At 37.2% G+C, this 72,089-nt stretch overlaps 2 protein-coding genes and 1 long non-coding RNA gene across 4 annotated transcripts; all 3 read right to left on the reverse strand.

Moving 5' to 3' along the window:
- Window positions 1-2,295: 2,295 nt before the first annotated feature.
- LOC121593870 lies at window positions 2,296-3,273 on the reverse strand. Its single transcript, XR_006004857.1, has 3 exons — window positions 3,115-3,273; window positions 2,399-2,588; window positions 2,296-2,309 (listed from the first exon to the last, which is right to left on the reverse strand). It is a non-coding gene; the product is annotated as an uncharacterized LOC121593870 (long non-coding RNA).
- A 16,644-nt stretch (window positions 3,274-19,917) lies between these two features.
- On the reverse strand, window positions 19,918-27,117 carry LOC121593570 (carbonic anhydrase 1-like). 2 transcript variants are annotated; one of them, XM_041916036.1, is made up of 3 exons: window positions 26,897-27,117; window positions 25,412-25,486; window positions 19,918-20,897 (listed from the first exon to the last, which is right to left on the reverse strand). In XM_041916036.1, the coding sequence occupies exons 1-3, from the start codon at window positions 26,925-26,927 to the stop codon at window positions 20,074-20,076; spliced, it is 930 nt and encodes a 309-aa protein (XP_041771970.1). In that variant the 5' UTR covers window positions 26,928-27,117; the 3' UTR covers window positions 19,918-20,073. The 2 variants fall into 2 exon arrangements, with proteins under 2 accessions (XP_041771970.1, XP_041771971.1); XM_041916037.1 differs by lacking the exon at window positions 26,897-27,117 and having other exon boundaries at window positions 25,342-25,429.
- A 2,860-nt stretch (window positions 27,118-29,977) lies between these two features.
- On the reverse strand, window positions 29,978-53,731 carry LOC121594180 (TWiK family of potassium channels protein 7). Its single transcript, XM_041917209.1, has 7 exons — window positions 53,248-53,731; window positions 34,741-34,902; window positions 34,543-34,666; window positions 31,384-31,548; window positions 30,893-31,090; window positions 30,700-30,815; window positions 29,978-30,634 (listed from the first exon to the last, which is right to left on the reverse strand). The coding sequence occupies exons 1-7, from the start codon at window positions 53,455-53,457 to the stop codon at window positions 30,362-30,364; spliced, it is 1,248 nt and encodes a 415-aa protein (XP_041773143.1). The 5' UTR covers window positions 53,458-53,731; the 3' UTR covers window positions 29,978-30,361.
- Window positions 53,732-72,089: the final 18,358 nt, after the last annotated feature.

Raw genomic sequence — 72,089 nt, forward strand, 5'->3', positions numbered from 1 at the left:
CGAAAACCTAATCCTAAGCTGCAAAGAAGTTTTATAGTTGAAACGATTCTTTTTAATAAACCTCTCCAATATCTTTCTTCTGTTTCTTTTTCAGCTAAAAGAAGATTGTCTATTGAATTAATTTTTGTCGATCTATTGTATAAAGTACACATGCTGATCTTAATACACTTCATGTTCTCCTAAAAGCACTGTCATTGATCGCCAATTCTGTAATCCCGTGATAAATTTTGTTTTAGATTTAGAGAATAACTTGCAAGGATAGCAGTAAACGCGCTTCGTAGTTTCAGAAAACACCAACCATGTTCTTTCCTCTAATAAACTGTTAAATAAAAGCTTGTATCAATTATTCCAAGAGGTACATGTGTCGTAAAATAAATCGGTATTATCACATTTTATCATATTAATCATAATCATTATAAAAATATGACCTGCCATCAACATTGCATTCTATCACAGTGATACTTTCGTGAGATGTTTTCTTCATTTCCACTCTGTGTTGATTGCAAATTTGATTGCAGTTACTAAACCTATAGTTATTGAATAACATAATATTATACTAACGATTAATCGATGAATTCACAGTGAATTAATCATAAAACTAGAGAATTTTATAATTTTTTTATGAATTTGACATTTATTGGCCAATTATTCGTGCAAATCGATTAACCGGCAACCGTCGGGTCCCGAGCTGCCCGGATATCGACGTTTTACTGTAATGTAAAACGAAGCAGAATATACGAAGAAAGGAATTATTTTTTTATAAAAATATTTAAAATAGTTATTTTTGTAGCACATGTAGGAACCATTGCTAGTTTTTTGAAAGAGATACTCGAATACATTATCCATAAAAAATGCAAAAAAAACTATTTTCTTCTTTAGAAGACAAGAAGAAAATTGTAAAACTGTACTTAGAATAATATGGCACGACAGAAACAGGAAAAAATATGGATTTCAACTTTCAAACTGTTTCCAGAATCGTACACCAGTATTTCAAGGATAGTGAAGTATGGACAAGATAATTGAAAAAGTAAAAGAGGCGCACATCTCAAAAGTCTCAGTGAAGAGCAGATGAATATATGAATAAAATGGGTGGATGAAGACTGTTCCATTATGGGGGGCCCTCACGATTCTAGTCAGTTTTTTGTATGGAGTTGGACAGTTGGAGGCTGAAATCATGTAAACACTCCATACAAAACCACACAAAAAACTAGCCTACAATTTTCAGTCTAGGTTATTCTAGCCACAAAGCTAGAATTAGATTCGAGTACCTGCTTGAAAACAGGGTGTTGTTTACATTTATCCCAAGGTGCATTAAAGAGATCACGTGGTGGAATCTAGAATCAAAGTGTATGTAGTCCAGGTGGTCTCTTAGCATTTTTTATAACCAATCACTTTTTGACAGAACGAGTGAAAACTTTTGCTCCAACGAGCTTTCTGGATGCTTGACGAATACTCAAAACACTCTTAAAATCTTCATTCAGAAGCAGAAGCGATAAAAATCAGCCTTCTAATTTCATACACCTTGGGATAAGCCCACCTGTATATTATACTCACTTAGATAGCTGCTCGAAAACTGCTATACAATGCAAACAGCTGACAGGCTGAAATTTCAGCCAACGAACTTCAAACGGAAAGGGCCCCATTGTTGGATTTGTAATATTCGCCTGCAGATATGCATCCTGCAGGACTACTAATCAATGCGAAGATTAACATCATGGTAGATTACCACTGTTCCTTCGATAAGGAGCCATGATGTAAATGTAACCGTGTAATCTAATGTAACAATCGCAAGAAGCGCATGCCTGTGTTTAGGCCATATGATGCGCAGAAATAAATCCAAATGAGATTCGAGAGAAAAAGCAAATTGTTCGGAGTCGAAATTTTTTTCACATCCTCAACTCGACACAGCCCTAGAATCCTTCGGTAGTCCTTGGCGGGTAGCTACAGCTGGACACTCTTGGGCGCTCTCTGGCGCAGTTAGTCAATTTGTTCACTCCCCCCTTGGCCCCTCCTCACCCTCTCACCTTGACTTGATTAGTTCGGCAGAGTCCAACGATCAGTTGCTTCCTCTCCTTTTCCCAACCTCGACCTGATCAGTTCGGCATAGTCCAACGATCAGTCGCTACCTCCCCCTCCCTCGACTTGGTTAGTTCGGCACGTCCAACAACCAGTCAGGTTCGATTCCTTCCCTTTCCTGTGGCAATTTAGGTCGAATTTATTCACCAGTTTGTTCCTCCTTCCTCTTCCTCCATCCTTGGCCAAGTCGCGTTGGCAGTTGCACCTTCGGCCGCCCCCCCCTAACAATTATTCTAAAAAAATGGAAGAGAAGTGTGAGCGTAAATTTGGAGTGAAAGTTTGCTTATCCACTATTCGGAATTATTTATCGAATTTTAATTACAATTTTAAAAGAATTCATCTGATTCCATTGCGTAGAAAAAATTCTCAAAAAATTGAGTCAAAGAAAGAGTACGCAATTTGTTTTTTGGAATGGCAGGAGCAGTTAAACGATGCGAATTTTAAGTTCCTTGGCGACGTTGGATTCAACGTATCTCTGAGAAGCAAAAGAGGATGGTCTGATTCTGTAGAACCTGCAAATAAAGTTATACCAAGTATTAGAAGTCGCAACATAACAATTTGTTGTATAACGACAAGAAACGAAATTTTAGCATACGATTCTGCGGACGGTACTTTCAAGCAAAATTAATTTTTAAACCTATTTTCAAGCTGCTCTAAATACTCATGGCATAACGGAACTGATAATTTTTATGGACAACGTGGCCTTCCATAAGACCAATTTAGTGAAAATATGTGCACAAAACAATAATATCCGGCTTGAGTACATTCCACCTTACTCGCCATTTTTGAATCCAATTAAAACATGTTTGCAAAATGGAACGAAATTGTACGACTAGGTAGTCCCCAGAATCATTTAATGAAGATAATTACAGGGTTTTACAAGTCCAAATCGAATGTCAGCGAAACATTTTCTCATGGAGAAACACGTGGGATGGAGTAGTTTTTATCATTAATTCATCACTTAAAACGACCGCAATAAAAAAAAAAACTAGCCTTATAGGTTTGGTCCTTTTGAGCTGCATATGATTTTGTACTTACTTTGGGCACTGATCTTGTTATAATCGATAATTGCACAATAATTCCATCTTTTCTTGATATTCATCAACTTTTTTTAGCACAACATTATGAACAAACGTTGTAAAAATGACCAAAAATGCATCCAAACTACTGCATGCACCACAACTAAAACCTCAATGTATGCTGCGATTAATCTATTGAAGCTTTTTCATCTAACTGCCAAAACTTTCCCACGCTTTTTGATCAAATGTTCTGGATGACTCGACCTCTGTATCATATAGACTTTGCTGGGATCCACCTCAGTTAACAAACAACCAGTTGAAAAAAAACATTTCAGGTAAAAAGCATCCAGTTAGCGAACACCTCCTGTATTTCCTTGCGTATTTTCCAAAATATCAAATAAATTGGGCACAGCTCAACTTTTTTCGGCATATTTGCTGTCAGTCAGTAGTTCGGCAGGTTTTGTAATTAAGAGGACACAACAGTAAGACAATGAAAGTGTGGATTTTCTATAATATTATATTAAAGATTTTATGTTTGTTTAATTTATTCAAACTTGTTGGGATTTTTTAAAATTAAAAGAGAGAGAGAGAGAGAGAGAGAGAGAGAGAGAGAGAGAGAGAGAGAGAGAGAGAGAGAGAGAATGATTATGGGCTCCTCTGTAAAGGAAGGTGCTGGCATTCCCCAGCTGAATGGAACGAATTACGGAAAATGGCGTTTTCGAGTTTCTTTTGTTTTTCGAAGCTTCAGAAGTTTGAGAGGCGCTCGACGAAGGCGTGCTCGAGGCGGTCGGAGAACCGCGGAACAAGTTTTTACGAATGGACCGGAAGGTAAACTCCTTGCTGGTTGGATTTGTTGGAGATAATTGCCTAGCCATAGTCGAAGAAAAGGAAACAGCCAAGGAAATGTGGAAAACTCTTTAAGACACTTTTGCGTAGAAGTCGGGGGCAAACCAGAGGATCTTGCGCAAACGGTTGACCACGTTTTACATGCAGGAAGGATGTTCTATCATTTGCCGTAAATCATTTTGCCGAATTCGACGACCTAGTGCGACAGTTGAAAACTGCAGGTGCGAAAATGGAAGAGAACGATTTGGTATCGCAACTTTTTTTAACGTTGCTAGATAGCTACGATCCTCTTGTGACAGCCCGTGAAAATATCGAAGATAAAGACCTCTCATTAGAAATGGTAAAACATCGGTTACTAGGAGAAGAGTCTAAGCGAGTCTACAAGGTAGACTACTATGTCGAAGAAAATTCAACTGCTTTTATCTGTAGAAGTAATCAGATGAAGAAATTCAAAGGAATATGTTACCGATGTGGAAAATTATTTCCTGTAATCGATATTTACAGGAACGTGAAATAGCTGTTTTTGGTGCATTTACCCTATCTAAGTTTATGGTTTCCAAGTTGAGTGTTGTCGAGCCTACGGTCTGATTGCTACTATTCCTTTTTTCGTCATTAACCCTAACAGCCCTGCTAACAGTAATACTTACGGAATCCTAGGACACCTTTTCATATACTCTTAAATTATATTCGCTTGCAACCAATTAGGCTCCAACAGTTCCCTTGTTGAGAATTAGGCAGTTTGTTATAAATGTTTGGAATTACGTGATCTTACAGGGTTATTCAATTGAAATTACGAAAATTAGAGAAGCAATCCACAATGTTTTAATCTTTGCATGAAACTTTATTTTCGAACGTCAGATGCGGCGACCCATCCAATGCTGGAAGTCTTCGGCAAAAATAATATCGATTATTTTTCTCTTTGAGCAACAATTCTTTTCTGATGATTACTAATCGAAACTGAATCATAGCCTAAAAAAATACTGAAAAAATTAACAGAAAACTATTTTTACGCGAATGCTACTTCACATTTCTTTCGAGGAAAAAATATCACAGCACAATATTAAAGTAATGTCCTTGAAAGGTGTAAAACAGGTTGTTATAACATTCTGAACTAAAAACATCTTTATTGGTATGGTATTTTCATAGTTATTGCAAAAAACATGGTAGGGCACGCGCAATGTATAAATGCATTGTAAGTAAATTTACTTATTGTAATATTGAATTAGGTAATTTGGATATTGATTGTAAATATATTGTGTAAAATATTTACAATTGATTTTGATCAAATAACTGGCAATTTACAAATTATAATTTGTAGTTTTACATTAAAAATAATGTTTTTTTTTGCTAAAAGCGGTAAACATCTTAATATTTAGTTGTGGCGTTAAGATAATACTTACTAGTGATGGACGAGTCGACCTGTACCTCCGCCATCCGTAGGCGACCCGGAATCTTTTGGGTCGACCCGAAATGTACAAGTAGGTTCAGTAGGTGTAACGATTGAATTGAATTGAATTGAAATTGAAAAATTGAATTGAAAAATTGTTGAATTGAATTGAAAAAAGTGCGATTAAAAGCTTATTTTCTATTTAAAGCTTCAAATAAAGCATGAATGGCTTTTTCAGATTCTCAGAGTGAGAAAAATTGACGACGGCCACGAACTCGCGTCTGAGAACAAGTTTTGAGTGGTTGAGAAACTTAAATGAGTGCTTGAGAATGTTTTCTCAGCTTGAGAAACCCCCTGGCCCCGCGGCCTAACTATTTGTTCCGAAAACCCTAACTTCTGCAATTTGGCGATCGTCTGTGATGAGGTCGAAAGCAGCTTTAAGATCTGTGTAAATGGTACCCACTTGACCGCCGGAGTCGAGATTACGTTTGAGGAAACTAATAAATTTGTTAATGCGGAACGTTTGGGTACGAACCCGCGTTGGTTATCCGTAATGAAATTCGATGTAGCGGAGAGCATAGGACCGTGAAGCAGAAGCTCAAAAGCTTTTGATACCGCGCAAAATGATGTGATACCGCGATAGTTTGAAACACATGAGCGATGCCCTTTTTAAAATATTGGTACCATCCACGAGGACTTCCATAAGCGTGAGAAAATACCGGAACTAAGCGATGTATTATAGGGTAAACGTACCTAAATATTATAGGGTAAACGAGGAGTGGTGGTATTGCTCTAAAATGCGTTGCCTACGATACATTAAAAGTAATTAAGTTATTTATGTCAGTGTGAAATGTTCTCTGGCCTTTAACAAAGGATTTAAAAGTTAAATGGGGCCATTCCGTTACTTAATGACCTAAAAATCCATTATTTTGGGAAATGTGTCAACATTTTTCCAAAATCCTTAAGATTTCCTAACGAAACTTATATTTTTGTTAATGTTCTAAAAGACCACATAACAATGCAATTATGAGTATTTTAAAATAATTATTATCATATGATATTTTTTTAATTAAAACTTACCATTTTTACATATTTTTGTAGTGTTTTTTACGATAGTGCAATTATAGGTTAGCAAAATAGGCATGTGTCTATAGTGGTCTTAGATATTCTATTTGGCGTCCCGTCTTACACGGACATGCCATACCGCCGTGTATACAGGTTTTCGAGACTTAATTCATTAGCACGTAGCCGGATAGTCAATCCTTGCTAGGGGGGACGGTCCATTCTGGGCTTGAACCCATGACGGGCATGTTACTGAGTCGTTCGAGATGACGACTGTACCACGGGACCACTCCTGGTGGTCATAGTTATACACATCCGTTGGGACATCCGTTCCGGGTGTGGGTTGAGGACAGGACAGTCAATATTTTCATTAACCAAATTCATACGTTTTTTACGATCAAATTACGAAACAAATCATTATTATCGCAGTAATCCTTGCTATTCACACGAAAACAGCTTCAATACTAAGTTATATTGATACTAGTTAAGGCCCGGTAAAATCTACCGGATGTCCTCAAATTTCGAATTATTTTCAAACTCTACACGTTGCAACAACCAAAACTCCTATTTATTATTATGCTTTAATGCATTTATGGTGACAAATGTGTTAACCTTGTAACTTCCTGGACAGTTCTTACTGTACTTTGCAGAACCGTTAAATATCGATGAGGCTACTTTTGAGCCAAGTAACGCAATTTTGTAATTTTCAAACTGATACGTTCCATGCCTCTGTTGACACAAATGTATAGTTTTTTGATTATTATTTTTCAGTAGTAACCTCAACAACGTGTTCATTGAATAACGTATTGATGTGCAGTGGTTTAAAAAATTAGGGTGCCGCTAATAAATATACAACATGTTTAGATCCAATCCCAATTACGTATCTAAAACATACGATTTTTGAAATGCTCACTTTTGCTTCAATCCACTTTGTGTTTTTTGTGCCCCTTAACTGTAAGATTGAACTATAAAAATATGATATCGCACATGGTTCGAATTCCATTTCTACTCTTTTTTTCGATTTATGTTTCATACGTTAAGGCCGGGCTACATTGATCGTACTCCGTAGTGTAATTTTTATGAACGCGTACGCCATCTAGCAGCGGCGGGTTGAAGCTAGATGCTGACATAATTTATCTGTCAAAAAACCTTTTGGGTCGAGGAGGCTATAATTTTACCCAATGATGGATAGAGATTAGAAGATGGGGAAAAATGTTGCCAAGCGCTTTGTATGAATGACGATTTGTCCAACAACAACAATTAACGGCCTACTTTGTTGCAATTTATGGACGTTTATCAACATTTCCGACATCTAGCTTGCGCTGGTCGCCGCCAGATGCGCTAGTGAATATAAAAATTACACTTGCGAGTACGATCAATGTAGCCCGGCCTTTAGGTAATAAGTAATAGATTCTTAAGGCCGGGCTACATTGATCGTACTCGCAAGTGTAATTTTTATTTTCACTAGCGCATCTGGCGACGACCAGCGCAAGCTAGATGTCGGTATAATTTATGTGTCAAAATTATTCATACTTGGTGTCTCATCAAGTTTCAACCAGCCTACCTGTTTGCCGTAGGAAATGTTGATAAACGTCCACAAATTGCAACAAAGTAGGTCGTTAATTGTTGTTGTTGGACAAATCGTCATTCGTACAAAGCGCTGGGCAACATTTCTCCGCATCTTCCATTCTCTATCCATCATTGGGTAAAATTATAGCCTCCTCGACCCTAAACCTTTTTTGACAGATAAATTATGCCAGCATCTAGCTTCAACCCGCCGCCGCTAGATGGCGTACGCGTTCACAAAAATTACACTACGGAGTACGATCAATGTAGCCCGGCCTTTAGAACATTTTCAATGTAAATTTTCCCGGTCGCAAATTTCAAAAAGGTTTCCAAAAACGCCAAAATGTCATTTTATTATCCTGAAACTGGTTTTGATGTATTGAATGGAATTTGTATTTGTGTATGAGACAATTGTTATTGTTGCGCCAAATATCAAATTTTAATAGTGAACATATACCCACCGACAAACCGACGTGACACTGGTGTTACAAAAGTGTCCCACACGAAAGTACTGTCATTTACCAGTGAGGCGAACACTTCTGTCAAAGTAAGCTCTGTTCATTGCTGCTTCGATGCAAACAACTTTTCTAAATACAAATGGCGAAGGAAGTGTGAGGCAAGATTTTGTGATAATTATTGGACAAAACACCCAGGAAAATCATTTTATAAGTTTCTCAATCAATACAAAAGATGTGAGAAGTACATAAAACAATACGCATTGGAATTTGCGAAGAAAAACAAAAAGGGGATTTAGCAATTTCTTCTCTGTGTCAGTGTAGTAAGCGAATCATTATAGAGATGGCGCTAGTGTTTAACGTATTTTCATTTGAAATAAGGAGACAACTTTGGAAGCTTATTTTGTTCGAAGTGTCATGTCGGTTTGTCGGTGATATACCCTCATATAACCATTTCAAATGTGTAGTTCTCATATTCCGATCTATACTGTTATAGAAAAGAATCGTTCAACACTGTTATAGCCTTTCTTGATCAATTAACTAAATTTGCGTTTACTTGTAAACTACTTGATTTACTCTTCCCGCCCCACATTTTTCAGATTTTGCTTCTAGTTTGACGTGTACTTAATTATAACGTGATTGTTCTTAATCAACACCATAGTACGGTGATAGCATCACATGGTAGATATCGCCATCACTCTTGATAGATACAGTCAGAATTTTTTCAGCCCTCTTGGGCACGTTACAGTAAGCATAGTTTCATTGTGGATCATTCTGCAGTTGATGCTGATCCGGCTGAACGCAGTGCGCACGGTTGTCTCACCTAACGCGCAGTATATTGCAGTCATGTTGCGCAATGAACCATCTCTCCTTTTAGTGCTTTGATCCGGGAGGACATCCTCAAATAAGTAGTTCTTATTCGTTACAATTTGCCCGCACGCGAGCAAATCGTTACAAATTCAATTTTAACTTTCAAGCCATCAACATCTGCCACTTTCTTGCTCGGAATTTCAGCAAGGCTTTTTAGCATATGGCCGCTTAGGGTCTCTCGACTACATCCGCCTCTTATTGTCATGCGTTTTCCTTGTCCCGACTTAGCCAATATTGCGGAGTAGTAGATTTGAGGGAGTAGTAGATTTGGGGCGGTCCCGTGGTACTTGGTCATCACCTCGAACGACTCAATAACATGCCCGTCATGGGTTCAAGCCCATGGACCGTCCCCTTATAGCAAGGATTGAATATCCAGCTACGTGGTAATGAATTAAGTCTCGAAAGCCTATACCAGGGGTCTCCAAACTACGGCCCGCGGGCCGCATGCGGCCCTCAAGCTCATTCAATGCGGCACGCGAGGACTGGGTTAAGGTTTCATTGAACAGCTTTCTTTTCTAACTGATTTTTTTTTACTTTTGAAAGATGAATATCAAGATTCAATAAAAGAAAGCTGCAGAAATTTGATAGATTTCAATAGTATTTTCTTATTAAAACGAGATTTGAACTTTAATTCATTCAAAGGTAGCGTTAAGGCCGCGGGGCCACGAGGCTTTCTCAAGCTGAGAAAACATTCTCAAGCACTCATTTAAGTTTCTCAAGCACTCAAAACTTGTTCTTAGACGCGAGCTCGTGGCCATCATCAATTTTTCTCACTCTGAGAAACTGATAAAGCCACTCAAGTTTTATTTGGAGCTTTAAATAGAAAATATGTTTTTGATCGCATGTTTTTTTAAACTGTTTCAATTATAAATATTGAATACATTTTCCAAAGTGGTTATCGAAAAAGAAATAGCACAATTGCTTATATTTCAGGTAGCCGATCGCTGCATCGTCAACTTTCTCAAAGAATCTCAAAGATTCTCAAAGATTCTCAAAACCAATTTTGTTCCGATTCGACAAACGCTGAGAACGGGGATTTCCCAAAAGCACTCATGATTGCTTGAGAAAATGAGTGTTGAGAATCCCCATGGCCCCGCGGCCTAAAATGGCCCTCAACAAGGTTGATTGGGAAGCAATGCGGCCCGCGAACTGAAAAGTTTGGAGACCCCTGGCCTATACTATACGGCATGTCCGCATAGGATGTTACGCCAAATAGAAGAAGATTTGAGGGAGTGTACATGTTCGACGTCCTGGGTATAGCGACGTCCTGGGTATATATTCTGTACCACACTTATCTGCTGATGACGACGGTGTATGTAGTATTCGAGATGCTTAAGCACCAATAATGAGTATGATTGGCTTTATTAACGATTCAATGAATTGGAATATCAACCATTTCACAATTAAGCTATTTTGCATTAATAATGGGAAGAGGTATGAGAAGGGACACGTTATCATCAGGTGGCTATTTTGCAACTTTAATTATTTTAAAAAAATCATTAAGGCCGGGCTACATTGATCGTACTCTCTGGTGTAATATCAATTTTCACTAGCGCATCTGGCGGCGGCTGGAGGAAGCTTTTTTGGTCGTCGAGTAGTTTTTACATCGTTTTTTGATGCGAAAATGGCTGAAATACTTGCACAACATATTTATCTATCAATTGCATAGCTTTTACAGTCCAGTTTAAGTAATAAACACGGAAAAATAACATATTTTCTGAAGCGGCTACAAATTGTTTTGCAAAATGCTTCGGTCAGCCGCCGCCAGATGCGCTAGTGAAAATTGAAATTACACCAGAAAGTACGATCAATGTAGCCCGGCCTTTATATCCAATACCATGTGATTTCAAATCGGTTTGTGTAAACAAAAAATCTAAGTAACCATTGCCCTCATTACCCGCGTGCTGGCAGTGTGGCATGGAGCAAGTCCTTTCGCAGCAACGCGCGTTGCTAAGAGAGCTCTGCTCTCACCGCTTTCTCTCTCTCGCTGAATGTTTACTCTCACGTCATTGTGGCGATTTTCGATTTTATATATAGTGAGATTATACACTGTTTTGAGGCATCTTTGTTTACCACCACTATAGACGACTACAGGAACCATACCACAATTATAGGTACAACGAAGCAGTCACAAAAATATGTATTTTCCCATAAAATTGATGTGTTTCATCGTAAAAATGGTTGTGATTGCGAAGATAAGATATATTCCAATTTCTATGTGTTAAATTATTCATGAATTTACCTTCCTGACAAATTGCACCATTATTTGTATATTTACCCTATATTTTGTTAATACAGGTGCTAGGGACTGATAGCATTTACTGATAATGAAACTCGGAGGAGCTATAGATGGTTTAAGGCAGCTGTGTCAAACTCATTTCATCAGAAGGCCACAAGTACAGATTTTCAGTGATTCGCGGGCCGCAAAGTTGAGAATAAAAAATATACCTCAATATTTAAATAAAATACTGTAAAATCATTACTGTTGATGATGATGAGTCCCACCTCTTTCTCCAACATAGGTTTGAGAAGGACGGACGTATCTTTACGATAATATTACTCTGATAGGTATAATAAAATATTTTGTACGACTTATCAGAACACAACTGCAACATGCATATGGCCAGTTCCACTAGTGCCAATGATTGGCTCTAGGGCACTACCTTCCGAAGCAGGTGAACCTAATGTATTGTATGTGGAATTTGCCACTTACAATCATCGATGAGTGAATCCTGTTGTGACCTCCCAGACCGTGTGCAAATCGTTAATTCCCCCAAATAGATCCCGAATATCCACTTGTACGCGCGCGTGTCTCAAACCTGTGTTGAATCTTTCTTATATTTTTTCTAATTTTAATTAGTATATAAAGAAAAATCTTATCAGCATCATAAAGATCGTGATGACAACTGCAGTTACATGGGACATCTACACATATTTCATTGTTAAACAAATACACAGGTACAGGTAGGCCTTGACCGACAACTGTTGTTGTGCTAATGAAGAAGATGAAGAAGAAACAAATTGACTTTTTGTACTCCTTGCTTCAAATCTGGAATCGTTCCTTATTTAAAACTGTGTGATGTTAGTTTTCATTGTGCTCTTTAAAAAAAATGTTTGATATACTTTTAAAGTCACATGCTATTTCTTTTATCCTTATTATTGAAATAGGATATTTTTCATTTGTCGCGTTTTCACACGGCAGTGCTGTTAGAAAATATCGCTCAACCATACTTTTTCACTGAGGTAGAGGAAATCTAACTGCCTGTTGCGAATCTTTTTGTAAGCAATCTGAGCTATCCATTGCTGGATGCATAACAAATAATATGTGCCTGTAATTTTTTTACAGTTTAAGAGAAAAAATGTTAAGGCTTGTGTAAGATATAGAGTGTCTAAGTAGATTATGACGATCGCTGTGCGCTGCTAGGCCTTCAGTCACTGAAGCAACACAATTTCAACGCCCAAAGATTGTTTGTTGAATCGCCGATGCTACTTTCCGGGCTGAATTTTTACGTACCATTGCGATCTCTCCGTGCCAGGTGCTTGAGGGTAATGCTTGACGTAGAGAATCTCCGAACTCTGATCCCTTTTTACGTATGTGTCGTGAATTTAACGCCGTTTGTGATAGTGTGATTATTAACTGAATTTGTGCCGTGCCGCCTACTTTTTATTAATTTATTTCTCGCCGTTTAAGTTAATGTTTACTTGTTTACGTTACTTGTAACCCCACTTCGAGAGGGCCATAAAAGGCCCGTTGAATTTAAATAAAGAAATATCAATTATCAAATATAGCCCTTGATTTTAGGACCTTGATTTTCCGCAGCGGAAAATCGTTCGGAAATTTTCGGGGATGGCGGAGAAGTTACCTTTCGATTGAAGATATATATTGCTTATATCTTGATCGGTTATACTGACGGTATGCATGTATTGCGTTGTTACGATTTTCCCTAGTGATATTACTTCTCATAAAACGGTGTCGACTAATGGCTTTGTTTGGAGGAGGATGTTAAGCCTGTTATTACTCCATGCTCCATGCGTTTCTGATGCATAATTGTCGTACAGGATTGTAGAGCATCTTTCATAAAAATCGTAGGCATGACCAGCGACGTCAACAGATGGAAAGTTGGAGCAATAAAAAGTAGAACCGAATAGAGTTATTCTTTCCTCCAGTTCGCCGATAATAGCCTTGAATAATTTTATCGTTGTGTGTTGCTTGGATGAGAGCCAGACGCATGAGGATCATAGTGATGTATTGACCATTCGAGTGCAGGATGATAATTGTCGAGCTTGAGCAGGGCCGGTTCAGATTTAGACACGACAGAACAGATCTCAGCGGCGTTGGAATTAGCAAAAATTAGATTGAGTTGTCGGTCCATGGAATTTCTAACGTTGCTTAATTCATAAAGGCCGTTTGCTGCCATACCATCGATGAAAATATGATTATTTCGAGACTTAGATGACGGTTTATAGTACATGAATGTGAAGCGCAATGGTACATCCTCGACATCGACTGGATTGGGTGCGGGCCACGTAATGTCCCTTTTGTTAAAATCTCCAGCGACAAATAGGAGATCGTTATCTCTCATGCGGGATGAAATTTCGCGTATACTGTACTGATCGTCGTTGAATAACTCATTGTTTATGTTATTTCCAACCAGGTTTCAGTTAATATTACGATTTTGTATTCAGTTTCTGAAAGTACTAGTCTCAGATCAGTCAGTATTATACGCAAGCATCGAACATGTTGGTAATACATCGGTAGCTATGTTGTTGTTTTGTTGTTGATATTCAATTGCTATTCATCTGCCGGACCGGCTTGCGCAGAATCATCAATCCGTTTAGTGTAACCTCGTCGCGGTCTTTTTTTAAGAGCGGCTAAGCATTCAGGAGGAGATCTGGTTGGTGTAGTGGTGACAAGCATTCGCTCGTTGAGATCCTGCTGTGGTTCAGTTGTAAACAAACCTGCATCTGTAGTGGTCATAGCAGGAGTGGAAATCGGAACAGGCTCCGAGTGCATATCTGTAGTGGTGGTTGATACCGGTGCGTTTATTCCGGACCATGAGAGAGGATTGCGATAGCTGTCTGCAGCGAGAGTGGCAGGGTGATCATATGTGAGTTGATGTATCGAGTTAGTATCGATGACGGCGCGTGTATTGGGATTTTATTGTTATTGTTCCGGTAGTCACGAAATTCTCGGTGTGTTAGAGCGGAGGACCATGTCTCAGGTGATAGAGCCTTACTGCGTAAAGTGGCCGGTATGCCCACTTTGAATGAGATGAATGAGAGTGTACAAATGTTAGCGCCTAAATTCGTCAAACGGTGAACAAACACATACGATCGCGTACGATCCCGCTTGTCAAGCGCTAAACGTACTAGCACCACATAACAAATTTGCTCAGTAGTAACTGATAGAGAAATCGTGTAAAGCAGCGGTCGGCAAACTTTTGAGACAACGGGCCAAATTTAGTAAATGATCTAAAGCCGCGGGCCTGGAGAATGCGGTTTTTCTATTATTATGATTAATTATTACATTCTAAAATTTTAGAAACAAAATAATTGGTTAATGATATCAAGCAATGTGATTGGTATTATTGCTGTTTTCCTATAATTGTGTCATCCAAGCATGGTTCAAAATTGATATAACCTACTTATAACAATTTTTTTAATGTACAAAAATATAATTAAGCCGGTCTCATGGTACAGTCGTCAACTCGTACGACTTAACAACATGCCCGTCATGGGTTCAAACCCCAAATAGACCGTGCCGCCATACGTAGGACTGACTATCCTGCTATGGGGGGAAATCAATAAGTCACTGAAAGCCAACCCCACAAGTGTGTTGGCAGGCCTTGACCGGCATCGGTTGTTGAGCCAAACAAGAAGAAGAAGAACAAAAATATAAATCATAAAATTTCGTATGCGACCTTCATTTCGAAAGTCTTATTGTGGTGTTAAAATAATGTTAATATTAAATAACGGTTGCATCGAAAAATGGACAACAATTGTCGATTTTTGATGGGTTTATCTTAACCCGCACTAACAAACCGTAAATTACACTTTGAGCAGTAGTATCCCATTAGTTAGCAGACAAAATTTGACACCCCTATCAGTCGAACTCGAACCATGATGGCCACAAAAGTGAATCAAAAGCGTGCGCGATCGAATAATGGCACCCCGTAGCGTCCAAAATGGACTCCGTGCAGAAGTTTTTGGACGTCGTATATACTGGTTTTTGCATTTTGGTCGCCAACATCTTTGAACTATAAGGCAACAATGAAAGCATCGAAAGAAAGCCCAGGTTCATTTATGAGATTCCAAAAGAAGCTGAAATGAAGACAGAGGGTCAAGTAGCTACATTACTGCATTAGCTGGACCGGAATATCGATGCAACCCACCAAACAATAAAATAATATATCCTGGGATAACCAGGGGAACATGAATCAACAGATCAGGAATTAGAAATCGCATCCACTGGCTTAGCAGAGGCAAACAATTACGCGAAAACTCAATGCAATCATTTCAGGTGAATTTCGACAGGATTTCGATACAACACCCTAGTCCGCAAACTGGTCCAACATCCGTCATCTGTGATCCATTTATTTTTTTCTACACCAACGTGATTCAAAAACTCTATTCTAACAATTTTGTAGCAAAAACTTAGGAGGAATTGATGAAAATCGAAGGTAGAACTTAAATCATACATGTCCACCGTCCACCATGGTGAAAATTCCTAATAACTGACGAAAGGCAGTTCGCAAAATCTTTAACTTATTTGTGCAAGTAATCTGAAATAATTCCCTTTTAACAGATTTAAAAGTAAAGAAATTATATGTCCTAGATTTTTTCTACAGACAGCCGAAAATGGCATATTTTCGTCACAGTCGTTATCAGGTACACGGTGGCGGTGCAAATCGAACCACAAACCATGGTTAAATGAAACTTGTAGAGTTTAATTCATACCAGCTCCGAAAAGTCACAAAGCACAAGCGACAAACTGCACTTTTAAAGTGCAAGTTTTAAAGTTTTTTACATTAGCATGCAAAAGTTACGGAGATATTGACCTCGAGCTCGAACATACTGAACGGTCCGTCATTCCATAGTACTTTAATTAAAAGTTGAAAAAGTTGACGATGGTTTAATATGGTATACTAAAATATCTTCAGTAATTTGTGTACGAATCGTTTTTTTCCCATCAAAATCAGTCAAATCCTTTCGCGGGCCGGATTGAATGTTGTGGCGGGCCGCATTTGGCCCGCGGGCCGGATTTTGCCGACCGCTGGTGTAAAGAATTAGTAATGGGGTTTGCGGGTAGTTAAGTGGTGGTAAATTGTTGTAGGATGATGGTTCGATTGCACTTACACTAATTGAGGCCGCCAAAGATGGGAACTGTTTTTGTGTTGGTGTAATAGTGTCGGGAATATTATGCATGTGTCGGCTACTAGATTGAAATGAATGGGTTGTTGAGCGGATAAATCGGTGGCGGTGTGTGATGAAAGCAAACAGGAAAGCATCTCATCCTTCAGCACTTCCAGGAGATCGTATTTAATAACAGCAGTGATTTGTTTTGGTAGCTCTCTACGGAGGCTCGCTTTAAAGTCGGCAATGCTGGACGATAAGTCGACAGTGGTGTGGGTGTAAGGGGTAGACGACCTCAGCACAGCCGAAAGCGGATCCCTGTGAAACTTTACACAACCCTTACAGGCCTCACAAAGTTGTGCACAGGACTCTATAGTAGCAGACAGTTCCTCAGAGAGTCCACTGCATGTGAAATAAAATTCGGCATTGCACCAACCCTGGCATTTCACATTTCGATCAGCAGGTACGTTGTTGTTGGCACAAGCGACGCAGATACCGGCAATAGTTGAAGTGGAGTATTGATTGTGGAGCAGGAAAAGTGATTGCAAGTGATTACAAATGAGTAATTGTCGACTGTTAATGAAAACCAGGCCCTGAAGCAGGTAGCACAAGCAAGCAGGATGCGTTACAGATAAGTTTTCACTGAATAATACTGTAAAATATCGGAGCGCAAGGAATCTTCGACCAGCCCCAATTACGTTTGGCATTTTGTATAATGATTGTATGATTCCTATAGTCGTCGTATTATGTTCCGATGGTGGTGATAAACAAAGATACCTAAAAACTTGTGGTGATCATACCACATACCGCGTACCCGTAAGGCGCTACGTTTTTGTGTTCAGCACTGTCAGCGCCGGCAGTGCAATCACGACGTTGTACTAGCGTCCGCTAGATGGCACCAGAAATGATAGGGAGTAGCAGGACGACAACGTAGAGACCGAACATCCACGAACCATAGGAGAGCAGGGATAAACGATCGCACCGATAGGAGAGCAGGGATAAACGATCGCACCGATAGGAGAGCAGGGATAAACGATCGCACCGATAGGAGAGCAGGGATAAACGATCGCACCGGGCGATCGTCTTTCTCTTATCATTCCGACCGCCAAACTGTACGCTCGTGAGGTTCTTCCGTTCCGTTTATCTGTGCGTGATTATAGTGCGTAATAATAAAGTTGGTGTACGACAAAGATCCAACAAACTGTGTATATTATAAAAAAAAAGTTTTGTTTTGAAGCTGTTTTCATATTAATAGTATAGTATATTTGATCGTAAAAAATGAATAAATTATTTTTTATGAGAACATTGACATGTTTAACTGATTTTATAACTATTACATGCCTGGTTTGTGCACCTACAATGGCTCTATATGGTAAATAAACACTTAAAAATGCGAAAATATTGATGAAAGTTGTGTTAAAACTAATAATTGCGTTGTTATGTGGTCATTTACAGCGTTCACAAAAATATGAGTTTCGTAATGAAATTCTAAAGATTGTAACGGAATGACTCTTTTTTAACTTTTTAACGCTTTGTAAAAGATCAGAGATCCTAGAAATGTTTATCTTGCACCAAAAAATCATTTTAAGATACATTTATCCTAAATACGGTATGAAAGTAGACATCATGTAACCTTGATGAGAGAACATGGGAGTTTGAAATAATACGAACACTTTTTCAATTTTTTATTATGTTTTAATGTATATTTATATTGTTGTTATGTATAACATATGTGTTTTTCGTTCGATATAATTTGCTTTGCTATATGAGCCGAATACGTCGTTTTTTCCGTATTTAAGTATTTTTGACCTATCCGCGCTTGGTTTGGTGGAAACCTACAACGGTAACATGAACATCCTTACACAAGTGTTTTGCATAAATCCAATGCATGAAAAGGAGAAAATGCTGAATAATGGAAAATCTGTGATTGGTTTGGACGAATGAAACTCATCCTTTGTGTGAGATACTGCTACTGCTGTGCTACTGCCATGATAAAACGTGTCTTTACTTTCAGTAGTACAATCCAAGATCTATTAAGGAGAACAGGTCGATGCAAAGCCCGTTGCTAGGTTGCCATTTTCAGCTCGCTTTTGACAGTTTCATGAAAAAGTGTTTACAAACAAACGGCTTATAGTTAACGTGGAAAAGTGGACGAATTTACTATCGGAAAGATTATATTGGTTTAATTTCTTGCGGTCAATCACTTCTGGAGAATAAAAGAGAAGTAATTGCAGTTTACTCTGTATTCAGAAACATGGATAATCTTTTTCATTGTTTGCCATTACGTGACCACAAACCACTACCGTTTGCAACGGTCCAGCTGGAAAAACGAAAAGTTTAACATGTTCCAACTGGGTAAAAGAAGTCCTATTTACATTCAATTAAACACTGAGAGTAAAATGAAAATTCCAATCGGCACACACTGGTACAATATGCATACCGTCCTTTACTTATAACCCGGCGATGAATGATAAATGAAATCCTTGGATTGTATCAGTCATGGTATATAGGATTCCAATTCTTAAAATATTCTAACAGGAAATGAATGGAAAATGCTGAACAAAACTCTCATTCACTCCATAGGAATGTCCATCGCTAAAGATAAACAATGTTCAATCTAACTGTCAAAATTTTCCCATGGCTTTCTGTCAATTTACTCTCAAAATCTATATAATACAGAGGTCGAGTCGTCCAGAACATTTGATCAAAAAGCGTGGGAAAGTTTTGACAGCTGGATGAAAAAGCTTCAATAGCTGAATCGTAGCATACATCGAGGTTTTAGTTGTGGTGCATGCAGTGGTCTGGATGTATTTTTGGTCATTTTTACATCGTTTGTTCGTAATTATGTAAAATTAGGACGAAATCATGTGCAGCTCAAGATGACCAAAGCTATTAGGCTAGTTTCCTGATTTTGGTCGTTTTTAACTGGTGAATTAGTGAAAAACTACTCCATGCCATGTAAATGAGAAGGAAATGTATAGTTACAATATATTTTGTGCAGAAAGGCACAATTGGGCCTAAAAAGTGTTTGTTTGTGTGGAATCGTTCACAAACTTTTTCATCTAACTGTCAAAATCAAGCTTTTAAAATGGTGGACCAAAATCGAGCTATGCATCGACCTCTGTATTATATAGACTTTGATTTACTCTAAACGCTTCAACCTGTTCTCTTTCAAGAACCTTGAGTACAATCATTCAACCTAAAATTATTTATTTTGTGATATTTCCATGTTATAAAATCTTTTGATTTGGAACACAATGAACACCAGAATACACGATTGAAATTTTAATTTTTCTAACGAAAATTTAACTTTTATGTATTTCAAATCGATCGTCTGTCGACTTTCAATGGTAAGCCATTTTTGAGCTGCTTAAAGCCCTTAAAGCGTTAAAACTGTATAATTATATTGCTTTTGGTAAATTCTTTGGATTTCATTTTTTCAATGGTAACTGCATTTGGATGTAATGGCTAGTAGTACTATCGCTCCCAGAAACACAAAATTTGAAGACATTTTTGTTGCAAAATTGTTTCCTTGTTGATCCCACTCAGTCGCATAAACTAGTGCTCGCGTGTTCAATGGTTGTACAGACCGGAAATTGTTTACTAATTCCCGACCGGTTTGATCATGAATAGCTTTGAACCTTTCTACCTGTTCAAGTGACACGGAAATACTTTCGGTAAACACAGTCCAAATAACTGATTCAGCGCAGGCCGGTGTCGTAAGTGAGCCTTCGTATCGATAAAATGAAGTACGGTTAGATGGCAATAAGTTGTATGGGGACAGTTTTCCTCTTAGTAGTGCTTCTTTTCCAACCTCGTTCTGAATTTCTGTTGCTGTATCCAGTATAGTATCAATGTGCATGTTTGGCTGGCTACTCACATGAAACAATACTCCAAGTACGGCTACTCCGTTACGCGCTTGTACAGCCTCTTCTAGTGACGCATAACGAGTATCATGGTGCACTAAGTGAAGTTCGAGCCCGTAGCGTGTGTCATCTAAAGTATGCTCAGAGCCCCAGTGGAAATGCATTTGATCAAGCACAAATCGTCCACCTAATCCACCTCCTTGCATTGTAATGGCAGAATCTCGATTGTTTATCTGAATTGAGTGACCGGTATTTGTCACGCGTGGTTGTTTTAGTGGCAGCATGTAATTGCTGAAAAATAACGGGGCAAACTGGCCACGAACCGCAGCTGCTATTGTTAGGTCGATAGGGGACTGACGTCGACCATTGTCACATTGACCGCCCCATCGTTCTGGTTCTGGAAAGATAGTTTATTTAAATAATAACATGTTTTTAATAAAACCAGATTGTAAAATAAATAATGAAATGTGTTCAGAGTGGTAATTCGGCACAACCAACTAATCGTGGAGCTAATCTGCTAAAACGAGAAATTGACGCACTTCGCCTATAAAGCCAAGTGAACATATACGTTCTTCGCTCTAGTCCTCGTTCATCGTCCCTTTTGTATGTAGATAGGCAACACGAATCATGCGGCAAATGAGCCGATATGAGCAACGACACGCAGTTTTAATTAATTCAAGGCAGGAGTTAACATACATATATACTATTAGTGAAGGTCTGCGTGAGATTATTATATAAGAGTTTACGGTATATTGTGGAGCCATCATTGGCAAGAATTACATACATAAATAAATAAATATATAAATAAATATTGGATTCCACCGTTCGTGTACGAGGAGAGATGCATTTCAAAATCGTTTGTTTTCTTTTTTTCTGTTTGAAACGGATGAAGGTACTTTGAGTATGAATTTATTTATTAACAGTAAAATAAGTATACAGGTTGTACTCGATATACGCTATTCTTGGGGACCAAGAAGAACTCGCGTATCTTGAATTTCCACGTATATCGATTCCCGAGGTTTTCAGTCAAAATATAACTCATTTTCGTGTAAATTTCCTTTAGGTGTTAAGTTTAAGCTAATAAATTTATTATTTGATATGATTCTAGCTGAAGAGTACAATTTGAATCATTTTAAATGATTTTCAAATTCGACCAACATGAAACATATCATTTGACCAACATGAGGCTGGAGAGTCATTTGCTACTGGTAGCTACCTTATTTGTTATTTGTAAGATAAATTTATTTTTCAAAAATTCGTATTTTGTTTTGAAATATTTTCTTTTGATATCCCTTATCTATATGACCGGCATGCCCGGGTATCCCATACATTTTATGTGAAAAGTGATAGCTTTTTATTTTAATACTTAAAAGTAATTAATGCAATTAAGATCTAAATTTAACATTTAAATTGGGTTGAACGATAAAGGCACTAGTCTTATTTTCTTTGTCGAAGAATTGGGAATTTTAAAGATTCATTTACTATTTTTTTGAATATTAGGCAAATTTTTTCATGGGCAGTCTTCAATGCTGCACCGTATTAAATGCATTAGTAATTATGTGCTTCATGGATGATTATGATTAATTCGATTGAATATGAATAGAAAAGCAGAAATTTTTCATAAAAACATGTTCTTGAACATATTTTTAACTTTAATTTAATCCATAAAAACTTATAAAATGTACAACGTATAAAATGTTATGTATATTATTTCAATATTATATTTTTTTTTCCTCAAATGTGCTCTCTTCTAATCAAACAATGGACGGTTAAGTCGTGTGAATTGATACCTGTACCACGGGAACCGCCTCTCTTTACGCAATCCGAAAAACACGTCAGGAAGCGTTTAAAAGTTGTAGATTGGCAGTAATGCACATTAGATAAAAAAAAAAACACACAACTAAAGGAATTGTTGTATAGAAATGGTCAGATCTTTTTGGTTTGGTTTTTTTTTTCGTTTGTGTAGTGCAATGTCTCGCAAAATTACCTGAAATGATAAAAAAACTCCAACAATAAAATTCTTGTTTGCTTTTACAATTCGTGCTCCTAAAATGATTTTTTTTTGTAGTATCAAAATATTCCATACTTGTTGATGAATTTATATCTGGTTTGCAAGTATTTATCAAATATTTAAACTATTTCTCGAAATGTTCGGTCAGAATAACCCAACTGCTCCTATTTTAACGTACTCAACAGGAAACAATCAGTTGTATGCGATGTGTTTTTATTTTGTTAACTACATAATGTTATAGATTTAAGCCTTATAGGTATGGACATAGATCAACCAAATATCTATCGCTCATTTTACAAATCCATAGAAATAATAATACATGCAGCGTTCAGATGATGTATTTTAACATCGATCAATGGGGCACTGTGCTACCCCTCGGTCAGTGTCAAGGGCCGAGCAAAGCGGCATGGAAGTAATGTTTGCTCACTGTCAAGCATTCATCACGGCTGCCGCATGGTTTTGCTATAGAGCTAGTAGACGAATATAATATAAGTGAAAAATTAGGAGCCAATCACCTCTGCATGGTGCATGGTGTGCCGTTCAACTTGTTAATAAGCCGCAGATGGCCAAAGTGTAGTGATTCGAAGCTAAAATAAGACAAAGGAAAGTGAGAGTAAATAGAATTCTGTAAGAGCTGAAAACGAATGATTTTCACTTTCTTAGCTCATGGTTTCTTCTCATGGTTGCTTTTTGTGTTATCAATCCATTTTTGTTTTATTTTTTAAGCATAAGATGGTCAACACAGAAGTTTCAAGTTACGCTTTTGGCTTATTTTGCTTTTGTTTATTTTTTCGACTTGCAAGTTAGATTTCCTAATCGTCTCCTGTCAATTAACGCAGGCGCAAAGTGTAAATTCCGATAGCGTTCAACGAAAATAAACAAAGAATGTGTCAGTTTGAGGGAATGATTGACAACTGTAGGAAAAAAAAACAGTCAGCTAACGGCAATCAGTGCTTCGGTGCAAATTTGCAAATTTTAACGTGGATACCGAAATACACATTTGGCGTCAAAAGTATTATTTTTATCTTCGTCGTGTACGTCAGCATTGTAGAAACAGACATATCAGAAATACCCTGAAATGTTCAGGGTTCAGCACTCCAGGGAATGATAATTAGCTCGTACAGTAGTGTCAAGGCCGTAACTATCAAGTGCAGCTGGTATTGACCAAGAGCAATGAGCCCAACTTAAGCATGGTTCCATCCCTCCTTAAGGTTGAAGACATGGATTGATAAGGTGCTATTACATTTTCCTTCCAACTCCCATCCTTCATGGCATTTGGTCTTTCATTTCGCAAAGCAAACGCCACAATTGTTTGAAATACTCAAATAATTATTATTTGACGTAACCTTTCAACGCACATTATCAGTAGCGGTGGTTATCAGGTACGTTTGCAACGATGCTCGTTTACTTTTGATTTATGGTATTATTGTTTATATTACTTTTAATTATAATGACTAAACAATGTCGGCTGTTACTACTTCATATGTGATATATTTATTGCGGTTTTGTTTCACGAATTCGAGGCAAGGATGTTTTATATCATTCCAAGCTTTTCATTTTTTTTACTACCCCAAAATCAAACCCGTACGCGCGCGAGCACTTATTGCTTCTTTATCTGGTCTAATATTTTGTAGTACGACATTTTATCAGTAATCTGTTTAATCTGTTATCGATCAATACAGCAAGCTCACTTCTAACCTTGATCGCGTGTTTACAGCTTGTCTTGTCAACATACCGTTATCATGAATGCCTAACAAAGGAAATATACACTTTTTGAAGAAGCTGAGAACAATCATTTAATAAAACCCTCTTAAATTTAATGTACAAAGTTTTAATTTAATTTAGCCATTTTAGCCAAATCATTCATTGCAGAATGTTTCAAAGGCTGGAAGTGAATTCATATAAATATCATGCAAACAACCATTTCCAAAGGATCCGTGAATAATTTTTTCAGGGCTCAATGTCCTAAATAAGCTCAATTAATTCCAAACTTTATATTTATGAAATACCCTGGACTAGGTCATGCTGACTTCTCCAAGACAGATGTTATTGTGTTTATATTAACGAAATATTTCAAACAATAAATGGCACCATAAAATGTGGCTATTTATATTTGACGCATTTTTAAATTATGTCTAAGATCTGCAATTCGATCAATTCGCTTATTAATTGTTAGAAGAAGTGTAGTCGAGTGTTTTATTCACATGATACTCTTTTGGATTATTGTAAATAAGATAGCAAATTGTTCTCGCAAGTCATTTTGGTTTGGCCATCTGGCCGGACTTTATCAATCCTTGACCTAATCTTTTACGATCCCTCACCATGGAGCAATAAGACAAAATCAATTCAAGGGAAATTTACACACTGTGCGATCCGGCTTCTCAATTCAAAGGATGAACCTGCTGCTTTCCAATCGAGCCAGGTGTCTATTGTTAGGTTCGCTAGATATGTAGGACACATTCGAAAACATACTAAATTGATTTACCTAGCACACGGATCTTGACCATAACAGGGCATGTTGCTAGGTCGTACGACGTGACTGTACCAAGATAATGTTTTTAATAGATGAAAAGTTCCCCCCCATGAACAAAAAGACACATAAATGATGTGATAGTACCGTCGAACAAATCAATACAATCGAGGTGCGAAAATGTAGTACATCTTAACTAATCATATATTTTACAACAGAGTTTCATGATGCCATATCAACCTACTCGCTTAGAATACCAATGTTAAACGATTAGCAAATTAGCGTTACCACTCGGAAACTGCCTTTGCAGTTGTGTCGGTAATAGCAGTTGTTGTGTGCAAAATGTATTGTAATAAATACCTAAAGGTAGTGAAATGTCCGATAAAGAGTCCCGTACATTGCATAGTTGTTTTTTCTGCATCATACTTACCACTCATGACACCATTTGACCCAGGTGTAGGATAATTCCATTCATCGCCACGAGCAGCATGAAGCACGAACAGAGCTAAGAAATTAAAATGCCACAATAAAAAAAGTCCTAATTTGTAAGTATAATTTACCTATAGTATTGAATCTAATTATGTTCAGTATTAAACAGTCCCCGTTGTCCCTTTTAACCACTATTAAAATACTATGTAAACGTCAAAACATACAAATAAAATACTTAAAAAAGCTAATGTTTTAAGTTTTTTCTTCTATAATTAAAATATTTTATTTAAACCTTTAAATACTTCCATGATAAAAACAAATATATGAACGCTTTTTGAAGAGTTTTTTTTAATTTCGTAACATGCATTATTGAAATACATATTTTTCTCATTAATGTTCGATGATTTATTCGCCGCTTGTATGGCTCACGCGTGCCTCAAGCATCACTTGGTTGAGAGAACAATAATTTTAAATTTTAAATTGAAATCATTAACTTCAAGCCCCTCACGAAATCAATTCAGTTGAACGAACAACAATCTAAACAAATTAACATCATTATTATCAATTTGACACAATTGGTTGGTTTAAATATACTATCTACATTTGTAAAGAACCACTGCCTTATCCATATATCTCTATTTCGTACAGAAGACCTACATCAATGAATGTTGAATGAAATGTGGAGTGTCACAAATGCAATTAATCACTAGCAATCGTTCATAAACAATCAATGGCCGAGAATCAAATAATATTGCTGAATATGATTGATAACTTATACAATAATTGTCTATACCGGAATAGTTTGCTTATCAATAGCGAATCATGCTTATCATGCTTATTAAAAACATACTGAAACAAAAGCAATCAAATCGAAGCTCACCCGCACAGGAAAGGTAGTGAAAGGAACGTTGTTTTTTTTCGGCAGATGGTATGTCTTATCAATTATCTTAAGTCAATCCATCACTATTGCAACGCTATCAATTTGTTAGTTGATTATTTATGGACAGTTTCCCGTACTAGTCAGCTGATTTATTATGAATTGGCCTTGGTTACATGGACAAATATACCCCATACACATTTTTGATTCCTTACTTATCATCTTTGATTTCAATTCACGACGCATCTCTTCTCTTTGGGAAAGGAAATCTAATCAGTAAATCCCAAACATTGTTTCCACTTGTTCAAACTACAACAATCATTGGGAATTATCATTTACTTTAAAGAAAACAATTATGATTTCAAAATGATACTACTGCAATGGCACGTTGCCATATATTAACAATTGTCATACAATTTAGTTATGAAACCCTCATGTTGAAACTAAAGGCAAAATGAACACGTTAAAAAATTGGGGCAGAATTGTTGTGATACTAATTAGCACTTAAACACCTCTCACTGGATACTACTAATTGGGGTCTTGCACATTCAATTAGACAATGTAAATTATTTATTACTATTATTAATATACGTATTTATTATAACTCACCATAATAGAGCAATAAAGTGAAACTTTTCATTGTTAACTTTGTTAGAACACTGCACAGAACCTTTACGGAATAAGCAAAATCACTCGGGTTCGTTCATCGAGGACTTATATTTCACACAGTCGGCTCGTTCAAAAGTGACCGCTATTGTTGCTGGCGCTCGACTTTATGCAGCAACCATTCTCTGCCATCGGTAGCAACAGAATCCCCAGTCTGTCTACGATAACACAACGCTGCTCACTAAGAATGACGTCGGACTTTGGCTACGTAATGTCGATTAGCGGCTTTCAACCTGTGTTCACACAACGTCATGTTCACCCTCCTCATTTATGTTGCGTCAAGTATTGTTCCATCCTCTCGCGCGCATAATGTAGTGCGCGTGCAGTCGGGTAAATTATTGATAATTCTATGCACTGTCACAAAGATGTTCAGATTGCAGCAGCTATAGTAGTCGTATGCATTTTTGTAGCTGATACTGATGGATGACAATTGATTAAAATAAAATAGATAAATGGATTCAGCTAGCGACCTGTGTGAGACCTGTTCGACGATATTTACTTAGTTGAGTATATTTAAAAGTACATTATTTTTCCGTACTCATTTATAAGTTTTTTTAATTTATTCATGTTTATATTTTCCATTTGGTTGATTTGTTGTTGATGATTTTAATGTATGCTTAATAGACTATGATTGATTAATGCTCAATCATTTTTATTTTACTTTAACTAGTTTTTTTGTTGATTAATTTCAAAGGTTATTTATATTTAGCATGTACGAAAAGACTAAACCTAAACAGTTCTACTACAATCGCAAGAAATGCAATGTTAGGGTGCGTAAAACCAATTAAGAATCTAATAACTTGCTTTAATAAAAAGTGGGGTTTGTCGGCATTGTTAAAAAATAAAAATAAAAGCCCAAAGATTCGCTTAAAATTTAACAACCAGCAAATAAAACAAGCACACTTTAATAACCTCACTTTCTGAATCAAATGTATTCACTATTAAGTCAGCCAAGTGGTAGAAGACAACATTTTTTTTAGATCTTTCCTACTTACCTTTACTTAACTTTACGACACATTCCAAACGAAGAATTAATAAAACACCCAACACCTGACAAATCGCTCATATCTTCATATTTTTCTTCAATTATTTAGAGCACCGTAAAATTCTCAGAGAGAAATTCTAGCGTTCAACACAAAGTGAATCTCTATCCTTACCACTGTTGGCGAAAGAGTATGCAACCTGCATTACTCTGATATTCTAGCTACTCGCCAATAGATGTCGCTATTATTCCGGTACCATCCTTGTTTACACTAATTGTCACACGTATGTAATTTCACTGGTTGGTATGTTGGCTAGTCCCTCTGGTTTCTTTCGTTTCCCTCCGAAAAAAATAATAATATGGAGTTGGCAGCTCTTTACGAACACCACCTCATTTTATTTTCTTTTTATAGCATTCTAGCAAGTCCAGGGCTTTTGAGCGCTGCAGTGAGTGTAGCAACCTTTAATTAAACTTCGAGCTAAATGCAGGTTTTTGTAAGCCGTTGTAATGTTGAATCTGAAAATTTCAACTGCATTAAATTAATTGTGAAGGCTGCGCGGGATCCAATTCAAAACTGAAAGTTTTGGTTTATAATCGTGCCTCTATTTTTCAATATATCATTGCAATATGAATATATCATTGCACAGTTGCACATTTCGGTTCCAACATTGAAGTGACTTCCCAATTGACATTTTCTAGTACGAATAATCGGGAATTGGAGCAAATTTCCTTTAAACTGGAGCCCTAAACTTCCCTAAAACTGCACCCGTTTAAGGGACGGTCACCTGTACTGACTATCCTGCTATGGTAACAATAAGTCACTGAAAGCCAAGCTCACTTCACTAGTGGGTACAGACAGGCCTTGACCGATATCGGTTGTTGTACCAAAGAAGAAGAAACAGCATCGGATAGGATACATAATATATAAATTATTGATGTATCTTTTCCTGAAAATGAAAAACAAACGCAAAAACCCTGTTTTACAACAACGTGCGACAAAAAACACGTTTATTTGGGAATTGTAAATGACAACTGCACCCGTTTAAGGGAATTTAGAAAAAGGCCTTTAAAATCAACTGTGATGCGACGTTTTCGTTGTTTCTTCTAGATTCTCTCGGAAATGATATTTCCTATCGTTATAGTTGGTCATGTAGCCAGTTTATACCTAAATAATATCGAATTTTTATTAAAAAAAAACTTTACACAAAATTTGCTTTTGTTTTTCAAAAAAAAATCAAAGCTATGAATGTAAAATGAACCCGACGGCATCGTTCATTGATAGAAGAAAGTCTAATTTACGAACTCACCAAATCTTAGCGATTTCAATACACTTGATCACACACAAATCCACAATTTCAGGCGCATCGAGTACTAATCGAGCAGAAACAAAAAACAAAACAATTTCGAGCAAATGTCACTTGGGTTAGAAACCCCTATCGCGCTTGGCTAAAACTGGCTGGTCTTACAAACGAATCGGCTTCAAAATAGAAACCCTACTTGGGATTTTTGAGTGGTCCCAAGCGAACCAAATTCCCTTATCAAACTTCACAATTCCGCCTGCGTACGGACTGCGAATTTTACCGCTGTGATCGTTCTAGAGCGGTAAAAAGAATCCGAAGAAGATGAAGAAGATCGTTCTACATCTAATAGCACTCACAGTTGAGGCGGAAGAGTTACAATAGCGTGTTCTTCTAATTGCTTCACTCCACTCATGACAACTCAACATCCATCATCTCATGCTGGAGATGAAATGGATTTGTATATTGCTTAACAGGTTATGCAATACACATTGATACGATTTACATACAGGGTTTCTGTCTTTGTCAGTCAACATACAATTTCCAGATTCGAGTTACTATTTTACGGGTTCGCAATCTAGTGCTAAAAATTTGAAAAGAGTTTACGGATTCAAATTGTACATACGATGTTAACAATCGCTTTACGTGTTTGAAAAATATTGTAACGTTTTAGAGCTGGCTTGAGAAACCCTGAATCACCACATCTAAGCGCCGACTGCCCACGTAGAAATAAGCGGGTAGAAATCAATTTCATATTTATTTATTTACTTCATCATCGTCATTTCAGTAATATCTTAAGAGCATAACTTAATAATTGATTACATAACGTGTCGACATGGGTAAATATTAACTCTGAAAATTGTGCAGAATGCTGCTAAGGATAGATGATGATTAAACAAGTGGCCGAACAAATTAAATAATCTCCCCGCACACAATATAACATCACCAAGACCAGCTGCTGTAAGTCGCATTGATTCAATCAGTGGAAGATGGAGGCGCAAAGAACAAGATAGAACATATAAATTCTAGGAACTATGCTATGAGCAACTCTAACTGATAGGAAGCATGCTTTTAATATACAATTCTTTTATGAATAGGAAACGCCTTTTTATTGAGAACTTTTTACATCTACACTGAAGATTCGTAGATAACTATTTGTACCACCTTTGGTACCCCTTCCTGACTGTTTTGCTTTTCCTTTATGTCCTGCAAAATAGCATTTGTGATAGCTTCTAAGGCGGCCATCTCTTTCGCTTGTGCCTTTTTGTTTCCATGTCTGCGCGGCATTGATACAACAGTCAACACACGGCGCAAATCATTGTGAAGAGCTGTAACGTCTATACCGGTTCCGGCCGATTCTCCCAATCTGCGTAAAGTTTCCGCTAATGGTCCCGAGAGTGCCTTAAGAGCAAAAATTGAAGGAAATTAATTGGGTTTTGTATAGTTACAAAGAACTGATAATTTACCTGTAATTTCTGCCAGCTTTGTGCGTATTGTCTTCGAACCAGCTCAATAATAGTGCTGGTAAGGGCTAATCCAACCAGAATGTATAACGTGCACAGCAGCATGTAGTTTGGTTTGCCTGTGTCAAATAACATTGCAAAAACACACTATTAGTCACGTTTTTTCTAATATAAGTTAGACAGTGGCCCAACTAACTTGGTACTAGATCACCGAATCCAATAGTGGTCATCGTAATGAAGCAAAAGTAATATCCATCAAAGAAGTCCCAATCTTCTTCCCATAGCAATAGTAGTCCAGTTCCAGCAGCCAGATACACACCGAGAAAACCGACTGCACCAACTGCATACAGCCATTTCTTGTCGGACATTTTGATCCCAGCATCAGGACAAAATTCTTAAAAAATCAAAACGATAGAAAAAGGTAGAATCAAATTGATAATGTTGATAACATAACTCAATAAAATATTCAATAACAATTTGTGAAATGCTTTGAATTGTACCAGCATGAACCGTTTCTAAATTTTTAAAATTACAGTTTTTTAAACCGAATTTTTTATTACTTATGAAACCCGTGAAACGGTGAAAGCTCATATTGGTTGATTGTTCGAGTTGCTTGATTTAACAGTATCACATACATGGCATTTTAATATTATGAATTTTGTTTGAAGTAAATTAGAGCATACTTACTTGCCAAAGGTAAATCAGGAATGTTTTTAGCCAGAATTGAGACAGCCGTAGCGAACAGGCGACCCCAATCAGCTATTACAGTCAAAGTGAAAGGTATCCCAATGAGAGCAAACAACATGCAAAAGACTCTGCCACCGAGCGTAACAGGAACGATGTTACCATATCCTACAAATGGAAATTAAAATGCCGACATTAAAATCATTATGAAAACAAACATGTCAACAAAAACAAATCAATGTTCCAGAGCAATTTGGTTATTGAAATAATATTTAACAATATTTGTTCTTATTATTTAGTTTTTACAGAGATAAGCAAAAAAGCTATTAAAAAACCTTATATATTAAAGGCTTAAGTCAGTATCATCACTCGAATATCATGGCTAGCCTGATATTCGAGTGTTTTAGCAGCTAAAACAGAGAAAGTTAAATAGAGTTCAATGGTTTGCTACACGTTTTAATGAAAAGGCAATATTTGGATTACAAAATTAATAAGCTATTTGTTCCACAAAATTACAATTGTAGAAAACCGCGACTCTCCGACATACTTAAGTCGAGAATCGCTTATCTCGGATGCCGACAGATTTTTAGTATGTACTCCAAAAGTTACTTGACCATTGAATCAAATGCAAACGTAGTCTACTTCAAAACAAGACATGAAATGGGCGAGCAAAATTATTGACAATCATCGTTTCTATATCACCAGCATTAAATCGTTATCAGGAGGCGTTATCTATCAAATATCTTCTTCTTTTGGCTCAACAACCGTCGTCGGTCACCTGTACCTGTGTGGGGTTGCCTTCAATGACTTTTTTTGGATTACCCCACCCATAGCAGGATAGTCAGTCCTACGTATGGCGGCACGGTATATTTGGGGTTTGAACCCTTGACGGGAATGTTGTTAAGTCGTACGAGTTGACGACTGTACCATGAGACCGGCTATCAATTATACCAGATGATTATTTCATTTTACTGAACAAATGAATATTTGTGTTGCACTATGATATTAATCGTACATAATTTATCTAAAAACAATTCCCAAATAAACGTGTTTTTTGTCGCACGTTGTTGTAAAACAGGGTTTTTGCGTTTGTTTTTCATTTTCAGGAAAAGCTACATCAATAATTTATATATTATGTATCCTATCCGATGCTGTTTCTTCTTCTTTGGTACAACAACCGATATCGGTCAAGGCCTGTCTGTACCCACTAGTGAAATGAGCTTGGCTTTCAGTGACTTATTGTTACCATAGCAGGTTAGTCAGTCCTATGTATGGGAGCACGGTCTATTTGGGGCTTGAACCCATGACGGGCTTGTTATAGACTCGTTCGAGTTGACGACTGTACCACCAGACCGGCCCGATGCGGTTTACTAGGTCTCAAATGGAATCGTAAGCGCAACTCCCACATCCAGTCATACTGTAATGCCTGCCTCCTTTCCAACTACCTGCCCTTTTATCTTCAATTCTTATCTATGCCCACTCCCTCCCCCCGCTCATGCCACCTACACGACAGACCACGCTTAAGAACAGACAGACAGAATGCTTAAAAATCTGTCACGAAAGGTGGTGTAAATTGTTTACCCATTTTTGCAAAAAACACGAGACTGTCTAGTGGTTACATGAAATTCCAATGCATCTTTTTGGAAAGTCTTAGGCATCATCCATCAATTACGTAACGCTGATAGGGGAAGGAGGGGGTGTCGTCAAACGTTACGATTTGTTACATGGGAGAGAGGAGCAGTGTAACTGTTGTTCTTCTTCTTCTTTGGCTCAACAACCGATGTCGGTCAAGGCCTGCCTGTACCACTTGTGGGAATGGCTTTCATTGACTAATTGATTCCCCCCCATAGCAGGATAGTCAGTCCTACGTATGGCGACTCGGTCTATTTGGGGCTTGAACCCATGACGGGCATGTTGTTAAGTCGTACGAGTTGACGACTGTACTACGAGACCGGCGACTGTTGTTACGTTAAAGTTTGCCCCAAAATAAAAAGTTTGATTTTTTTCGCACAATAAGTGAGTAAAAAATGAGAATTCTTCACGGTGACTTCAAAACCTTCGCGGTTATACCGGCCTTAAAAATATTTCGCTGCTTTTTATTTACTACGTAGCCGATAGTCAGTCATTTGGTCCGTCGAATTTTATTACCACGGACGGACGGAAAAACTCAACACAGGGTCGTCGCAGTAACTTTTCATTCCGTTACTGTGACAACCACAGTGTGTGTGCCTATCGATTGTACAGGCAGGCATTTCGTGATAGTAGCATGCGATTCGCAAGTGACGACACGCGATTGGAAACACGAGAATCAACTGTAACGCTGTAAGCAGATGTTATACCAATCCAACTCCTTACAAACCCAATTAGTTTCAAACGAATTGAAGATGGAGTTGATGCAGTCAGGCTTTTTTCGTCAGAGTTGATCATTGGTCAGAATTGTATGACTAAATCAAAAAAAGGAGCCAAAACTCTTGCAAACATTCTCGATTTTGTTCGTTATTTTTAAGACATGCCTAACATACACTATTAGATATCACATGTTGTGTGAAATAGAATAAGCATCATCAAACTGCAACATATGCAACAATACAACATCTAAAGCCAAAGAAACAATCCTGGAAAGATGGACATATTTATGAAGAACCAGGAACATGGCTGAGGATACGATTATCAGAATCTGTTTGAGTTTGATCGCTTCATGGGACAACTTTTATGTGAATATAAATTTATTATTGTTTTTTTTGAATAGTTTAAAAATTGTGAATATATCAGAATAAACAAAACAAATTTAAAAAAAAATCACAAAAAAATGATTTTGTTAAATGAACTAAGCTGTTGGAAGGGGGTGAAGTTCATGCGTTACATAATATGGGGGAGAGTAATTGATGGATGACGCCTTATGCACGTTTGGTTCTTGAAGTCATTATTTTGAATTCTAGAATATCAACGTTTTACGGAAAATATGATAAAAAATAAATATGTATGAACAGGTTTTTTAGTATTCTATCACTATTTCTATTCTATCAATTGATCGATTATTACTTCATCTCGCAAATTTGATAGTCAAATTGATGGAAACCCCCTTCGCTATAGTTAACATGCGTATTAATTATAAAAGCACAATTATCAAATGTAGCCTGTATCTTTTGAAAAGTAACGTACCTATGGTTGTAATTACAGTGGAAGCAAAAAAGACTGCCTGCAGCATGCTCCATTTCTCAACCGCTACTGGGAAGTTCTCATTAGCGTCGATCAAAATCCCACCTTGTGCCGCATCTTGAACCACCTAAGTAGTAGTAAGAGAGTTCCAAATGGTTGTTTTATGTAAGATGTAAAGTTTATCGTTAATGTTCCGATTACCTGCTCGTACTTTTCGAGTTCTAGTGTCAGAAGTCGATCCAAATTCTGTACGTCCGTATTATTAACGATGGAGTAGATAAACTCTTGCCTGTGCTGGACCAAGAGCTTTCGTAGACCTTGTATTCGATTAACCTCAGCCGGTCGTTCAAACTCGCGAAAAATCTATTAACAATATAAAAAATGTGAAAAAACATGCGTGATTAAAAACAGTGATTTTGATTGTGGTTTAGAACTTATACAGCACAAACGAGTTACGGCACAGTGTATATTTTTACTAAATCTTTTTTTTGTGATTTTACTGGCCTATTGTTGGTCAATTTCATTATATGATCAAATTATGTGTGACTTGTTATTGAAGTGTGAAAAATACGCGATAAAAATGAATATTTTTTAAGTTCCGTTATAGCAACGAACGGTTTACAGCTGGTTAAACACAATAACAACATAGCAAATTTTTGCAAACAACATAGATGATAGCGAGAAGCTTCCTCTGTCCGTCATACAAAAAAGTATAATCTCACGAAGTTTAAAGAACTTTAACTTGTTTCTTATATGTTTGTAATATTTGCCATATTGAAGAACAACTCGAAAGTTTGGATGACCACTTCAATTTTCGAAAAGTGGCTAACACAATTCGACAACATTAAACATACAGCAAAGATATGTGCTGTTGTGTTAAGACAATTGCCCATCACATACAAAAGTTCTGCATACTCATGCAAATTACAAAATATAGCTCTTCAGTTCTTCCTCCCAACATGTGTTTTTTATCCACTGGATATAGGCATAATCAATAACACGATGCATTATAATTGTAAAAAATGGTGACACAAAGGATGCATGACAAACAAGCATTGGTAACTATTATTTGATATTTAAGGCTTTACGAAAACTTATTCTTTTTTTCATTTAATGTATATAAATACAAATGCATATAAATGCATATTTTTCATTTAATGTAATCAATACACTAAAAGCACTAAAAGCCCTAAAATTTAATTTGAAAAAAGGTAAATATTGCGAACGGCTCCAGCTAAGATCCCCTATGAAAAGACTCCATAGTATGGATGAAAATGAGTTCGCCGGAATAGAAAATTGTTTCAGGCCGAATGAAGAAGCATGTCGAAATTGAAAAACGTCTCAAGTGGGATAAACTGTGTAAGGTCCCTCCCGAAAGCATCGTTGTAAGAAGCTCAATAATTCGAAAATGTTTGATCAACATTCGCGAACTTTCAATCAGTGAATTAGAACTGGTTATTTTTTATCTCTAACTGCATTGTTTGTTGATAGCAACATGAAAACTCGTAAATACAAACCTGCTTCTAAGGAAACCCACTAAAGGAAAGTGTATGCCTACCTGTATGAAACCATCATGAAAAAACTTGCGAATATGTTGAATATAAAACATTCCTCAGTAAAAAGTATAATTTAAAATTTAAAGGTACTGGGACGGCCAATACTCCTGTAAGAACTACCCCAAACACAAGGGAGAGGAGTACGGTGAAAGCCTGCGTTGTTGGATAGATGAAGACGGTACAATAACAACTCTCTATCTTGTCCCTACACTAAATGATCATTATAAGGTGAGTGTTTCACGGACCGGAGTTTCACGGACTATTGAAGGTTTACACTATACGTTCAAAAGAATGTATAACGTTGCTGCACGGGCTGTTTTTTTCTTCCGCTGAGGGTGGAAGAAAAAAATATGCCGAAAGTGTCATGGAGCTACGCACAGAATATGCCGACGATTTCATTGTTTTTATTGATGAAGTTTGATTTCAAGTTTCAATGAGAGTGAATTATGGTCGATCGTTGGTAGGTCAAAGAGCAGTGCTAGTGGTGCTTGCTATACTATACGTTTGGGTAATTTATCAATTTATATGCCATGACAAGAAAAGTAATGCTTCATTGTGAGCTACACAACAGAGCCATCAATCGATAAAAAATTACGGATTTCCTGAATCCACGCAAAACTTTAAAATTCACTAATTCAAATATATGTTATGGTGATGGAAAATTTGCCATTTTGTAATCGTTATGTAAAAAACGTTATTGAAGACAACGGTCAAACATTGATGATTTTGCCGTCATATTCTCCTTTATTTAATCCAATAGATAATATGTTTAGTAAGTGGAAAAGCTTACTTAAACAATCGAAACTAATAAATTAAGATAAACTAATGAATACAATAAGTAGCGGATCATCTTTAATTACCAGAGATGACTGTAAAGGATACTTTCGCCATATGTTTTCGTTCATTCAAAAATGTATAAATGGCGAAGTAAACTCCACTTAGTAAAATGCAGAACAATAAAACATTGAAACTGCTATTGAACTTAAGAAAAAATGCATTAACCACTTGATTATCTTCTCATAAGCTTGATGCGCCACACGGCCACTGAATAAACAGAGCGCTTCAATGAAATTTGCGCAGCTACAGCGAAATCCAAATGTAGCTGAAAACGATGCAGATGTAGTTGAATGCGTTCCATTCTCATGGATTGCCATCCAATGCAACTGGTTAAAGATTAAAAGGAAAGTGAGAACAGGTTGTAATTCATTCAAATGCGGCTATAGAAACTAGACAGCCTAAATAGCATTAATTCATTTTTGTACGATACATGTAGCCATAGTAAAAATAGTTAAAAATGTTCAAAATTCCTTTTTCACAAACACAAACAAATACCCCATACTGAACGACATATTTTGAACATATACCAAAACCACGAAGGGATATGAGTGCGGGTATGGCCAGCCAACTTGTTAAAACACCTGTCAGTTTCTAATAATTGCACTTTGGTAAAAGGATCATCTTACTCTCGCGAAAAAAATTACTACCCATTTTACTTTACACCTGTGCTTTAAAATAGCACAATAGTTACTAATACACGTAAAACAAAAAAGTTATTTGGGATTGCATTCGGCTCTTGGCATAATATGTCTATGAAAAATCCGGTTATAAAAACAAAATTGCTGAATCTGATTTCTGAATACAATTATGACTGCTACCCGCCGCTCTGGCACCAATCGAACACGACATCAAACATGAAAAATGTATGGGATTTGCCATTTTCGATTTGATAATCAACAATTGGGCCACCAATCGAACATGTTAAATCCCATACATTTTTCATATTCGATGTCGTGTTCGATTGGCGCTAGAGCGCCGGATTAGTCTACTTGAGTACTTGACTAACACGCTAATTCATTTGATCCTTAAAAAGGACATATTTTTTACCCAATCATCCTACATAACTTCCTACATACTACATAATCTCTGGTTGCAAAACAGCATGTCCGGCCCCGAAGCCAAGTTTCATTGAAAAATTGGCACCTGATATCATATTGAGAGTTACCTTAGCCGTTTTCATCAGTTTGGTCCCAGTCGGCTGGTTTGATTTTTGACGACAGAACTGGGACCCAAAGTACTTAAAACATGGAAAAATACATTTCTCCATCTCTTTTTCTCTCATTTTTTTTCTAGCTCAACTTTACTCGTTAAGTCCTAATATAATGACACCATGGTGTTACCGTTACACGAGATTTTGCTGCTGAATCTTAGTAGACTGTTTTCGCTTTACTAGACGGCAGCATTATAACCTTGACGAGTGTAACTTGCTTTAATATGTCAGTAGAGCCTGATTTCAAATGAGCTCTTGACTCTGACTCTTACCAGATTTGGCCACTTTTGGTGGATGGTATTATTCAAACAAAACAATTTAGTGACATCTCACTTGTTCAAGACTTATAATAAATAGAAACAATTGCAACATGATCGATCACCAAAATGTCACCCACCTACTATACTGCTATCGCAGTGAAATAATAACAACAATTATTATTATTATCATTATTATTTTAGCGTATCTGCTATACATAACTTATTATAATACACCCTATCAGCTATAAACACATTGTAACACACTTTGGAAAGCCAAACCACACCATTCTAACACATTCATTATAACACATTCCGTAAATCAGATCATACCATAGCAACACACCAGGAAGAGTTCAGGCCGTCCAGTCAAACAAATAACAGATGTGACACACTTATCAAAAACAACCGAAACGCACAACATAAGCAGGAACAGTATGTAACCCAAACCAGGTACAGTATATGCATTAAACCCAAAACAGGAACTTAGTGACAAGAACCATCGTTCTTGCCAACAAAAGACAAACGTAACTAGCTGAGTGAAAACAATACCTTTCCAACATAAAACCCGGAACCAAATGTGCGAAATCCTTAACTTCATTTGAGTATAAATAAAACCAATTCCGACCGTAGCAAGTCAGATTCGTTCGGACTGTCAAGATAGGACATTATGCAGCCTAAAAACTTCGCCTTCCAACTTATTTCAAGAGTTTCGTTATTTGTTATTTGTTATTTATTAGTTAAAATTCAACGGACCGCAAGTGGCCCACTTGAAGGCTTTTAAACTCCAACATTTTCAGTAAGGGAAACCCCTTTTGGGTTTCTATGATCGCCTGGACGATCAACTGTTGAAAAGTCCGCTCGAACAAAGTTTTATTCCATCTCGATACATGTCAGCGAAACACAGACCTACCGCGATGGTACTCGAAGTACAGTTGTACGATCATCGCATTACATTATTATTATTACTATTATTATTACGTAGAGTATTTACATTTGCTCGTTAAGCAAATAAATCGTTATAAGGGGTTGTTGTGAACAGCGTTTGTTTACAAATAGAAAACCTGACAAATCTTTTACGCTCGTGACTTTTGTAGAGTTTTTCTGACGGCTTACTAGGATAGGGCATAGGGCTAAGGTGCCTTCCATTTGTAACCGCGGTTTACGATGGCGGTGGGGAGAGAGGAGTATAAATAGAGCCGAAGGATGCGCCTTCGGTCTCTTACAACCACAAAAGTCAAAGGAAGGAATAAAAACTAATTTTGTGATTTTTCCCCAGCAGAAATATCCACATTATCTCCTTTTCTTGAATGACTTTCGCAACAGGGTACTCGTTGTGAGAGTTTCACTGGATGTTGGTTGTCAAATAGAATGTGTCATATCCCATATATTTTTCATGTTCGATGTCGTATTCGATTGAAGCTAAAGCGCCGCCTTACCTTTTCTCTCTCTTCTCATTGTTTTTTTTTGCGCATGGTTTTGCTTCCACACTTTCTCTCCCCCACACTATTGCGCTGAAACGCATTTATGTATGATTCTTCACCCGGTTTTTGGAATATCAATGAAAAAATTAGCTTTTTGGAGTGCAATAATGATCAGCCGTCAACTCGTACGACATAACAACATGCCCGTCATGAGTTAACGCCCCGAATGGACCGTGACCGTACATACTGACTATTCTGCTATGGTAATTGTATTGTATTGTATTGTATTGTATTTCTTAGTTGCGAGTCCGCCTTATAATGGTTACACAAGCTTTAGTAATAATAATAATAGTAATAGGTAAAGACTAAATGTTATACAAATCGTATTCGCTCTCTAAATTGTCGTGTCGTTTCATTAAAATCAAAATGTCCTGCAAGTGCATTAAATTCGCGCATCATTACCGTAATGGGTTCATTAGATCCGTACTGCGTATTTCTAAAATTAGTTCTTAATAATTGTCGATTTCTGGTGGTTGGCCTGTTTGCATTTAAATTAATTTGTTCCAATATTTCCGGACAGTCAATATTTCCACAAAGTAGGTCAGCAATGAACAAGGCTTGCGCATTTCTTCTTCTATCAGCGAGAGTCTCTAATCCTAGCAGTAAACGACGCGAATGGTATGGTGGCAAAGTGTTACTATCACTCCACTGAAGTCGCCGTATCGCAAAACGTGTGAATTTGCGTTGGATTCTTTCCATTCTCTCTTTCCAAACTTCTGCAGATGGACACCAAACAATTGAGCAGTACTCCAATATAGGCCTAACTAATGCACAGTACAAAGTTTTCACACACACACTGGATCGTTGAATTCCCTCGTCATTTTAAACAATAAACCTAGAGTTCTGTTTGCTCTCTTGATGATATCTTCATAATGCGTTTTAAAAGTCAGTTTTGTGTCAAGTAGAACACCTAGGTCACGTATTTCACTTTTCTTCTGAAGAAGCTGTCCGTTTATCCTATAGCTATGTGAGACTGGTAGACGTGCACGAGTAAAGGACACAACGACACATTTTTCAATACACAGACATAACATATTACGCTTACACCACTTATCGAATAAGTCCAGAGCCATTTGGAGGGAATTAGTGTCTTTGGAAAACGAGTATAACTTAATGTCGTCGGCATACATTAAAAATTTCACATCACGCAGGACAAAACTCACATCATTAATATATAACAGAAAAAGTAGCGGTCCAAGATTACTGCCCTGAGGCACACCTGATATACAGTAAAACGGATTTGATACAACTTGTCCAAATTTTACACAATATAGTCGGTCTATTAAATAAGATTGAAGCCAAGTGAGAGAACTCTCGGTTAGTCCTAGTTTTTTTAGTTTTGCGAGCAGCATATCGTGTGATATGCTGTCGAAAGCTGCTTTCAGATCTGTGTACACACAGTCTGTTTGTAGGCCAATATCCATGCCACTCAAACAATCCGAGACAAATTTTACCAAATTTGTGGATGTTGAACGCTTCGGCATGAATCCATGTTGTTCGTTGCAGATATAATGCCGAGATGCATTCAGCAGGATCTCATGAAAAATTATTTCACACACTTTAGCACATGAACACATTGACGTAATTCCTCTGTAGCTCTCTGCAAGGTTCGGATCGCCTTTTTTGAACAGGGGCGTCATCCAGGAAGTTTTCCAGATCTTCGGGACCGTTCCGGAAGAGAATGAGATCCGGAATAATTGTGTCATATACGGCAATAAGGTGATGACACATTTCTTTAGTACAACAGATGGAATCCCATCTGGACCAGGATGATAGTTCATTTTTAATTTAATTACTGCAGCTTCTACCATTTTGCAATTTATTTCAATTAATGGCATCTCTAACATGTCAGCAGGAGTGTAACAAGTGGCTTCGTTAATTTTTTCTTGATCAATAATGCGAGGACTGAATATATCACGAAACCGAGAAGCAAACAACTCACAAATGTCACTTTCTAACGATGCAGTGGTACCATTGTATGACAGTTCTGTAATACTTTGTCTGTTATTTTGTTTTGAGTCTATATATGACCAAAATGCTCTTGGATTTATTACGAAGGTTGTTTTGGACACGAGTAATATAATTTTCATGAAGCATTCTGTTGTATGCACGGTATCTTCTCGACGCAATACGATGTTGTTCTCGGTTTGTAACTGTGTTATGACGCTCAAAGTTTCGTAACGCTGTTTTACTTCGCCTTTTCATGTCTGCTAGAAGGCGATTACCCCAGGGTGGTTTGCGTGGTTTATTTTTTTGAGGAACTGTTTTACTTATGACATTTGTTAATGTTTCGTGGAATTTTAAGACTGCGTCGTCGATTGTGATTCCTTCACCATATAGAAAGTTCCAATTCGTATTTGCTATTTCAGTGTTAAGTGCAGTATAGTTGGCTTTAAAGAAGTTCAGTTTTCGTTGGTTGCTGTTAGAACAAGCACGCGGAGCAGAGGTTTTTTCCATTTTGACACATATGACTAGAGGTGGATGATAATTATCAGCAGGTAATAAATATGTTGTAGAGTTAGATTGTTTAACGGTCATAAGATTTGCTAAGTTGTCATCAGCTAATACAAGATTTAATATTCGTCCAGTTTGATTTTTCACATTGTTGATTTGTTTTAACAGGTACATATCAATGATATCAATTATATGATTATCACCTATAGCGCTTTGGGCAGAACCACTACTCCATTCAATTCGATTTTGGTTAAAATCGCCAAGTATTATCAGTTTATCGTTTGGTCTCATAATGTCGTGAATTTTGTCGATTGAATATGACAAGCATTGAAACGTTTCATCGCTGGCGCTGAGGTAAGGCGGAATGTAAACGCACCCTAAGAAGAGAGAGCTTCTGATGAGTTGTATTCTCACCCACACCATTTCAAGCGACCCAATCGGAACTCGGCACTCACGAGATACTATTGTTGAACGTACAGCGATCAACACGCCACCTCCTCGAGAGTGAGAGCTGTTCATTTCGTTACGATCCATGCGGTATACATTGTAATCCTTAGTGAACAATAAACTAGTTGGAACATGTTCATCTAGCCACGTTTCAGTTAAGGAAATAATTTCATAATCGTTTTCAGTAAGTGATAGTTTAAAATCATTTGTTTTAGTTTTTAGTCCTCGGACGTTTTGATAATATATTTCGGTTATATGTGTTGTTCCGGTGTCTGTGGATGTTGTTCTATCGGTTGTGGCTGTTGTAGTGGTGTTGGTGAAGATTGGGGTGTGGACCCAATTGTTGTCGTCTGTGATTCTGTGACGGGAATTATTTGTGGAGTGTTTGGGATCGTGGGCCGCCAAACGTTTTGAAAATTTACTGTGCGTCTCTCATACTCTCGGAACACCACACCTATTGGCCAAATGGACGGGGATAATGCCTGATCTCGAAATGATTCAGGAAATCCGATTTTAAATTATATAAAAGTTACTGAGATACGATTTTTTGGTAGCAGCTTGAACACTAGCACATCATTTATACCTAGTTTTTGTCGTAAATATGACATTAACTCATCTTCTGTTGTATCAGGTGAGAGACGTGAGACAAACATCCAAAATCGGCGCTGTGCTGGGTAAGGTACCGTTCTCAGTGCAGTTCCTGATTGTACCATGCCTTGTTGGAGGGACAGGCGGAGGCTATGGGTTGGGGGTGAGCGGTCAACCAATCTCCGCTTAGGTGCACTTGCTAATTGATGTTCATCTGTGGTGTGATCAGTGCGTTCATGTCGTGGTGTATTTGATGAATTTACAGTGGCATATGAAGGTATTAGTGATGGTGCAGTATAAGTGGGTGTTGGTGCTAAGGACACAGCTCGTGCATCTGCTAGTTGTTGACGTGGAGACACTAATACATCGTTCTTGTGTGTTTCTAACATTGTCGAGAGTTGTTGATCGAGATGCCCTAAAACATCTTTCTTTATATCGGCTATTGCAGTGTTGATTATGGATTCAATATGGTAATGGCCTACTAGTGGTGCAGACAGACCATGACCGATAACGGTTGTTGCGCCAAAGAAAAAGAATAAGAATAATGATCAAAGAAGAGCAAGATAAAGAAATATTAGCCAATTCAAGCAGCCGGTCTCATGGTACAGTCGTCAACTCGTACGACTTAAACACATGCCCGTCATGGGTTCAAGCCCCAAATAGACCGTGCCGCCATACGTAGGACTGACTATCCTGCTATGGGGGGAAATCAATAAGTCACTGAAAACCAACCCCACAAGTGGGCTGGCAGGCCTTGACCCCGGCATCGGTTGTTGAGCCAAAGAAGAAGAAGAAGCCAATTCAACTCGGCTATGTTTATGAAATGATAGTAAATGTGCTAAATAATATCTTTCTCTCTTACATTAGTACACAACCTGGCACGGCTGTGGCTTTGGCCCATAATAAAAATGATTGGGAATAAACCAAAGAGTGTATCCGGAATTATGAAGCATATAATATACAATAACCTGATCTATAAAATTGACAGGGAAAGGGAAATGAACAAAGAATTGGTATCATAATACTAAATACATGCATAACTGGGCCTGGTATTCATTGACTGTAAATGCATGCAACACAACTAAACATTTAATGCATGGTGCAATGAAAAGATGAATGCTTTTTCATGCAACTTTCAGAATCGTCTCATGGTTTTTACCCGAATGTACTGGATGCTTAGACCTCTTAATTTAATAAGCCGTTAAGGATCCAAATGTACTTGAAACGATCCGATCATGATTGCAGAGCCGATTCTAGAACCGATTGCGATCCGGTGCCAATTCCGAGTCGATTCCGATTTCGGAACTGATTTCGGAGCCAATTCTGTAAACTTATTCCGGACTTACTATCAGGAATCAATTCCACCAAAATTCAGAGCTATATGGAATCACTTCCGATCCAAACTTTTACCATCACTACTAAGGGACTGTCCAGGGTACTGCATAATCAGATAAAATGTGAAAATATAAAGTATCCGACTTTATTCCGATAATTATCCGATATTTATTTAAATGGTTTGCAGTGAATAAATCTAGTTATTACGATTGATTGTTCTCAAAACGTAGATTAGGTCAAAAGGCGCATCATCACTAAAAAAACAAATTAATAAAGTGAATTAAAAATTTGTGGTATTAGTTTAAAACAAAATTATAAATGATTCGATGAAAAACTAAAATAAATATTTAACTTTTAATATTACTTATTAATAATTACTTTAAACATTTAAACTAATGCACATGTAAATTTAAATCGAAAATTTTAAATTTCTTGATTATTTTAATGTTGTAATCGGCATGTTAAATGCATTAAATATATAACAATCAATGTATAACATTTATAACCTTAGTATATATTGGTTGAACATAAATAATGCGTGCAACAAATACATATCTAAATTTTCACTTACCTATAAATCATTAATCTTCAAGCAATACCTTTATAACATTCAATACAATGAGAAAAAAGAAAAGAACAAGCGATACTTGTCACCCCCATGCGTGTTATTTTAGGCTCCGTCCAGTGCTAATGGTTTGGCAAACAAATCGCACAATATATGGCCACAGATTCCCCACTGTTACAAGATTAGAGTAATGTGTATCGTATTACAGGAATGAACACGGAAGAAAGTTGACAGCACATTTCCTTTTCTTGTCGCACGAAAGGCCAGAACAGCACCAGCTACGAAACAAAAACACGTACGTTTATTTTTATTTATGTCTAAGATATCCCACTGCGCAATTCACACTGCGCATTTTATGGGTTGTCTGCCGATTTTTGTTGATTTTTTTGGAAGACAAGCTCGGCAGGCCTGCTGCCTGTTGGTGCGTAAACTATGACCAACTCTTTTTTTACAAAATGCTTCTCTCACGAGAAAAAGCAGAAAAATGAGAACAAATATATCTGAAATGTGTTTTTAATGTTTTTTTTTTCAAATTAACGGTCTACTTGCTTCATTTTTTTTCTATAAATTACTAAATAATTCAAGGTTATTAATAAACTAAATACACTTAATTCACAAGTTCAAGTTTAAAATTATAGTTTGATGTTTGAAACAATAGATACCATTTTAATTTTTTCTTCTTTGGCTCAACAACCGATGTCGGTCAAGGCCTGCCTGTACCCAATTGTGGGCTTTGGCTTTCAGTGACTAATTGATTCCCCCCCATAGCAGGATAGTCAGTCCTACGTATGGCGGCGCGGTCTATTTGGGGATTGAACCCATGACGGGCATGTTGTTAAGTTGTACGAGTTGACGACTATACTACGAGACCGGCTCCAATTTATACAAAGCCCATTTTATACAAACCATTTTATACAAAGTGTAATAGTTTGGTTAAATTATTTGACAAACGTTTGCCTCTTGCTTGTGTGTTGTGCTTAACAAATGATCGCTATCATTTTTTCAGAAGTACTAATCATTTAACGCGTAGGATCAATTTTATTACACGTTTGCTATTAACGTCTTTTTTGATGTTTGTTTCCAATACGAAAAGCTCGACCATCGCCTTAGCTAGAGATAATTATGCTCTCTACTCTCTTCATGTATGTTTGTACTCTTGACTCTTCACATCAACTAAACCGAAATTCCTTCTTTCTCTGCCAAACATAAAATGACCGTGCAAATAGACGTAGAGCGAAATTTTGTAAAAGTAGCTCAATTTTCAAACAGAGATTTTAGTATCAAGTAAAATTTCTGTTTCATACGGAACAGTCGAATTATTTAGTCAGTTACATGCCAGAATGTCATGTGTGTAACTATGTGAGTTCAGCATATAAAAACATAAACTTAAACATAAACTTGTATTAATTTATTTTGTTTATAAAGAAAGGATATGCTGGTTTATCGGGTGAATTGAGCAATTTAAATGTAAGCGAGATGATATTTTTCATCGTAACTAATCAAAATCTCATCATATTCCATTGAAACCCCTCGCGACTTTTCGCTCTATATCTATTAGAGGCGACCCTTAAGATACGATCCCTTTGAGTTATATCGATATGAATTTCGCCCGTGTAAAGCTGGTATTTAGAAGAAATTGATATATTTCTGTACCAGTTTCTTACTGTTAATGGCACCATATCAGAAATGTGGTAGGTGGTAAAAATTTTGTACGTCTTGTAACGCTTGTACGAATTTCTAAATCTTTGTAAACTGTCGAATTTTCGAACAACATTGGAAAGACAGAGACGGAAAAAACATAAAACAAGTCATGCAATTTATAAAACCAAATAGGTTAGAATTTTAACCCCACAGCTAAAAGCAGATAGCAAGCCTATAGACGAACTCTTTAACCTAAGCATCTATATGACTCCGAGTAGTCCAAAGGGTTTAAATGAGCCTGGTAAGCCTCTGAATCTGAAAACAACACGGTGGATCTATTCATAGGAGGATATATCCTAAAGCTCCCATATACAGAAGAAAAACTTTCGATTTTGTTAACTGTCCGAGTGCTCAATTACCAGTACTATCTAAGCTTATTTTCGCTTAGATGAAAGGCAAAACGAACACAGAGAAGTTATCAACTGTTTTTTTTTATCGTTGAAGTTTAATAATTACTACAAAAACCTATTCTGTTCGCTGCGGTTTGTTACACTAGCGAGTTGAATTTTCATGTCAAATCGCTCGCTGGCATCGGTATTGGCAGAAAAATTCCAATTCCATCTACCTAGTCTAATATGAACTTAACCGTTAACATACACATTAATGATGATTTCCCCACCACCCAATCTTGAATATGTATATTTTGCCAGTGAATTTTGGTATAAAAATAATACATTTTGTTATTGTGCAATTTTATCAAAAACAGTGTTCGATAGAGTTTTTTCTTTAACTTGGGTTCTTCTTCTTCTTCTTCTTCTTTGGCTCAACAACCGATGCCGGTCAAGGCCTGCCAACACACTTGTGGGGTTGGCTTTCAGTGACTTATTGATTTCCCCCCATAGCAGGATAGTCAGTCCTACGTATGGCGACTCGGTCTATTTGGGGCTTGAACCCATGACGGGCATGTTGTTAAGTCGTACGAGTTGACGACTGTACCATGAGACCGGCTACTTGAGTTATAGACTATAAATTGACGTACATTCGATTCACGTCTTTTTCGACTTACGCCTAACTTACTTTAAGACATTTTTTCGGTCCCAAAACCAGTCATAGCTCCAGGGTAAACTCTAGGTTTATTTATATATCTGAGGTATATTTGTTTTAACCTTTCTTTGAAACCATAGGAACTATTATACTTCAGGTCCTAATTATAGTCAAAAGTTAACTTTGCTTTTTAAGTGCATTTAAAATCATGATTTTAAATATTTCTTCTTTACTTATTCATTATTTTTTACGTCGTTCTAAGCATGAATATGATAAAGAATAAACTGAATAAACAAGAAAAATAAAATGTTTAATCTCATTATTCTTAATACAGTAAAACCCGTCAAAACAGTTTCGATACTAAGAAATGTGCCGTATACAGGTATTTCCCTATATACTCTATACGCGATACGCGATAAACGCAATTTTATAAATTTAAGAACCAATTATTTGGACTTTTTACTTTTTATTTTGAAGACCTTTTTGAGAAATTATAACTATCGTAAAAAATAGGAAAAATCGAAGACTTGTAAAACCTTGTATAATAAATTATTATTATTGTTCAATAATTTGTCCAGCAGAATTCTGTTGAGGTATTGGAGCCATTGGAGCAAGCCATTTTTCGGTAACGAGTATCTTAATCATAGTTATCTATGATTCAGTACAGTTACAAGTTTTCTTTGAAATATATTCATTCTGTTTCTAACCGTACAACAAGCTGGTTGACTTGCACTACTTCCAATAGGTTATAGGCCCAGAAACATACAGAGTATTGTCGCCGTTATTCCGAAGAAATTTGAAGATGAACCCGAATACCACTGGATCTTCAAACGCTACAGGTAGTAAAATTACAACATCAAGTCTTCCTGGCATTGAACAACTCATCCCATTGAAAATTGGGAAACATGGGAGGTTGCCGTGCAAACGTTTCTAGAACCGAAATTTCAAAAATGTTCCAAATTTGGCCATATAGCGAAGGATTGCTACAGCACGACAGGAAACGATTTGTTCTGTGTAGTGGATCGAAGGAAAACGGAAAATGGTATTACTGATTCCGGGGCAAGTGTCATGCGAATTCATCCATTGGTACTGTGGTAGCAGCCAACATGGAGAATATGCAAATCACCGCGAAGGGATCTTGTGTTTGAAGCCTTCGTGGCAAAAAGGTGAAGATTCCTGTTGATGAGGTGCAGTCAATACCGAATCTATCTGTGAACCTTTTATCGGTGAATCAAATTGTAAAACAATGCTATTCCGATTCGTTCAAGACTGTAGGATATGAAGTAATCAACCGAAACGGCAATATCATTGCTACTGGTAGCCATGACAACGATATGTTCAAGCTTGATAACGTAAGGAAGGTAAGAAAATCGCGATGATAGTTCCTTCTACAGGAAGCTTGGAACTATGGCATCCAAGGATGGGCCACCTTAACATAAACGGTTTGCGAAATCTTGCGAGTGGAATAGTGACTGGCGTCGATATTGTTGGAGAAACCAAGGCCAATTGTAAAGAATGTCCAATGAGCAAGCATAGTCGTCATCCTTTTAGCAAGTAAGGATCGCAGGCGGCTGAAATACTTGATTTGGTACTATCAATCTTACAATCCAAATATCGTGTTTTTTCGTGTTTTAACATAATTTTTCGAACGTTCCCAAACCCTTATTGTTCTAACGATTGAATATTATGTATTTCTTACAACGAGAACCCGTGTTTTACGAATTATTTTGTCAAATTACGATAATTGTATCCTGCTAAGATTCGTGGTGTGTGAACGCAAAAATATTGGCGAATCTTTTTTTAACATTAGTTGTTGGTGTAAAGGGAAATATTCGCTAAGAAAGATATGGCTTGTGTAAACGTACTGAATCGAAAATCGATGCGAGTTATATAATAATCGGCTTTATGAGGAGTATTGGAATCATAATAAGCCGTATTAGCATAACGATTTTCTTAATTATAGTAATCTATGACTCAGTGTGATTTATAAATTTTTGTTCGATATATTCATTCTGTTACTAACCGTGTAACAAGCTGGTTAACTGCACTACTCCCAATAGGCAATAGGCAGGCCTTGACCAACGACGGTTTTTGCAGCAAAGAAGAAGAAGAAACTTGCTTTTCTTATGAAAATTGAATCAGTTTAAGAAAGTTTCCATTTTAAAACCATCTTAGGTTGCGTTACAATTTAAAACTTTGTTATATAGTGGAAAGGAGCGACCAAACTATAACGCTGAAAGATGTACTCTATTATACCCTACCTCTTCACTGTTCCAGTGAGTGTTTAATGGAACGTCATCATATGGAAATTTTTATTATTCAAGTGTGTGTGAGTAACTGATTTATTATTATTTATACAATGATATAGAGTGCAACGGCTCTTTTTCATAACGATCTAATTTAATTCATTTGCAATTTTAATGAAGAAGCATAATGAAGCATAATGAACAGTACAAGTAAGTTGCTCCTTTAATAAAATATAAGCTTCTAAATATGCTAGTGTAAATAAAAAAACATTTATTAAATATAAGCATGCCTTCGTTTGGCATCTGGCTCTTAAATTTTTCCTTCAATATGAACGGTATCTGTTACATACTGCATTATAGAGCTTTTTTTTCACGAATGTTTCAATTTCACCGTTAGTAGCTGCATAGTTTAGAACTAGTTTGGAAAAAAATCTCTATCCCCTTCATGATTTAATTGCATTAATAATCAAGATCTACATCGATGGTTTTCTCTAAATATAAAAAAAATATAAATCAATCTATGGGTTTTGCGTTTGAAATCACAAAAATGATTTGCTTATTTTCATTCTTATGCTAGTATATATTTCTTAATATAGAAAATCAGGCTCGAATAATACCTCCAAAGTTGTCTAACAAACGAAACATTGCATCATTAGAGAGAACGAAAGTTACCACTAGGCATATTATACTAATGCACTGTGACCGCCTGGAGAAAATTGGCTGCGTTGGGTAGACTACGTTGGGTAGATTCCCCCTATTTGATGGAGATGAAACAAAGCCATAAACAACTTCCACTGCTCTGACCCCTCTGTGTGTCTATCCCAAGGGACTTCATTTCTCTAACGACGTTTTATCGTTGGTATATCGGTTTTCCTTTACATGTGTTGGCTATCAATTAGATACATGGTTAGTAACCATGTGTACTTTGCGTTTGGGCAAATGTGTAAAATATTATTGGATAGCTTAATGAATGATTATTACAGAGAGTTACAAATGTAATAAAATGTATGGAATGAACAAAGAAATTATCTGTATACCGATCAGATATCATCATCAATCAACCTTTTAAATGGATGAAGTAGACCAACTATGGTTTTGTGCTACATTATATAGAAGGTGTTAGACAAAAAATATTTAAGGATCAAATCATATATTATAAGCTATTGAAGCCAGAATGCACTTTGTAAAAACCTGCTCAAAATTTTAACACAATCATTATAATGAATAATACTTTGTTGCAGATGAATGGGTTGAAGTGTAAGTAAACTTTCCTCAAATACAACTATTTTGCAATTGAACCCACTCCATCTCTCCATAATGGACTCTGCGTGATCAAATGTTAATGTTTTGACGCAGTTTCAGAGAGACATTTTCTTAAATAGAGCGCAATACATTTACATTTTCTTAAATAGAGCGCAATGAACTCGGTCAATCTTTTTCGAACCACGTTTGGTGCATGTGAACAGTTGTACAAAGGAGAGTTTGTTGTTTGAGTCCATTCTATTTTGTATTTGAGCGAAGAACATCTTCTACACGCCAAGAAGCTCCGTGAGATTAACCAAGAGCGCGCGTTAATAGAAAACGGTGAGAAAAGGGATAGTCGATTTTAAAGAGCTATTTTTAGTTTGCGTTGAATCTCGTGTTTATGCACGCGCATTTTACATTTCCATCGATATTGAGGAACGAATAGAGCTAAGTTTATTTTATTGTGTTCAAAAATCAATAACTCGCAAACTAAAAAAAATGCTTCTGTCATAATGTTAATTTAATGCTCGATAATTATAATTGAACACAAACGAAGCCGTTCCTGGCGAATAAAAAAAAGTTTGTGCACGAACACTACAAGGTATTATTTTATAAAATAATAGATCATTGATTTGACAAATAACTACGATATAAATTTAAATTGCTTGATTTCATACATAGTATATTACAAAAAAATAAATAGTAGGTTGATGATAAATAAAAATAATGTTTACTTCGGCTATCGTCACGCTATCGCTATTTTAGCTAAATCAAACCCAATTGGTGTGACATTTTCATACGATTAGTTGATTACTCAAATTTTCCAAATTTGTTTAAAAATTGTTATGCGTGTTCTTTGATACCAGTGTCTCGAACATTGTATTTAATGTATTTGTTTGCTTGTTGGATTAAATATTAAATATTAACGGCTAGCTGTTTCGAACAAGTAAATGTAACAAGTTTTCTGTGCAGTATTTTAGTAGACAGGAATTGTTTATCAATTTGATTATATTCTGTTCAATTTGTTTTTGTTATGTTTCTTAAATGTTTAAATGTAAGATTTTATGCTACTTTCTTCAAACAAACATGTTTCTGTCTTCTAAGAATATGCTGCATGATTTATTGTATTATTATGTCAGAATGTCAGAAAACCAGGCGTGGCAGGCCGTTAAAAGATCACTGGAACATCGAAATGTTTCAAAACCATAACCGTACCCAAAGTGCTTTTTTTATGACTGTCTGAAACCAAGGATAAAAGTACCGGGCAACGAACATTGGTCTCATTTCGGTGTACGATCCAATGCAATTTGTGGTTGAGAAAGAGTAGCAAGCAAAATTTATACTGAACTGAGAGATAGCCTTTTTCCGTTAAATTTCGGCAATTGTATCATTGTAAGTACAAAGAAACGGTCCATATTACTAAAGAAGTAATGATTGCTACTACTTTAAATAATATACAGTAAACCCGATTCTTTCTTCAGTAAACCTTTTTTTTTACTCACAGTCCTTCACAAAAAAAACACACATATTTTACACACATAATAAAACGTTGAAAACAAACATTTCATCACCACTCATAAACACAGATTTGACATTTGACACAATATTGAACAGAGCAAATTCAGTAAGCTCAAAATTGTAAATAAGTAAAACAAATTTGTAGCTGTCTATAATTTTGATTAATTTTCATTGTTTACATTTTCAATTTTAATTTATTTATATCTTGAAACATCACTAACAGTTACACTAAACCACCCGCCAGGTAAGTATTACTCTTGTAGAAAATAAATATTACTCACATATCCACCAACACCGCAGTAGATGGCAAGTGACACTAGTAAACCAAGATGCGATAACATTTTCTTAATGTGCCAGCGATGACAAAAATTGGCAACATGATCAGCGAAGGTTTTGGGCTCATCAACCACATTGACGTCAATCTTCTGAAAGTGTTCCAGCAGCGCGTTGTTGTTCATTGCACCGTTTGATGACTGCACTGGACTAGTCATTTTTGCTTTCTTCAACAGAACTCTTTGCCAATTTTATTTGAATCGTACACTAACACTCGCGTATGGTTAATATTGCTTGATTTGTTTCAAGCACATATAATGGGGAAGCACACACATGAGATAATGCACTATTCCAGATCTTATCACGAAACGGAAATATTGTACTGTAATTTTCGCGGAAAAAACACTCCGTTGTCGGGGAGCGGTCGTGTAATACTGTAAACAGCATGACATACAGTAAAGATGATCCACTGAGAGAAATGGAGATTGCGGAACTCTGGTTCGTTTTGCAGTGTGTTAGGAAGACTTTACTCTCGCATGCCAACTTATATCATGAGAGCGAGAGTTTTCCTGCGATGGTGGAACTGATTCTGAGGTTCAGCACAGTTGAAAGAGGAATGAGATACATCTACACTAAGAGAAAATAAAAGCATCCAAGGGTATACGTTCTTTCGACAAAACTATCGGTGAGACTATAGTAAGAGCTGTTTCTCGCTATCGGTAGCGAGAGTAAAACCATTTTTTTATATCGGCGAACAAACGAAACTGCCTAGCTGCTTTTTCGTTAAATAAAATTTTGACGAGCCTTAACGATCATTTCTCGCTATCGTTAATGCACCGCCAACCATAATTATAGTGAGGGTCCGCTAACTGGGATGTTTTTACTTGTCAATTTGCGAACGATGTTCGTTATAATGAAATTATAACCATCAAAGCAACCATATAAAAACAGAAAATTATTCAGCTGTACTATTTTCATCACCGGTGGCCGTAGTCATCCTTTTGAATTCACTTAACACACATTTCACTTTTCATTAAATTGTTCAAACAGTGACGATTTCAGCATTCGGTGATTAAGTTTTGCCTTTTTTGTCATACAATTGTTTGATGCGATGAAATACCACATCGACTAAAACGAAACGTAATAAAACGCTTGCGAGAAGGTGCGAAATTGCAAGGAATTCGAACGAGAAGGTAAGTCGTACGAGTTGGTTGCCGACAAGCATGGCGTAGAAACATCTTAAGTCTGTCGATTTTTGAAGCATAAAAAGTATTATGGTCAAAACTCAAAGCATATAAATAACGTGAAATTGAAAATAGAAAAAAATATGCAGACGTTACCGCTGCTAGAATTCTTCTTCTTGCTAGATTCTTCAACAAAGAATTGCAAAGAATCAGCAAAGAAAGAATTGCTAGATTCTTCAGCAGCGGGAAGCGAATATTACCGTAACACCACACGCGTTAAAAGTTAAGGGAAAATGTTTGCTAATCCAACTCCAAGAACGTGGCCATTACAACGGGTATCAATTCATCTTTTTCGACTGGGTGGATGCAAAGATTCAAAAACCGATTTGGACTTCATGTAAAACGTGTAGCCGGTAAAAAGCATCGGCTGGTAATTAAACTTACAAGAAGTTTAATGACATGTTGATGCAAAATATTGGCGATAAGGGTTCAAAGAATTCACAAATTTATAATGCTGATGAGTCTAATATTTGTATAAAACTGCTAGCTTCTCGCAGTAGAGTGCTTTCTAGCAAAAAAAAAAAGGCTCTAGTGAATACAATCTAGAACTAAAGGCTTTATTAGTGCTAGACAACAGCACAGTACGTTTATTTATTCTTTTTTGTACAATAATCATGTTGCCAGCCCATGCAGTTATCAACAGCATAAAAATAAATTACAAAAGAAAGTTGATTATTAAATTGGTACTAGAAGAAGAACACCTAAAGTTTGACTAAAGAAAATATCGCTCTGCCAAGCATTGAATGGTAGCATCGCATTGAATCGTATCAGCATGAGAAGTGATTAGTCCAACCACAGTCGAAAATTTGTAGAAGAAATGATTAAATGATTTTCCTGTATCTGAATGGACTACCGCTGAAACTATCGACGATATTAGTTAACGTCGAGCTTGATTTAACAGCCCTAGTTCACGAAATGGACAATCAAACAGGTAAAACCTCTTCCACCGATTGGAAAGTGGATAGAAGAGCATGTTTATGATAACGATATCTATGTGCGATTTGCGAGGGCGTGCCAGGGCTCGCACGCCATACAAGTTCACCGCCCCAGAGCCCTCGCATTAAAGAGCTTGCGAGCCAAGGCAGTTTTTTCGCCGCTAATTTTAGCAGTTATAATTATAGCATGCCGAGAACAGGTATAACAGTGCAAATTGTAGCATGCTAAACACCTAAAATTTCACATTTTATTTTGCGAAAATCCACAATAATTGAAATAGTGATCTTTTCGACGAATAACACTGCAACAAAAATAATTAATGAATAAAACACAAATTTTACTTAAAATACCATAAGATTTCGAGCAGATGATACTACTCGCAACCCTCGCTATGTTTGACGGGTACCCTGTGAAAATTCGAGCAGTTTTCTGCGTAGTTTTGTGCATCATTTTTGCGTCTACGCAAAAAACAGCGCTAGATTTCAGCCAAAACTACGCTGGCCAGCGTATTTATGGCAGTTTTTGAAGGCGCAGCGAGAGTGCAAATGCGAACAAACGAATGGCTATCTCTTTCTACCAATTCAAATTTGGCGCAACATAATTGTGTTGGTGGATAACGATCACAATAAATTTACACACTACAGCGCGCTGTATATATCCATGTATTTAAAAGGCGCAAAAAAGGTATTTTGAATGATAATGGGAAGGAGTAGGACTTTCTGTATTGCACACATGTACTGTGCTGCTACTCGTCTCTCTTCATTTCATTCGTTCCACACACACTGTATTGCTGTCGCTGTCTCATATCCGTTCGAGACTTGCGCGTGTGCAGTAGCTAGATTCCGGGCTATTTTTTTCATTAGTGTTTGCAAAGCAGATTAATCAGCGCATATACAGGGCGTTCGGGATAATTTTGACAGTCATCTACGGAGAAAGAAAAAAAATTGTATGGCAAAATTAATCATTGGGGCTTTTTTATGTTTGTTTTAGAAATAGTAGCTTACCATGTATTTTATTCATTTTATTCAAAATATCTGCCCTCGGCTTCTATTACAGCCTCCACCCGTCTCCGGAACTGGGACCAAGCCCTGGCGACAGTTTCGCGGGGTAGGGCCGCGAAAACGGACCTGATTTTCGCCATCAGCTCCGCCTTGGTGTTACTGGTGTCCCGTTCCACCGCGCCCCACACGAAATAATCCATTGGATTAAGATCCGGGGAGCTGGGAGGCCACATATTCGGCGCGGTGAAGGCTCCACGGGATGCTTTAGCAAGCTGAGTAACTTCTTGGCGTTTCCCAACCGACGCTCGCGGCCCTTCTCTGTCAACAACTGACCTCTTCGGCGCTTGTAAGAGAAGTACCGGAGGTCGTCATTCAGGGCCATTTTCATCGTGGATGGTGCCACCCTCATCTCACGTGCCAACGGCCGAATTCCGATCCCCGGATTTTCCATCACGCGCCTGGAGGACACCCTGGAAAGCGTCAGTCCGCACGCAATCCCGCCGCTGAGAATGTGGTTTTCGTGCTGCCACGAAAGTTTAGTGTAAGTTAATTACACTAATTAGATTAGTTTAGTGTAAGTTTTTTTATAGCGTAGGTAGTTTAAGTTACATGTTTAGTTTCTTTTAGTAGTGTTTAGTTAGTTTTTTTTTTTAATAATTATTATATTTATGAATTAATTAAATTATGAATTAATGAATATACAAAATGCATTCTGCCACACACCACTTAATATAATTAATATAATATCTCATTATTTACCTTTCTGATCCGAAACACTTAACGAGGGTTTTGGGAAGAGGCATATTTTTACATTTATTTCTTAGCAAATTTAAGTGTGTGTCAACGGCACAAATATTAACACCCCTTCCTGTCCCGTCTCCACTGCAGCTACCTTGCACATTAGCGTACTGCTGGCGTAGTGTTGCATTTCACCCTCATTCAAATCTACCATGCTGGCAGAGTAAATAATCGCCTCCGTTGAAAGGCAAGGTTCCGTCAAGGCAGGCACCTGTTTGAAAAACGCGTACCCCTGCACCGTAACGTCCTTGCCTGTTTTCGTAACGGACCACCTCACCCGTGTTGGACATAAACCATTGATCGCGAAAGTTTTTTCGTAGCGCGAAGCCCTGCCGCACGGTCTTTATGGTGTCGACACCAACCGTGCGCATTGATGGTTCGTCCACCGGTTTGGTTTGCTGACGCTTGGCAACAATGTTTTGCTGAGCAACAACGATGGACCGCTTGAACCAGGCTGTGCCTCCAGGAATGCATCAGCTTTTTGAGGCCATGCAAACATGCCTAAAAAATGAACGCCGATATGTTTGTTTAATCCATCGAACCTGCAAACGTCCTTGTAAACGTGCAGCAAGTTATGCACATTGAGAACCGGGCTGTACAGATCGCCATAGGCTGCCACAAACCTATGCAAATATGAGTCAGCCAGTTCCCATTTAGATCGATGGTATGTGGTGGACATAAACATCACAGCCATCAGCAACAACATGAAGTGTTGGTACGCCAACACGAAGTGTTGGTGGTCGTTAAGCCTATCCTTCAGAACAACGAAACCGGTGCTTTACTCGGAAGCTTTCCAGAGATGGATATATCGCACTTCGCGCAGTTTACGTTGGTAATCTGAAGGCAGCCTTAACAGACGACAGTGCGCCGACACTTTACATTGCTGGCAACGTGGCAAGTAACAAGGTATGCCAGGGAAGCCATTTATCCACAAATATAGTAACTTTGCCTCTACGCCCTTGTATATTAGGTGCATGTCTTCGGCAGACACAAAATCGTCAACGATATCGCAACCTAACAGACTTGTAAAGGGCGTAGGGTTGTTGACATGTGTTGGATATTTGTCGTCACAAAAATTCATGTGGTTCCGAGGCTGGCATTGTACACCATACTTGAAGTACATCTGGTGTCCATCCAATTCGCCAACGATTGTGCAATTCATGCAGGCGCTGTACGCATTATGCGATTTAACACCTGAAAAAAAATATTACAAAAAAACAGAAATAATTCATTTTACCGCATATAACTGTAAATGTAAAGTGGACAAACGTATAACGTATTTTAGCCGCTCCAGTCGCTAACCCGTTGCAAGAGCATCTCGTTACAACGGTTTAGTCGTAATGAAAGCGTTCACTGTATATAGTGCACTTTGTCAACATGCCTTTAATGAATGCACGTGCCAGAGCATCTGCAATTATTGTACGCGCTTCCACCCAGTAAGTGTGGGATTTAATTTTCAGACCTGTCACATACAGTCTGTTCATTTCGTCCAAAAACGGCTGCAAAAACTCCTTGACGAATAACGGTTTTGATTCGCCATAGAATATCGCAACCGTCATTACAGGAGTATTTGGCACGTTATGAGCCTGCATGAGAATCGACCAAAATTGGGTCCGTCTGCTCTTATACAGGGGTAGGCCGTCCACAAAAATATTCAATACGAACCCCTCCTGGGTTGGCTGACAGACGCTGGAATTGGAAAAAAAAGATGAGCACATGACCAAGAGTTTGATGACCACTGTGAGTTTAATGAGATTGAAAAAAAGGTAAAAGTAAGGCTCAGCCCTCTACGTTACATAGAAGAAGCGTTACAGGCCTTGAAACATTCCCAAGCAACATTTTATTTTAGTTTTGTCATCCATGCGACCGACCAGAGTCTATTTTTCAAATAAAAAATATTTAAAACTGCGATGAAAATAAAAGTTTTATGTTTTAAGATTAACCAATATCAACGAAATTTAACTATGAAATACAAGTATTATACATAGTTTATGAAAAATAGTCAATAAAAGTTCAAAAAAACTTTTGAAGCTTTATATTGGAGTACCATTTCCAAAAGTAGAAAATAAAACAATATGTAAAATATATTCAATAAGGGTCAAATTATGCCATGTATTTATTGTCTATGAAATCTACGTTTCTGGCCAATTTAAATCATAATTACATTTAGTTTAAAGGCACTATTATAAGGACGATGAATTAGGTTAATAAATAAATTTTCACATTGATTATAATTTTAAAATCATAGTTTTACACCAACAGTGGGCTTAGAAATGTATAAGCATTTTAATATTTTAATCGTTTTAAAAGTAATTATTAAATTAAATTACATTAATGTATATCAAATATCGTAAGGTAATAGTCATATAATTATTTTTTTTATTTTAATGAATTATCAATGAATCTAAACCTTATGAATGATTGCTGAACATTCATAAAGTTTCGATTATTAGACATTATTATCTATCAATTTGCTCATCTACGACGGTTAAAACAGGCGTTCAAAAATTCTGCTTGGGTTTGTGGTAAACTGGCGTTACGCGTAACGCTAGCGTAACGTAGAGGGCTGAGCCTTACTTTTACCGAAAAAAATGATAGCAGGCATTTTTCCACACCCTGGTACCACAGCTGCCCACCAGTGATTGGTGCAAGGGCTGTCTCCGGTACTCCGGACGCGGGCGTGTTCATCAACGTCCGTGCATCTCGGGGCAATTTGGTCTAGGGAAAGTGATGTCGCAAATGGTCCAGCAAAAGGTTCAAACTGCGATGAGTTTGTCCAGTTTGCAGGGCCCACAGCCTCAAGCCATACTCGCACGAAAGATCTCCGTACGGATGGTCTGGCATTTCCACCTCGACCTGGATATCCTCCACATCACTATCCTCGCTGCTGCTGCTTGCGCCGGTCGTGCTATCCTTCTTTGTTGCCAACTCGTCGGCTTTTTCGTTACCTTCAATGTTCAACCTTTATGTTTATCCATCTGATGTTTTCATTTAATTTACCGCTTTTTTGTTTCATCAACGTGCTGCTTTTCTTGGCATTTTTTATGATTTTACTTGCTGTTTGGCTGTCTATACATAGAACTGGGTTTTTTATATTGTTTGTTACCGCTATCTCTAGTGCTTTTTCAATAGCTGTGATTTCAACTGATGCAATTGGTACCGTATTTTTTAGTTTAAATTTCGTAGCAATGTATTGATTTCGTTTGTTATGTGGTTTTATGTAAATACCAATGGCACATTTTTCATCAATTTTGCTACCATTAGTGAAAATTAATGGGTTTGTGTTTTTAATATTTCTAATTTCTTATTCAAATTTTTGTTTTAGGATTATTTTGCCATGAATGGTAGTTTTGTTAATGTCTGTTTCTGTTTCACCTTAGATAGATATCTTTTTGCCAAACCATTTACCCGTATTTTTGCCATTTCATCGAGGATGTCTTTTTGTTCGGTACATAGTTTTCCCCAATAGTTTTTTTTTCCTTTCTGGTATTGTATTTCTGTTGTATTTTGTCTGTTCTCGGTGAGTTTGAGAGTAAGCTATTGTTTTTAGTGTTTCTTTTGTTGCTACCTACTTCGATCTGATTGTTATAGGTATTTCTGCTGATATTGTCACCGCGCGGCTACATGAGGTGAAATATACAGCGAAATGAACTATTTGACAGGTGAAATATCTGACAGGTATAGCTAAAGGGTTGGGGGAGACACAACATCCGCTTTCGAAATTCTATTTAAAATAATATCTTCTCAAGCAGAACATTCCCTAATTGGAAGAAATTATTAACTGTTGACTGAAAATTAACGAAGTACTCTATATTGAAGCTATTTAATGGATTTAATTACGATTTTGTGCACGTTATTTGTTTACATTGCACATCAGCTGGTTGCTGTGATGCTTTATCCGTCAGATATTTCACCTGTCAAATAGTTCATTTCGCTGTATATTTCACCTCATGTAGCCGCGCGGTCATGATTGAATTTGTGGGTGTGGTTTTGGTGCAGACTGTTATTTTTCGGAGTGATTGGTTTGCTATGGTTTGGAGTGATTTTTTTAGTGTTTTTGTAGCGTTTCCTATGTAGGAGGCCCCTTGTTCCAACATTCGTCTAATTATGGCTCTGTGTACTACTATTGTTTTTTTTTTTGGCTTAGTTTGTTGTTTTTGTTACAGATGCGTCGGAATTATGTTACAGGGGTTTCCAATTGAGTTTATACTAGCAGCATAGTTTTTTTGAAAAGTCGCAATAGATTTTTTGACTAGCATCCTCTATTTTTGATTACGAGCAATGGATTATTGGCTAGGAGCAATTGATTTCAGCAGGCCGGTTGCTGGCGCGAGGTAATCAGATTGTTTTTAGAGGGTATCGGTAGGAAATCTAAAGCAAATTCAGTAATTTTTGGTAAAAAACAACTTTTTATTCACTCATAAAATTCGTTGAATTCCAATTTTATGGTTGAACGGTCAATACTTACGTAGTTTGGAGAAAATATTTGATTTTTGGTTAGAAAATTTGAATTCTAGTGTGTACAATTGTAAACCGATATTCGATCGAAAATCGATAGTACTACATATGGTCGCTCTGAAAAACTTCCTCAATCTAGCTGATGGTTAGGGAATGCCTGTGGGTCCACTACTGCTTATTTCAATTCAGCCGTTAAGTGCTTTTGTGCATTCATAAAATCCAACCAATAGCACTGAAAACCTATCAGATAAATTATCTCTTATTTTGTGAATGATATACAGTAGTAAAACAAATGCTTTAAACTAATGGACGGATGAATTAAAATATTTTATCACAGATTATTATCCAAGTCGATTTGTCACACCGGGTGTTATAAACGCGACGCTTTTAGGCTGTCATGCAGGGACCTGCTGAAATCAATTGCTCCTAGTCAATACAGTCGTTGCCGCTAAATTTTGACTCTAACTCACGTCTTTTTGTCTTCAAGGCACCAATTTTTGACAGCGCCCATCAATTTTTGTCTCTAAGGCATCAATTTTTGACAGTGCGCATCAATTTTAGACTCTAACGCACCAATTTTTAACAGAGCGTATCAATTTTTGACTCGAACACATCAATTTTCGACTCTAAGTCATCAATTTTTGTCACATGGCACCAAGGTTTATACTTTATGGTAAAAATATACATAAATTTGATTCATTAACACAAAAAATAACATTAATCAATTCATGTCAAAGAAAAAGAAGTTTTCTATAATTCAAATAACTTATAAACTAAATAACATAAGTATTTCACAACAGTAAATTATATAGTTCTATCTTTCAAACTGTGTTATTAATCTTCGATTTCTTCTTCATTCTGGCAACGCGGCAGATAGTTAAACAGATTTTTGAAATAATTTTCACAATCCGTCCTTGTGATCATATCACTTCTGTTGTCTATCATGTCAATTAACATTTCCTCATTTCCTCAGGAAATCCGCGTTTAACAATATTCTTCCATTTGCTGAACATGTTCTCTGTAGGTGTTGTTTACCAACAGCGGTTCTAGTTTGACAGCTGCGTTGTGGTGAAGTGAGAGAGAGGGACAGGTAGCACAGGCGAAGCAAACACGGGCGAAATAGAGAGAGTAGGAATGGTTCATCCCGAAGGAGCTTCGCGTGCAACGGATGAACCTGCGCAAATTAAGTGGAATGATCGCAATCGGGTTTGCGTGAAGTTTTAAAACGGACACGAAGACGAAAATCGACCTCTTTCTACCATCGCGCCAAGAGAAGAAAGTTTAGTGAATTTTTTAATACAGTTTAAGTGAATTAAGAAAACTGATGTTTCAACTTTAAATTCGCGAAAGAAAGAGCTTTGTTGCTGGACGCAACAGTAGGGTTAAAAAATGGAGAATAAGGAGGAAGAAACAATATTTTGAACCCTACTTGAGCTTCGATCAGTTCTTTCACTCTAACGGAATGATGGAATCGAATATTGTCCATTACTAGCACGCCAGTTGTTATATTTTTCTGGGCCATTGGGTCAAAAAGTTCCTCTAAGAACGTTACAAATGAATCTGTATTAAATGGGAAAGGTTTGGATGAATAGGCAACAATCTCGTGCTTGTTTATGGCACTGACAATTTAAATATTCCTAGATTTCAAATACGGTTCCCTTTGAACCGCAGGCCTTCCTATCAAAACCCTACCGTATCCGGATCGCATATATACGCTAAGCCCAACTTCATCTATGGAAATTATGTTAGCTTCAGGTATCGCAGCTAGGTGAGGCGTAAACTCCAGAACATATGTGTTCCTTATGCTAATCGTAGAGCTACAGTTTCGTCTTTCAGGTATTCTTGATGTGCGTTTCAAAGAAAAATTAAAACCTTTTATCGATCGCTGTATAGTAGAGGTGCTAACTAAAAGGTTTCATTCATTTTGAAGCTTAATTTTGATGGCCTAATAATAATCAACAATCCTCATCCAACCATCTCTTTATATATTCCTGTACCTCTTCACTTACTTTAGACATGGATGGATTACCCCTTTGCTCTTTGGCGACATATCTCTTTTCACGATATTTTTTTACTATAAATATCTAAAAAAAAACTAAAATTTTACTCAAAATATCAGCACTGACATTTGACACATACAGGGTGTTCGAGGTAAATTTGACACCTTGCCTTTGGGTTTATATCTCAGGGTTGAGTTGACGTATCGAAATGATTGATATGTCATTCGATTGCTAAAAGTTGTGCGAACAAGTGTAAAAAATGTCTAGCTCCGTAAATATGTGGAACCCGTCCGAATTGTACAAGCGCGTAACGTGTGTTATGATGGTTCGTGCCGGCCATACGAATGCCGAAATTCGTAAGGCGGCGATGTGTTCGCTGAACACCGTAAAAACAATACGGTGGCCAATGGGCGGCCTTACGTTTGGCAGCAGGATTCTGCACCATGCCATACGGCCGTAAAAACATGCCAATGGCTCACTGCCAATTTCGACCGATACACCAGCACCGACGTTTGGCCACCCAGCTCCCCTGACCTTAATCCTATGGATTACTTTGTGTGGGGCACAGTTGAGCGGGACACCAACAGGGCGTCCTGCAGTACCAAAGCGCAGCTGGTGGCCAGAATAAAGGCCGTGTTTGCGGCCATCCCCAGAGACATGGTTGTCCGGGCTGACACGCGGTTCCGGAAGCGGGTGCAGCCGGCCATCCGCGCGGAGGGGGGGTACTTCTAATAAAAAATGCGGCAAACATGGTAAGCTAAACTTTGTAGAATTTTTTTTTTAAATATTTAACATAAATTTGATAAAAATTCATTTCCTATTCCCTCAGAAACTGTCAAATTTAATTATTATCTCGAACACCCTGTACAGTACGTGCTGTTTAATTATGGCTCTTTTAAAATAAAAATATGTTTAAACTTTGGGCAGTATCTTCATTTTATTCAAAACGCGTCACGTAATTCTATTAAACCATAATTCTTGATCATTATTGATTTCTTTGCATCTTGATATCAATCTAGAGGAATTAATTACACATTAAGATACACACAATTAAAAAGGACCTACTGTTTATGCGTGATCCGTTATAATTCGGTTTATAGCTAGCGCGTTGAAAGCTTGAATATAAGATTCTAAAAAGATATCCGTAGACATGCACGATGGCACGATACATAGAAACAAAAAATAAATATAATTATTTTACAGATGCTTACATACACCTGTTTCCATCTACGTTCGAATCTCGTGCTATTGCATCGAATCGTAAACCGCCTCTTCGAACCGCATGCCACTACGATCGAATGCGTGCAACCATGGTTGAATCGCGTTCCACTACGGTCGAATCGTGTGCCACTACGATTGAATTGTGTGCCACTACCATTGGATTTATGAAAGATAGAGCAGAGTAAACTGTTTGTTTACGTTTGCAAACTGCTTCCTTCTTCGCTGATGGCAATGTATAATTATTGTTCGTTATAGTCATAATTGGTGCCATAGCCACAATTGGTACACTTACTCTATATTACACGAAAAATGTTCTCAAATGTGTTGTTTTACCTTCAGTTTGGATTGTACATTGTTGAATTACACGAAAATTGCCTTGTTCATGCATTTATGAGAAGTGTCCATCTTACCCGCAGTGTCCTTCTTTACCTACTGTTGCGCGTTAGCACAACGCCCGGCCTGCAGATAAAAAATTTACCAAAAAACGGCTTTTTTAAGTAATTCGAGATTATTTTGTTATGCCTTTAACAGCACAAAATTTTAGTAACCGAGAGAGTGAAACTAAAAATTCGTCCGCTTCCACGCAGGTCCGGGATCAAAGAGAAAGCCCTCTTTCGCAGTCCATGCGGTCTCCGGCTATCCGTCAAACGCTCGGTCGATTCCTTTCCGTAGCAATAGACGATGCGCAATCTCAGATTGCGCATATATTTATCAGTCAAACGGGTCGGTTTGATATATTTATCTGTCAAAAAAAAATGTATATCTCGGACATATAATCTTGAAAATTTATGCGCAATCTTGGCGCAATCTGAAATTGTATGGAAATGACGTTTATAGCTCAGGGTTGGCTACGCGAAATGACATATGTTTTGATAAAACGAATATATGCGCAATCTGAGAATGCGCATCGTGTATTAATACGGTTTCCTTCAGTCCGAACGTTTATCGTCCAGCCCGAGACCTCTAGCGGCCGCTAGCTGTAGTACGGACGCTCCTTGTCGATCCTCGAACGATCGTGTCGTCACCATAAGTGACACCTACCTTCCCCTATTCAGTAGGGTTAGTCGCACATTACCGCACAAAAAGAACTCTTGTCGCACACTGCCGCATGCGCGTTCAGTTAATTCAGTTGCACAAAAAGAGCTCGTTAAGCGCACAGCAACATAAAAGAGAAAGCTTGTAGATTTTACTCATTTAGATCAGCTTTCATTACAAATCAACTTAAGTATATACAGTCTGTTCTCGAGCTACGTTTTCTAAGTTCATGTGAGAATACAGTACACTTGGCTCAAAGGATTCTCAAATACAAGATAAATTACTGTATAGCCAAAATTTTAAAACCTCTTAAAACCAAGAAATGTTTAAGCTTCCTGCATGAATTGTGATACATAAATGGTTTAATGTAAAAACCTAGTTGCCTAGTTATGCATAAACCGCGTATCTCAGACTGACTGTGTATCTCAGACTGACGATTGAAAAATGCAGCCTTAAAAGCAGTAACTTTCTGTCCTTGCATTAAAATATTGTTAGCGGAATTTGGGGCAAGTGTGCCATACGGGGCAAGAGTGCCACCAAGCATTTTTCCTTAAAAACTTTAATTTAATGATCAATTGTGTATACAGTTGGTTGCTTTCCAATGACTAGGTATTCTGAGCCTAATTTCATATAGACCAATCGATATTTCCCATTGTTTTAAACTGATTTATATTGAGTTTCAAAAGTGAGCAGAATATTATAATTTTTTAATCCAACCAAATAAGCTCTCAAAAATCGTGCGAACAATCAACCGAGAAAATATTTACACCACCGTATAGCTGAGAAAACGTGAAATTTTTTGTGGGGTTAGTTGAAAAAAAAATTCTTTTTGTCACTGAAAAATTCAATTTCAAAAAAGTTACAACTTTTGGGGCAAGTGTGCCATCTCTATTTGGGGCAAGTGTGCCACCATCTTTCATAGGGCGAGCTGTCAAAAATGTAAGCATTGTTGTAGCGTGCTGCAGAATGGTGCGCTATTGTGAGCGGATTCCACCCCGGAAAAACAGAACAGTAACAAACCATATTGTGGTACAGTTGGTGGTCAAAAAGGGTTCATTGAGGACTAAATACATGTAGGAATACATATACTAGTGGTATAAACGTAATAATTTCCAATTATCTAAGAAACACGGTTATTTTAACCAGGTGGCCGTCTTGCCCCATACGAGTGGCACTCTTGCCCCATAGCCCAAAAAACAACGTCTTTTTGGACCCTTTTTAAAACGCTTCAAAAACTATTTTGTTTGCACTTTTTTCAAGCGAAACTCATTTATAAGTGAGGAAATAGATGTAAAATGGTTATGAGATTTAAATCGGCTTTTGAAAAACACGTTTTAGTGAGTTATAACTTGAAATGCTTAAGGTGGCACACTTGCCCCAAGTTCCGCTACAGGGTTTACCTAGCCAATCCGGCATCGTCAAAGCGTTATCGGTCGCCGTAAATACTTTTTCGGGCGACGTAAACCCTCAATTGGGCACTGTCATTTCTATTCGAGCCTTGTGAAGTATGAATCGGGAAAAGTACAGAGTGAATTGGGCCTACTTTATATTTTGTTGCTTTCTAGCTGTAAAACAATATTTTTTTGCGAGTTGTTTACCTGATGTGTAAGAAAATTCACTATCTAAATTTTATTCCATAAAAAAATATTCAAATTCTTTTTTTTTTTAATTTTTAATTCGAACCCGTACAATGCAATTTGGTTTTATATTTTTTAAAAAAATATAATATGTTTGGTGATTTAATTAGGTAAACATTTTAAAATAATGCATAATAAGTTAAATAACATGCAAAATACGTATTTTTAAACAACTTGATGGATCAAACACACCGGAGCGACCGATTTGACACCTTCAAGAGTAGGACGCTTTCATTCTGTACTTTGCCCGATTCATATTTCACAAGGCTCGAATAGAAATGACAGTGCCCAATTGAGGGTTTACGTCGCCCGAAAAAGTATTTACGGCGACTGATAACGCTTTGACGATGCCGGATTGGCTAGGTAAACCCTGTAAAATTAAACATGATATTTAAAAAATTTGTAGTTAGCTCCAATTGAGCGAATGACCTACCGCACGCGTTCAGTTCATCATACTGAACGAACTACATCGCACGCGTTTACTAAAAAGAATCAAATTGCCCGAGCCTATTTCGTACCCCTTGTACTGCAGCTTGTATCATTCTCATCAAAAAGTAAACTAACGTTTTTCGAAAAAAAAATATGCTGATTTTATCTAAATTATGTATGAAAATGCTTAGGGGATGATCATTAACTAATTATTAACTTATTAACTTATTAATTATTAACTAAGACTTTTAAGAATGAAAAATTACACGCTACGGCACAGAGTTAAAATGAAACAATTGGAACTGGGGTTTGGTACGGAACCTGCAATTGCTCTGCTGGTGGAATGTTTAGTTGTAATACAGTGTTTTTAAATATTTTACCGCCCGATATTCCTCCCTACCACCAGCATCTGCCCATAAAAAGATATAGTCTGCATCAACCACAACCGGATATTCAGATCTGCTGTTACGTGGGAAAATAATTTCAACGTGCTTCCCATCGATTGCACCTTTTGCGTGAGGAAATCTCCAGCGCTGCTCAAATCGTCTTGAGATTGCAAGCCATTCTTCTTCGGTAGAGGGTAGCTAAAAGAAAATAAAACTGAGAAATGCATATTTAAATGCATGATTAAAAAAAAATTCAAAAATATAACTTTGTTTACTTTTTGAGTTGTATATATCACACTAGTTATGATGGTCGGAACCAGCAACAGCAGATCCCCCGCGTATCCGATGATCTCGGCGCCGGTAGAGCGGCACATCCAGAACCTCATCGTACATAAGATTCCACAGAGTGAGGCCCAGTATGGACCCCTGTTCAACCCAGGCTGTTACATACCGTACGACAGGGCCATCGCTTGAGTTGTAGAACAGCAAGCGATCCTCGAAGTAGCTTTGGAGGATGCGTTAGAGGATGCGGATAAATTAGTAGTAGTCTTTAAGAAATGAAAAGTTGGTTTTATTTAGTAGCTCAAGTAGTTTTTTTCCTCGGCCATTTAGTGTTAAGTGTTTCATCTGGTGACAGCGGTGGGATTTACAATTCTACTTGTTGTTAGTTAGACTAGTTTAACCTAGGTTATTATTTTTTTTTTAATGCCTCATGTTACTTGTTAAACTTTTTCAACCTATTATTATGAACCTTTTCTATTTTTTCCGTTTCTTGTTTCGTAAGTTTGCTCGCTCGGTATTCTTACCACTTCATAAGGCCCTTTCCAGATAACTTGCAATTTTTGTCCAACACCCGTCTGATTATTCCTAAATAATACCATTTCTCCCCACATGGGTTGCCAATCAATCGCATTCCTATCATATTTCTCCTTGCGTTTCTCTTTTGAACTTATCAAATTATTTCTTGCTATTAAATGAATCTCTGCTAGTTTTGTAATAAGCTCTTCGCAAGAATCACTATATAATTTTTTCCTATTCTTTTTTTCATAAATTGAAGTTGGAAGTCTAGCTTTTCTCTCGAAGACTAACTCATAAGGAGTAAATCCCGTAGAAGAATTTATACTTGTGTTGTATTCCATGGCAAAATATGGCAATACACTGTCCCAATGTAGATAATTTTTGCCCACAAATTGTCTCAAATATATTTTGAGTTTCCTGTTGGCCCTTTCTACTAAATTTGCTTGTGGGTGGTATACGGATGTATTTATTTTTTTTGTTTTAAAATTTTACATGCTTCTTTCATAATCTGACTCATGAAATTTGTGCCTTGGTCCGTTACTATCTCCACTGGAGCTCCAACACGGCAAATAACTTCCTCAACAAACGCTTTGGCCACCGTTGTTGCTTCTTGGTTTTCCAGGGCTGTTACTATTAAATATCTACTAAGATCGTCTTGAATGACTTATCCATACTTTTTCCCTTTCTCTGATTCCGGCAGAACAACAATATCCATGAAAATTTTGGGAATTTTATTGAACCGGCCAATTTTATTCAATTGAAACTTGCAACCTTTAACGTGCCCCTCAATGTCTCTGTCCGTTCCCTTCCAGAAAAACAACTCCTTGATCCTCTTCTTCATCCGTCTCACTCCCACATGTCCTCCCAATGGGGCATCATGAAATTCATGAAGCACAGTATTTATTTCGCTTCTCTCAGTTTCAATCCTATCAGAAAATGGGTTGTAGTTTTGGAATTTGGTCCCGAGAGTTTGTTTAAATTTTTCTAATTGCTCTTTTCTCTTGGCTTCTTTTTCGCTTGTTTCCTTTTCCAAATCGATTTTCATTAAGTTTTACCAGTGATCATCTTGTAAAGTATTCCGTATTATTCTTCCGTATTATTTACTTCCTCATGATGTTTGTTTTCTTTAACCTCGGGAAGCCTTGATAGGAAATCGGCAACTATATTCTCTTTACCTTTCTTATACCGAATTTTACACTCTAACCCTTGCAGTCTTAATCTCAGTCTAGACAAAACTGGAGAATTTTCCTTGAGACGCTAAATGGATACTAATGGCCTGTAGTCGGAATAAATAATAAATTTTTGACCGTAAATATAATGTTTAAAATGGTCAACTGCCCAAACAATTGCTAGAAGCTCCTTTTCAATCGGGTGATACCGCTTTTCTGCTCCTACCAGAGTACGACTGACATATTCAATTGGGCGTTCTATTGTTTTTTCATTTGTTAATACTGCTCCTAGAGCATCTCCAAAATCAGGACGTACTAACAAATGCTCAGAAATAAGCAAACTTTTTAATTTTGTAAATGCCTCATCGCATCTTTCGTTCCATAAAAATTTCACATTTTGCTTCAATAATTCATGTAATGGTTTACGTATATCAGAGACGTTCGGGATGAATTTTTCATAAAAATTAAAGGTCCCTAAAAATGAACGTACTTCTTTAAGATTTTTTTGGGGTTCGCATATTTAAAATTGCCTTTACATTTAATTGTGTTGGTTTGATGCCTTTTTCGTTCATCCATTTTTCATTGATTGTGTGACCTAAATAAGTAATCTCTGTGTGAAGCAGTTTACATTTTGCCGGTTCAATTTTTCAATTTTGGCATTTCAATGCTTCTTATACTTTAGTTAAAGTATTGTTATGCTCCTCTACTATATCCCCAAATACAACGAAGTCGTCTAAATAGACAAAGGCTTTTATGGGTTGAATTGTGTAGAGCACCGTGTTCATGAGTTTTTGAAACGTAGCCGGGCTGTTTTTGAGCCCCATTGGCATCCTTAAGAATTCTTAATGCCCCTTAGATCTTGAAAAGGCGGTTTTTTCAGCATCTTTTGGCGCTATAGGTATTTGAAAAAAACCCTGACTTTAAGTCAATCGTTGAAAATATTTTGCTGTTACCAATATTGTCCATTATATCATCAATTCTAGGAATCGGATATATGAATGGTTTAGTGATATATTAAGCGCACGGAAATCAACGACCATACGATTTTTTTTTCATCGTTTTCGGATTTTATTGGTATGCACATTACCGGTGCATTCCACGGGCTTTTGCTAGGCCTGATTATATGACATTTATTCTATTTGTTCTTCCATGATCATATTTAATGTTGTTGGGAACCTGTATTGACTTTTAAATATCGGGATATTTGAACTAGTTTCGATTTCATATGTCGCTGCTTGAGTGTATGTTAATTTATCTCCCGGGAGGTAAATATCATCATTAAAGTGAGCGATAATTTTTTTTGTGTTGATTTTTGTTGCATTGTTTAAATGATTTAAATTGATTTTACCCATCAATTCTTTATACCTTTCTGAACCTACTTATTCCCTATCTTTGCTCGTTTCAACAACGTCGCAATCTGCGAGTTGCTTCTCTATATGTGGGAGCAATTCGAAATTTTCTTTATGAGTGTTACTGTCATTCTCCTTTTGATGACTAACAGTATCTTGCAACATATTTGTTTTTTCCTCCAATTTCTCCTCCTCTCCTTTGTGTATTCTTGCTTCTTCAGAGTAATTGTCTGGAAGCCTTTCCCAATGACAATGGTATACTGTTATACTGTTGCTCCTATTATACCAGGGACGCTAAGTTTTTCAATTATGTAAAATTTTGTGCGGTATAACGATTTTCCAATTAATAAACTAACGAACATCGAACATCGGTATCGTATCGGATAAAG

This window comes from Anopheles merus, chromosome 2L, assembly GCF_017562075.2.
Source record: "Anopheles merus strain MAF chromosome 2L, AmerM5.1, whole genome shotgun sequence".
NCBI classification, from domain to species: Eukaryota; Metazoa; Arthropoda; class Insecta; order Diptera; family Culicidae; genus Anopheles; species Anopheles merus.

Excerpts from the sequence above, each read along its gene's own strand:
- LOC121594180 (XM_041917209.1), bottom strand. The coding sequence starts at position 53,457 with ATGACTAGTCCAGTGCAGTCATCAAACGGTGCAATGAACAACAACGCG. Across the intron at positions 34,903-53,247 it reads ACTGCGGTGTTGGTGGATAT|ATTTTTCGCGAGTTTGAACG; the intron begins GTGAGTAATATT and ends TATTGTTAATAG. Across the intron at positions 30,635-30,699 it reads AAAGCTGGCAGAAATTACAG|GCACTCTCGGGACCATTAGC; the intron begins GTAAATTATCAG and ends TTTGCTCTTAAG.
- LOC121593570 (XM_041916036.1), bottom strand. The coding sequence starts at position 26,927 with ATGAAAAGTTTCACTTTATTGCTCTATTATG. Across the intron at positions 25,487-26,896 it reads CACTTTATTGCTCTATTATG|CTCTGTTCGTGCTTCATGCT; the intron begins GTGAGTTATAAT and ends TTAATTTCTTAG. Across the intron at positions 20,898-25,411 it reads GTCAAATGGTGTCATGAGTG|AACCAGAACGATGGGGCGGT; the intron begins GTAAGTATGATG and ends CTATCTTTCCAG.